General features: G+C 42.4%; 1 protein-coding gene across 1 annotated transcript; it reads right to left on the reverse strand.

The window, feature by feature from the left end:
- Window positions 1-1,105: 1,105 nt before the first annotated feature.
- Window positions 1,106-30,232, reverse strand: LOC147450101 (uncharacterized). Its single transcript, XM_086520650.1, has 3 exons — window positions 29,970-30,232; window positions 2,255-2,409; window positions 1,106-1,519 (listed from the first exon to the last, which is right to left on the reverse strand). The coding sequence occupies exons 1-3, from the start codon at window positions 30,139-30,141 to the stop codon at window positions 1,340-1,342; spliced, it is 507 nt and encodes a 168-aa protein (XP_086376776.1). The 5' UTR covers window positions 30,142-30,232; the 3' UTR covers window positions 1,106-1,339.
- Between the last annotated feature and the right edge of the window lie 41,857 nt (window positions 30,233-72,089).

The raw sequence follows: 72,089 nt of genomic DNA on the forward strand, positions 1-72,089 counted from the left end.
CCCGAAAATGCGTCAGATCACCTGTACATCGGTCCCCTTGCGTCCCCGAACCTCTTGGGGGTATTAGGGTCCGTTTAGGGCCAAAACCCTAAACCTGCAAAAATACACAACAGGCTGTAATTCACTGTTTCGGGCTCTGTTTTGCGTGCCGATCGCATCCGTAACAAGTCCTCGAGCTCCCACACCTGTAGGGCTACTTGCCCTTTGAATCAGACGAGATTCGGCACGTGAAACCTCTCCGAATCACCTGTACCTGCGGGAGATTAGCCGCTAGCTAATTCAGTACCTGTGCAGGAGGCTCTTGCCTCGGCAATCGCCCATGAACCCACACAACTATACATTGGTCAATCTGATGAGCCCACTAGAGAGGCATAACGATAAAGAATAGGGGAGAGAGAGCAGTGAGAGGTGTGCAGGTCATGACATCCTGCACCTCACTATACATAGAGAGTAAGCCAGCACTCCATTGAAACTCTCCCACGTGTGATGACAACACTAAAAAACGAGCTCACAACTGAAAATCACGTTTTTGCCTTCTCTTTAAATAGTAAACTGGCCTCAGAGTGCCAAGTGTCACTCATTTGTGCATTTTCTCGCTTTAGACCCTCAGGTCTAAAAATATCTCACCTGCAGCCTCTGTTGACTTGGCCACAGAGTAACAAAATGATCCCCATGTCAAACTGCACGTAATGACGTGAAGACATTTTGCCGTCCAAAAATAGCAATCCCTAAAATTTAGGAGTTTCTGCCATTACATTCTTCTAGGTCATCTGACCCTCTTTGTACACTGCAGCCACACCCATAACTGAAATGTAGCCTATGTAGCAAAGGATTCCGCTTTGGCTGGCCAATGACCCCACTTTGGCTAACCATAGTCCTTGTCCAACCTTAGTGCTCTTTAGCCCTCAAGCCTGGACTCTCTCTGAACAGTTCCACATGGCTATGCAAGCAGGGCAGTTAGATTTCTAGAGGGGTGTTTCCAAAAGGTAAAACAAACGAAATTCTCCAAAGAAAGAGAAAATAAACAAAAATGGAATTGCCACTGGCTGGTGACAGAAAGAGAGAGAGAGAGAGAGAGAGAGAGAGAGAGAGAGAGAGAGAGAGAGATTCAACATCTAATGCCATAGTGACCATAATGACTTACAAATCTGCATGCAACAACATAGGACCCTGAATGCCTAGCAGGATGTGAAGAGGAGTGCATTCAACACATTCATGCCTCCTAAACGGATTCAAAACAGCATAAGCATTGTTGACAGCAAGCCCCCAACATGCACAATTACTTACATATGGACAGAAAAAAATGTCTCAAAAGTTTCAAATTGTGGGTGATCAGACATCATAAAGAAGTTGAATCTTGAGGGGTATCAGGCCTTTTCAAAGGCACTGCTTTATCATCCCTGCCTGCTGGTAAAGAAGCTCCATTTTGTGAGACGCTTTTCACTTCCTTTCGGTCCACACTTCGAGCTTCCTGGAGGGCCTTGACTCTTGCTTTCTTGGCCCTCTCCTGCACTTCATCCTGGATATGAAATCATGGTCAACATTTTTCCCAAGAAAATCGTACTCCCTCAAAACATGGCCATGACACAGAGGAAAATGAAAAGCATCCGCACATCTATAATTGGAAATCTATAACATGTGGGTAGAGCTCCTGATACTCGCCTTCCACAAATCTAACCCATTTTTTGTGATGTAGGCAGGTAACAGGCCCCATCCTTGCCTCCAGTTATTGACATGTACAATCACGTACCATCAGTACACGTATGAAGACGTGCGGTACCAATCAAACTTCAAAATTTATAACATACTGTCGATGTTGTGTACGATAAAAAATAGAAGACGTTATTTTAGCCTAGAGTTTAATCTTTACAAAATAAACATGAGAAGAGCTTCCTCAGATAAAGGACCGTTTTTTTCTTTTTCTTAGTAACTTACGATCTGTGAGATAGGGTTAAAAGTCCACCTGTGCCTAATGATGGAAGGCAAACAGAGTCCCGTTTCATTGGCTTGACGAGGGAAAAGCATAGGAAAGGCGGCATATTTTGTTGCATTTTCGAAGTATCATTACCCTCCTGTAACTAGTGCACGCTACATAAATGCTCTTTGGACCTTCAACTGGGCTAGAAACTTGATAAACACTGAGACCCAAAAAAGCTTCAGTGTTCAGCTCTAAAACGTCTCAAACAAGCATGAAAATGTGCATAGGTACTGAATCACATAATAAGAAGAAAGTGGAGTTGTTTGACGTCTATACCTGAAAATCGCGAACTTGCTTTTGCTGCTCTGCTTGCCACCGCCCGACATCACTCAATAACTCCCCCACAACTGTTCCCAGCCTTTCTGTTACTGCCTCTGCAAAGGCCTTGCCGAGAAAGAAGGCATCTAACACCTCCTTGCTCTCATCATCTCCTGGGGATGGCAAACAATTTTTGAGCTTCCTAATTAAGTGGCACTTACGATGTAGAACATCAGAAAAAAAGATCAGCATGCTCCATGTCAACCACAAAAAGCCCAGTCCCAAAAAAATATGACTTATATAAGGTTCGAGATAGCCGCCTGCAACTGCCCAGTCTCTACTAAGATACACACCGGCCATCATCTTGACAGAAGAGAACATCGCCAATGTATTTGCAGTTAGGGTCCTGCCCAATAGAAGCTATTTTTGAAGCTTCTAAGTTGCTAGAAGTGGTATTTGCTTCTAAGTATTCAGTTATTCGAGCATTTAGTTTCTTCAAAAAAAATTAGAGTTTTCTAAATTAGCCGTACAAACACGATGTCGAGAAGTGGTATTTGCTTGTAAAGATTCAGTTATTTGAGCATTTAGTTCCTTTAAAGATTTAAAATTAGAGTTTTCAAGCAGCAACTGAATTAGCCGTGCAAACGCTATGTTGAGAGGCGAGCAACTTGTTAGACAATGCTGGTTAAGGTTGGGATCCCGGCTCATGTTTCATTGTGGAGAGTCCCTCCTAAAGAGCTTAGTCATTTATAGATTTCATAAGATGCTAATTTTATGCAACTGAATTTCAAATTGTAATGTCATTCGAACTTGAAATATGTGACTGGTCAAAAAGGCACCCTCGGGTGGTCGAGAGAGGCAAAAGGATCCAGCCACAGCCACTTTTCGGGGTCCCACAGTAGCTAGGTCACAACCTCCAGTTTCCTCTAACTGCCTCCTCAGCATCAAGGAGCTACTCTGCACTGCCGCTGCTACTACTCTAGTCCTGAAAAAGTGCACTTAAAGACTAGGGCTGATTGGCAATGAACGCGAGTGAGCTGACCCTCCTCTTGCACTTCAATGACCTCTCTCTGCGTTGAAACCTCCCAGTTTCCTCTGACTGCCTCCTCAGCATCAAGGAGCTACTCCGCACTGCTGCTGCTACTACTCTAATCCTGAAAAAGTGCACTTAAAGACTAGGGCTGATTGGCAATGAACGCGAGTGAGCTGACCCTCCTCTTGCACTTCAACGAAGAAGCACTCTCCCTCGTCTGTACAGGCTGATTGCAATCAGCACCTCTCTCTGTGTTGAAACCTCCCATCCACACTAGGGCCCAAAGCTCAAAGGGTGTATGCCAATCTATAGGGAGTGCTGCCTGCATTTCATGCCATATAGCTAATCCTCCCCGATTGAGGATCAATCTGTCCACCTGTACAATCCTCAGAATGCTGCAAAAGCAAACCCCCTCCCTGTAATTCTGTGCAAGTCCAGCTCCCATGGGACCCCAAGCCATATATGGCCTACTGCCTAATGTATGGCCATTTTCACTGCGTAGCAAGGAATTGCAAATCAATGGCAGGTGAAGTCTCTTCTCCAAGCAAGAGGGCCGTCGTTGAAATAGGCCAGGTCGTAGTCTCTTTGTAAGGTGTAGTGGAAGTGAATGTTGAACTTTGCTCAAAATGAGTGCTCCGAACTGTGCTCAAGGTTCCTTTTACTTACGGAAGGGAGAGCCTTCCGTTCCTTTAGTGAGAGAGTGCAATGGACACAAACAAAGTGATGAACACTATGAATGAAGGGGCATGAGACTGAGAGATAGAGAGAAGAATACGACACCAGAATGTTGTCAAAACCCTCCTCCGAAGGCCCCACTCTCTATGGCGAGAACGGTCTACTATTGATTGCGCAAATCTCTACAATGTAATCAACTTGCCGACAATGTCGACGATGATGAGGATGACGACGAGACGGGCTGAAATCTGCAAATCTTTATCTGCCGAATTCTGACTCTATGTTGGTGACGACGGCGATTACGACGATGCAACGACGACGCGCTGAAAACACAAATGCTGAAATCTGTGTTTTCCGGGCTGAAACTACAAACTTCGCGGGATCTGACCGTGTGGCGAGGATCTGCTGCGGGAAGGTGAGATCTGCGAGGTTCGGGGGTTCTACTGCGGAGTCTAACTGCTGAAAACTGAAAACGCTGATGCTAACTGAGGTCCTATCGCGATGAATCTGCAAAACGCTGAGTTGCTTTGTTGATGCAAAAACGCTATGGATGATTTCTGTCTCTGATGCAAAAACGCTATGGATCTGATGCTTCTGCTAATGCCGGGGCTGATCTACAATGCCAAACACGAGGGCTTTTCTGCCATGCAAAAACGCTAGGCTTGGTGCTGCTGTTTTTCTACTATCGGGCTGGTCTACTGTGCAAAAACGCCAAGGCTGATCTGGGAATGAAAACGCTAGGCTCTGCTGTTAGGTAAAAACGCTAGGTTGGTCTTGGGGGTCCCGTTGAGAAGGTGCCTGTTGAACCGGAGCTCCTGCTGCCTCTTCTGCCAGAAAGTGCTAGCGCTAGGTTTCTATATATACAAACTTAGTAAATTTGCCCTACCTAGTTCCCAACAAAAGTTACTTAAAATAGTAAGTGAAAAATGTCAAAAATAGGGAAAATAGGTCTATGCACTGTAAAAATGCTCCTGATGAGTTCTGATGGAAATCTGATGATCATGCTGTGTGCAACCAGAGGATATGCATCTACTCTAAGTGTCTGGACATGCACGGTCTGCAAACAGACTCACAAAAGTGCCAGCTCACTTCCTAATCTAGGTTGACTGAACTAAACTAAACCCATGTCATGAAGTAGCTTGTTCACGGACACATAGGGTTGGATGTGTCACGTGACACTCTTCCACGCCCTCAACAAGCTCAAGGCAGTCCTCTCGTCCTCGGCTCAAGTTGACCCTGTGCATCTCTGTGAAAATCCATAGAGTCTCTAGGCGCTACACGCTACCCGCCAGGAGAACCATAGTTACCCAGAATGCGAATAGGAGGGTCCGGAACGGGACAGGAGGAGGGGAGCTTGAAACGGGAACAGGGCCGGAACGGTTGACTAAAGTAAGACTTGATTACCTCCATTCGGCTTAGTCCCAAATCGACTCCTAAACAACCCCAAAATTGGCCCCCAAACCTACCCTCAAACTGCCCCAAATATGTCCCTCAAACAGCCCCAAATCTGCCCCCAAATGCCTACTTTTGCCCGTTCCGCCATTCCACCTCAGGTTCCACCCTGTTCCCCCCCCCGTTCCAGTTACACCTTGTTTCGGAACGGTGTTCCGTTCTCGACTCCGTTTCGGGAACGGGATTCGTCCGAAACACCGTTTTTGGACGTTTGGGCTACGTTCCGCCCGTTCCCTGTTATACAGAGGAGAACTCAAGCCTCCATCCTAGTCATAAAAATCTCCCTCCAAGGCTTAACAACCACGAAGAGGCCACGGACAATGTGACTCTGCTAAGCAGGATCTATAAACCTGAGAAGACCCTAGAGGTGGGTAGAGTGATGATTGATCAAGCAACCTTGGCAGGTGTAGCTGACCATCTCTGCTTGACCATAGAAATTCCTATACAAGAGAACAAGAAGATCCAACAAAAAGTTAAAAAAACGTTGCGCAAGCCCTAGCATTGTTGGAAGCATAGACTTCAACAAGTAAACCTTCTCGCCTTGAAAGCGTATGGTGAGCCACTGATCACTCCTCCCTCGGCACCTATAGTACCAAAACTAGCATACCAAAAATGCCGAATATGGCTCTCGCACATATGGTGCTTCTGAATCTAGTATCTTTGTTCTAGTTCTTTTGTACCCAGACATGATATTAGATTCACCATTTTGTAGTCTCATAGGTCATTTTGGCCATTTAAAGCGTTAATATAACATTTTGTTTCATTTCATTTCTTTCTCTCTCTCTCTCTCTCTCTCTCTCTCTCTCTCTCTCTCTCTCTCTCTCTCTCTCTCTCTCTCTCTCTCTCTCTCTCTCTCTCTCTCTCTTGCATAGCAATCTCTCCCCCTCCCTGCCGTGTAGACACCCTACATGACGTTGATTGCCTGCAAGTGGTGGTAGTGCCCGTATGGTGGCGGGTTCACACTAGGAGCTTGTGTACAAGGAGATCTTGTCACAAGACGGGCACCACATGCCAATAGAAAAGAACAGACTGAACAGACTTTTAGCACTTCATTAACAATTGAACTGAGAGAGAGATGACACGCGACACGGAGTGGCGGATTTCCACTCCAGAGAGTATTGGCCCCAAACCTTGGCGCCCCTTTCGGTATTTCTTTATATTGCATCAACCCAATACAAGCCGGGACTCTAGACTTTGCACCTTCTCCAGGAAGCATGCTAGAGAATGAGCCCTAACCTCATATTTAAAGGCCCTTGGCTTGAAAAGCAGTTACAGTGAAAAGCCTTTAAAACTCAAAAGCTTCTCGTCCAAAAAGCAATGCCAAAAGCTGCCAGCGTAAATCACGGAAATCTGTACAGCTTGCCACGTCATCAGCCAACGCAAAACACGGAAATCCGTACAACATGCCACGTCATCAGTCAACGTATTTTCAAAAATTTGCCACGTCATCAAATTTTATTTTATTTTTGGTGTGCGGGTCCTGCTTTATTTTAATTCTTTATGTCACTTGGGGCCCCATCGAACGGGGTCCCCATAAGTTGGTAGGACTTCTTCTACTGTTACTTGTTCTTCATAGGGTTTAGGTCCCTCGGCCAACATCTGTAAGTTGGCTCCATTCTTCAAGGCTTTGACACGTCAGCAATTTGTTACATCTCCCCTTCTTGAAAGAGAGCAATCGTCCGCGATTACAGCATATCTGCAAAACAACTCAAGTTAGCCCAAAAATTTCCGAGGGTCATTTCGAGGGACAATCAGTTTGCTCTTTTTATTAAGGAGTTAGCTTCTCCTTTCTGCTCTTTTGATCAAGGAGTTAGCTTCTCCTTTCATCCAGATCGGAACTCCTGATATTCTGGCGTAGTAAAATTAGCCATCACACCCAAACCGTACTCATCTTCCACACTAACATTACATACCCAGGCAATCTCATCCAATTACGAATATTCAGTAATTGGCACATCACAATGTAACACAAATGCTTACGTATGCATGTTACAAGACACAACAAACAGCGTCGCTGAGCACTCCCCCGAGACAAACGGTCTGCGATATGAAGCTACGCAACGACTACCTCGTCACTCCCCCCGCAAATAACCTAAAAAGGTAAGGGCCATGAGCTTAGAGGACTGTACAACCAAACACTCCACAGACCGCAGTCTGCGTCGCTTGGAGATTCAAGCATACAACCAAACGCTCCCCAAGCATCGGCCTGCGTCGTTCCGAGGTTTTCAAACATACAACGAAACGCTCCACAGGCATCGGCCTGCGTCGTTTCGAGGTTCAAACAATACCAAGACAGTATTTCTCACTTCTCCACCCGGGAGTAAAATCACCGATCATTGAAACCAGTATTAAAACCAGAGTCAAACAATTCAAATCGGCACCAAGAGAGGTTTAAACAGATAGCATCCATTTCAAACAAATTCCAAATATCATCACCAAACAAGTTCTCAAACAGATTCTCAAACAAAATTCAAACTTAAAAAGCAATCTCGACATCAGTCGAGCTCGAAAGTCGACTGACTTTCCATCCTGAAACCTGCACCAAAAAAATTAGGGTTAGGTTCATTCCATAGGGTCATAGCCGAGCATAGCATGGTCCATCAGCTCTTGGACAAACAATGTTTCTTTGGCAACGATGGTAATCCCAAGATAGCAATCCCACTAAACCTCCAAGGTCATCTGCTCGTGAAGAGACATCTATTGAGAGATGTCGATAAATTTCAAGTTATAATCTGCTAGGGTTTCCATGGCAAGCATTTCAAGATACCCCACTCTGCAAGAACTTGCACTCCGAAGGAAGATGTCAGAAACCATATAACTTCGGGCAAAAATTTTCTTGAAAGCTTGCCAAGTACTTGGGAGTATGCTACTTGGTAGCTATCAACATCTGCATGGTACTGTCTCTAAGAAAAACAGCAGCTCGAAACAAATCTTGGATCCTTCTCTTGCAAGTGATCTTAATGGCTTATGCCCTGTAAGACATGAGCGGTGAAGACGGGAGCGCCCGATGGGCGATGAAGTAAGGGTGGGAGTGGCTAATTGGTCCGGGTTGGAGAGCGATGATACCTCGAATAAAAATCCAATAGCTCTATCTGCTCTTTTGTAGGACCAGTATGCTTTCAGTCTCGGTTGGAGGGCGAAGATACCTCGAATAAAAATCCAATAGCTCTGTCTACTCTTTTGTAAGACCGGTATGCTTTTAGAAAAGCACACGCCTCATGCTCTGATACCACTGTCACAAGACGGACACCACGTACCAATAGAAAAGAACAGACTGGACAGACTTTTAGCACTTCATTAACAATTGAACTGAGAGAGAGAGACGACACGCGATATGGAGTGGCGGAATTCCACCCGAGAGAGTATTGGCCCCAAACCTTGGCGCCCCTTTCGGTATTTCTTTATATTGCATCAACCCAATAGAAGCCGGTACTCCAGAGTCTGCACCTTCTCCAGGAAGCATGCCAGAGAATGAGCCCTAAACTCATATTTGAAGGCACTTGGCCTGAAAAGCAGTTATAGTGAAAAGCCTTCAAAACTCAAAAGCTTCTGGTCCAAAAAGCAATGCCAAAAGCTGCCAACGTAAATCACGGAAATCCGTATAGCCTGCCACGTCATCAACCAGCGCAAAACGCGGAAATCCGTACAGCATGCCACGTCATCAACCAGCGTGACTTTCGGAAATCTGTCACATCATCGGTTTTTATGTGTGTGCGGGCCCTGCTTTATTTTAATCCTTCATGTCACTTGGGGCCCCATCGAACGGGTCCCCATAAGTTGGTAGGACTTCTTTTTCTATTACTTGTTCTTCTTAGGGTTTAGGCCCCTCGGCCAACATCTGTAAGTTGTCTCCATTCTTCAAGGCTTTGACTGTCACAAAGTGATGACGTGGCTACGGACAACAGAAACCCTAATTTCTGCCAAAAACCCTAAAATTCCTGCAAACCCTAATTTTTGGAAATCGCGGAGGCTTTTTTTTTTTGGTGAAAATGATGAGCGATGTAAATTTTGCTTTTTCTCTACAATATGAGAAAGAGAGAGAGAATGCTTTTGCTTTCAAGTTTTGACTCTCTGTGAGAGAGAGAGAGAGAGCAATTGCTTTTGATTTTAAGCTTTTGGGGCTCTGCTTTTGGGCATCCCTTGTAACCTTTAAATTAGTGGTGAGGGCTTCACTTCTCAGAGCATCTGGACGCAGAGTCTGAGAGTGAAACCCTAGCTGTTGGGGTATAAAGCCCAATGTGGTCGCCCAGGTAAGTGGGCGGGCTGCCAGGTATGTACACATATTCTTTTGTAAAATCCTAATAAGAACTCACTATGCTCTACACATTACAGTAGAGCGAGTTCACCATATCGTCGTGCTCTTCTTCTCGCACTCTCTCTCGCGTCGCACTTCCGCTCGTACTCCTTCAACTGGTATCAGAGCTCAGATTGACGCTCGGGACAGCACTGCAGGAGGCTAGAGTCACCAACTCAGATTGGAGTGAAATTCGACAAGCAAAGACACGGCCCCAAATCTCGTGGGTGAGCCCGAAGGGCTCGGTGTTGTCAGAATTTCATTCTGAGGTCATCTCGGCCACCGTTCGGCTTCGACAAAGGTCTGCACAGGCCATTTTCGACTACGTGGTCTCGACGGGTGCAGATCCGGCTCTGCAAATTTGGGGTTTTCGGCCTACGACTACAGGTGCTGAGGATATCGACACTCCCAGAGTGTTGATTTGTGGCTGTCTACACATCGAAGGACGGCTCACAGTTCTTGGAGGCGTGTCACATACGACACGGGCGCATCTACATACAGACTGTAGGCGACATCCACTAGTTCATCAGGTAGCTTGTGTTTGCTGCTTGATATTCCAGATTTCATCCTGACATTGCAGGTACTTCCACATGGGATGTATTGTCAGAGATGATGTATGTCTGTTGAGGGTTTGCTGGCTGTGAGTCACGCAGCAAACAACCGCCGCAGCGGTTACAGCATACAGTGGGAAATTTGTGGATGTATGACTTTGTGGGAAGTCTATGTACTGTCAGATTTACTGCAGCCTTTGTTGAGGGTCGAGTGAGGTTTTATTGAGCTGGGGGATTCTCGAATGTTGAGATCCTTTCGGTGATACAGGTCTTGGAGCGATCCCTCGAGCACCCTTAGATAGGCAGCTAGGATGTATTGACTGTGAGTTAGACAGTTGGGATTGCATCTTTGCTTTACTGCCGTTGAGGCATTGTCGCAATCTATGCTTACAGGACAGTGAGAGACAGTACAGGTGCAGGACAGGTGTACCCGCAGCTTACAGTGTCAGAGAGACGGTGTTTTTTGAGCTGTTTTTTGGTCTGTTTTCTAGTACACCAGAGCCATTTTACAAAGGAGACTGCGCCGAAATTTATGCAGAATCTGAAGCTTTCTTGGTTCATTTGACAGGTTGATATTGGTTCAGAGGTCAGTTTACAGGGGAAACTCTGCCGAATTTTTCCCAGAAAAGTAAACTACTATGAAGCGTAGCTACGGCTGAATCACAGGACACTGCTCTTTACAATATCAAGAAGCTAGATGGAACCAATTTCCCATTGTGGAAGAAGCAGATTTGGCACGTGTTGGTACAAAAGAAGCAGATAAAACCTATAAAGCTCAAGGGGATAAAACCAGAAGATATGGACGAAGATGAATGGAGCGAAATGGATGAATTGGCACTTTCTACGCTGACTTTGGCAGAAAGCGTTTACTTCAATGTAGCAGACGAGATGTCGGCTTATCAAGCATGGTTAAAGCTGAGTGATCTTTATGAGAAGCAGAGTGCAGCTTCACAGGTATACTGGCTTAAGCAGCTTGTTAACTTGAAGATGAAAGAAGGGACACCTATGTCCAATCATCTGAATGAGTTCAACACAATCTATAGTCAGTTGTCAGCTCAAGGTGTCAAGTTTGATAAACCTGTTAGAGCTATGTTCCTGTTGATCACATTGCCGGAAAGTTGGGACACTTTTCGCACAGCTTTGAGTAATTCTGCACCTCCAGATGGTTTGAACATAGCAGGTGTAGAAGGAAGTCTGCTTACTGAAGAAACCAATAGAAAGACAATGGACAAAGGCAAACGAACAGCCTTAGTTGTCAGGGGAAGGACTAAAGAAAAGTACAAAGGTGGAAAGAGGAATCAGTCTCGTAGCAAGTCCCGCAGTGCTAAAGGCAAGAGTGACATAGAATGCTACCATTGTGGCAAGAAGGGTCACATGAAAAGAGACTGCAGAGAATGGAAAGCAGAAAAAGGCAAAGAGAAAGCTGAAGACCATGGTGAGAAGAACAAGTCCTCAGTGAAGATTCAAGAAATAAATGTGACAAACACTGTTGCAGAGGATGACAGTCTAGTGTCAGGAGACATCTACTTCTTGAAGAATACAATGGACTCAGCTCTTCTTACAGCATCTGATGGAAATGCACTGAGTGACTGGATTATAGACTCAGAGGCATCACTTCATGTGTCTCCAAACAAGGAGTGGTTTACTTCTTATGTGACCACTAAAGATCATGTTCGGCTAGGCAATGGGCAGACATGTGAGATCTTAGGTGTTGGAGATGTTCAATTGAAGTTTCACAATGGCTCTTCTTTCATGCTGAAGAATGTGAGACATGTTCCCGCAATTACAAAGAGCTTGATTTGCACAGGTTTACTTGATGATGCTGGCTACGTCACTACTTTTGGACAGAACATGTGGAAGATATCCAAGGGTTCTATGACAGTAGCACATGGAGTAAAGTCTGGAGGACTTTACATGATTTATGTATCAAATGTCTCTAAAAATGTAATCAATGTAACCGAGCAGCCGAACGTTTCTTTGTGGCATAGCCGGTTAGGACATATGTCCAAGAAGGGAATGGAAATCTTGTCTCGTTCTGGTTATTTGCCTGGCTTTTCATTTAATGATTTTGAATTCTGTGAACATTGTCTGTATGGTAAGCAAACACAGCAGCCACATAAGCATAGAAGCAGTAGAAGAGATACACAGTTGGCACTTGTTCATAGTGATTTGTATGGACCTATGCCTAACCTATCTCTAGGGGGAGCTTCTTACTTTATGACATTTATAGATGATTACTCGAGGAAAGTATGGGTTCACTTTCTCAAGCACAAGGATGAAGCGTTTAGTGTTTTCAAAACGTTTGTGACACTTGTGGAGAATCAGAGTGGCAAGAAGCTTAAATGCTTACGCACTGACAATGGTGGAGAGTATGTTTCAAAGGCCTTTCAGGACTTTTGTGAGTCAAAAGATATAAAACGTGAACTTACTGCTCCTTACAATCCTCCTCAAAATGGTGTTGCTGAGAGGATGAATAGGACCATACAAGAGAAGGTCAGAAGTATGTTGTCTAATGCACAGCTGCCAAATGGGTTTTGGGCTGAAGCTGTATCAACAGCTGTTCATCTTGTAAATAGATCTCCTAGCAAGGTTTTGCAGAAGGATTCAGTGCCAGAGATGGTATGGTCAGGCAAAATGCCCTCATACAAGCATCTCAGAGTCTTTGGCTGTGAGGCATATACTCACGTTCCAAAGGAATTTAGGAACAAACTTCAGCCAAAGAGTAAAAAGTGCATCTTTCTAGGCTATGGTAATTCTGGTGAGATGGGGTACAGACTTTGGGATCCTGAATCCAGAAAGGTTGTCCGCAGCAATGATGTTCACTTTAATGAATCCAAATATCATTCTAAACCAGAGAGGGTTGAGGAGATTAGAAGAGTTGTCTTCCAAGAAGATGGACCTGCACGTGCAAGACAAAATGTCAGGGCTCAAGAGGAGCAAGGACAGGATAGAGTGGAACCACAGGTTGTGGCTGAGCCTGAGCCACCTATTGTGCGTAGATCTGGACGTATCACGCGACCTCGTGATAGGTTTGTTCCATCTATGAACTATGTCATGTTGACTGATTGCAATGAGCCTTCATGTTACAAGGAAGCAGTGCAAATGAAGGACTCCGGGAATTGGCAATTGACAATTGGCCATGCAGTCAGAGATGACAGCTCTGCATAAAAACAAGACATGGAAGCTAGTTAAATTACCACAGGGCAAAAAGGCTCTACCTTGTAAATGGGTTTACAGGTATAAGATCACCGCTCATGATAGTCAGCCAAAGTACAAAGCAAGGCTTGTTGCCAAGGGCTTTAAGCAAGAACAAGGCATTGACTTTGAGGAAGTCTTCTCTCCGGTGGTCAAGATGACTACATTGAGATGCTTTCTTGCATTGGTTGCCATATTAGATTTGGTGTTGCACCAAATGGATGTCAAGAAAGCGTTCTTGCATGGTGATTTAGATGTGGAAATTTACATGCAGCAGCCAGAAGGGTTTGTTGAGAAAGGCAAGGAAGATTGGGTATGCCAGTTGTTAAAGAGTCTTTATGGCTTAAAACAATCACCGAGGGCATGGTACCATAAATTCCACAAGTTTATGCTTTCTCAAGGCTACAAACGTAGTGAGTTCGATCACTGTCTATATACAAAGAAGGCTAAGGATGGCAGTTGGCTGATCCTTATTTTGTATGTGGATGACATGTTGATTGCTGGCAAGCACTTGGAAGAAATTTCAGCTTTGAAGTCAAAGATGGCAAAATCGTTTGACATGAAAGACATGGGTGAGGCAAGTCATATACTTGGTATGCGCATTGAGAGAGACAGATCAAAGAAGTTGATTTGGTTATCTCAAACAGAGTATATTGACAAGGTTTTGCAACGTTTCAATATGGAGAAGGGAAAGGGGCACTGAGTGTTCCATTGCCACCATATGTGAAACTTAGCAAACAAGATTGTCCTGTGTCTGAGGAAGAAAAGGCTGAAATGGATAAGATTCCATATGCGTCTGCAGTGGGTAGTTTGATGTATGCAATGATTGCTACTCGCCCAGACATTGCATTTGCAGTGGGAGTAGTAAGTCGATACATGTCAAACCCAGGCAAGAAACATTGGGAGGCAGTGAAAGGAATATTGAGATACCTGAAAGCTACAAAGAGTATGCGTATATGCTATGGGAGTCAGGAGCTAAGTGTAAAGGGTTTTACAGACTCAGATTATGCAGGTGACTTAGACAACCGAAGGTCTACGTCAGGGTATGCCTTTACATTGGCTGGTGGAGCAGTATCATGGCGTTCTAGATTACAAGATTGTGTTACTCGGTCTACTACAGAGGCTGAATATGTTGTAGCATCAGAGGCATTCAAAGAATCAATTTGGCTTAATCGACTAGTAACAGATTTGGGAATCAAAGAAGAGATGCCTGTGTTATATTGTGATAGTCAAAGTGCTATACAATTGGCTCGCAATCCAGTTTATCACTCAAAGACAAAGCATGTGGATGTGAAGTATCATTTCATCAGGGAAATGCTCGAGGATAAGCAACTTCAGCTTGTCAAAGTTGACACCACAGAAAATCCTGCTGATCTACTTACAAAAGGACTTCCCTCAGAGAGCTTTGCGCATTTTCGCAAGCAGTTAGGTGTAGGGTAGTACATCACTTCTCTACATCTCTTGTATATTAGCTTGTATAGTAGCTTCTCTCACACTTAAAGTACCACATTGGACTTTAAGTGGGAGGTTGTTGGGGTATAAAGCCCAATGTGTTCGCCCAGGTAAGTGGGCGGGCCGCCAGGTATGTACACATATTCTTTTGTAAAAACCTAATAAGAACTCACTATGCTCTACACATTACAATAGAGCGAGTTCACCATATCGTCGTGCTCTTCTTCTCGCACTCTCTCTCGCGTCGCACTTCCGCTCGTACTCCTTCACTAGCCACTCTCTTGTACTTTGATTTGATTAATATAAAAAGAAATACCGAAAGGGGCGCCAGTCTTTGGGGCCAATATCTCTAGGCACGGAACTCCGCTGGGCTAGTGTACATCTATTGTGATCTGTGACTTGTTTTGAAGTGGTTATTTGGTGCTGTCGCGGTTGATTCTTGACTTGGAGTGTCCAAGTCTGTTACAGTGGTATCAGAACACGGCCGATTTCTCTTCTACGGGAAATCCGATCCCCAAATTTTTTTTCCGCGGCAGCTATGGCTTCACGCAAGGATCAGTCGACTCCCTCTGCATCTGGAGATGCGGGCAGGGATCACAACGAAGATTCCAGCAGCGAGTATGGCCCGCCTTGGCCTACTTAGGCGGAGCGGCGAGAGATGGAGCGTCGCCAGTTGATCGGCGATGCAACAAAGACGATGCTCAATTTTGCCAAGGACCCGAAGATGGCAAAATATATGAACCAGACCTCTTTGGAAGAGGTACAGATGGAGTGGCAGAGAACCACAACACCACTCCCGAAACCCGCTCTCAAGAAACCTTCTGCCTCCAAGAAATATACGGAGAAGTAACTGGAGAACGTGGTTGATGCACGGATTGCTCAGCTTTTTGACGCGCAAAAGAAAGCCAAAAAGCACGGCAAAAAGCAGAAGAAAAGCACTGACTTTCCAAGTTATTTGGGTCGTCAATCAACTTTTGACAAGGCAAAGAAACAGAAGAAGTGTGTCAAGTTTGAAGGCTTACTCAGTTTTTCTTCTTCTTCTGACAGTTCTTCTAGCTCTTCAGACTCGAGCGAAGAAGACAGAAAAAGCAAAAAGCGAAGCAAGACACAAGGCTTCGGAAACGGCAAGAAAAAGGCAAAGAAGGCTACATCTCGCCCAGAGACTGACAGTTCTACTGAGGACTCGTCTACAGATAGCTCAGATTCCGATGACGGAAAGTTTTATGTGAACAAGAAGAATTTTTACAAAGCCAACCAGTATGACTTTCTCGAAGATAAAAGCAAGAAAGTCTGAGAGTTTAAGGAAGGTGGCCACTCGATCAAGTTTGATACTTTTCAGGATACTCAGATGCTTTGAAGGCTTTGTCTTTTATACAGCAGTTTGACATCGCTTTCGCGGGAGGACGCTATTCAGAGCACTCCAAGATTCGGAGAGCTACCTCTTACTTTAAGAGGAATGCTCGTACTTGGTGGTCCACGCTTCTTTTAAACAAGATTGCGCCAGTTAAATGACTGAAATTTAAGAAGCTTTTTATTTCTTCTTGGTTAACGCAAGAATATGAATGAGATATACGAGCTGCTTGGAACCATCTTCGGATGACCAAGAAAGATACAATCAATGCTTATTGTGAAAGATTCTGGAGCTCTTTTCTACCCGCCTCTTCATTCAAGAAGATCTCGTTCAGAGAAGAGATTGAGCAGTTTACCTTGGGTCTACCTACAGAGATCCGAGATCAATGCTTTGAACAGAAGTCAGCTTCTATTCAGGAGTTGATGAGTCATGCGAAGCGGGGCTTTGCCATTCACTCTGGCAGTCTGACCTACCCCACAGATGAGGCCATGATACAACGAGCCAAACAGACTTCTGGGAATGAAAGTAGAAAGAAAAAGAGCAACCCAGAGAAAAAGGATGCACGACCCAAGCTTACTCCTGAGGAGAGAGCTCGCTCCATCAGAGAGGGGAAGTGCTTTGGATGCGGGGTACAGGGACATATCTCCGCGAAGTGCCCTAATAAGGCACACAAAGAACAGAATGATAAAGACGATGACAGGTCTGAGAGTTCGAGAGCAGCTGAGGAATGTGGCAGAAAAGGTAGATAGAAAAGCAGAACTGGTACCACATGGCGTGGGACCTGCACCGAATCTAATGAATGAAAGTACAAACTTTACCACTTTTGGGGCAAAGTGAAGGATCAGGAAGCTCTTTTGAAGGAGCCAAGGCCAACTTCTTTTCACTTGGAATTGGCGGCTCGATTTGGAATTACGCCCGACAGACTGACGCCACACGAAGAGGTAGTTCGACTGGCACCCGGATGGGATGTTGCCATTACACCGAGCATTGGCAAACTTTGTTTGCAATGACATGGGTGTTCAGGGCACGCGAGTGACGTTCTACTCAGGATCCCTTGGTACCACAAGAACTACGCCGTGGTTGACTACCGGGCCGAGAAAGCGACTTTGATAAATGAAGGGCTTAGAGATTGTACTTGATGAACTTCAGTTTCTTACTCATGCTTTTGGGAGAGAACTGAACAATGGATAAAGGTTGAATATGTTTTGACCTGATCAAAAGAACGCCAAGATTTTTCTCCACAATCATGCCGATTGCTTTTCAGAGGGCCTGAAGATCAAACCATTGATCTGATACCTGGAAGCACGCCACCAAATTGGCCACCTTACCGTGTGAGCCGAGTACAGAATGAAAAGATTATGAACCCAGTGAAAGAAAGGGTCTTGTCCAACCTAGTACTTCACCGTATTGCTCTCCAGTGTTGTTGGTTTTGAAGAAAGACGGATCTTGGAGAATGTGCATCGATTATAGCACTCTCAACGAAATCACCATCAAGAACAGATTTCCGACTCCTAGGATCGATGATATACTCGACAGGTTACAGGGATCCTCGTGCTTTAGCAGGATTGACTTGAAGAGTGGATATCATCAGATCAGGATAGCGCCAGGAGATGTCTACAAGACAGCTTTTCGGATGAATTTTGGGTTATTTGAGTTTTTGGTGATGCCTTTTGGCTTAACCAATGCTCTTGCGACATTTAACCGGATGATGGGCAGCATTTTTCAAGAGTACAAGCTATTTGTTGGCACTTGCTTTGACGACATCATTGTTTTCTCCAAGAATGAGGCATAACACAGAGATCATTTGCTTCAAGTCTTTCAAGCATTACGAGATCACACGTTAGTGATTAATGCAAAGAAAAGTGAATTTTTCCTACCAGAGATACACTTTTTGGGACACATTGTGTCAACAGAGCAGGAGTGCAAATGGACCCGGCCAAGATAGAGACTATCCGTGATTGGCCCGATTTGAGGAATGTCCATGAAGTTAGAAGCTTCTTGGGACTGTGTTCGTACTACAGGCGGTTCATACGAAAGTTTGCAGAGGTTGCTTCCCCTTTGCATACCTTGACACAGAAAGGAGTACCTTTTTCGTGGGGACCCACAGAGGTGACTCCCTTTCGGACATTGAAAGAGAAATTGACTATGGGACCTATTTTGACTTTGCCGGACTTGCAGAAGTCATTTGAAGTATATTGTGATGCTTGTGGTCGTGTAGTCTGGGTGCGGTCTTGATGCAAGAAGGCCATGCCATAGCTTACGAGAGCCGTTTGTTCTCTAGGCCGGAGATGACAGCACAAATCTATGAGAAAGAGCTTTTGGCAGTGATCCATGCTCTTACTCAGTGGTGGCACTACCTACTCGGAGCGGATTTTACTGTCTTTGCAGACCATCAGAGTTTGCGCTACTTCTTGTCACAGAAGCAGCTTTCGGAAAAGCAGATGCGGTGGGCGAACATCTTGTCACAGTTTCACTTCCAGATTGTCCATGAGAAGGGATAGAAGAATGTGGTGGCAGATGCTTTGTCTCGGAAGCCGTTGGATCTGGCTATTTCCGCGATACACCATAGAAGCTTCGAGGATATGGTCGATCAATATGCCACAGATACAGATTTTGCAGATATTTTCACAAGGATATGGGATGGGGAGACAGTAGCTCGATACTCCCTTCGGGAAGGCTACTTGATGAAAAAGACTATGTTGTGCGTTACACAACCGTTGAGGGAAAAGGTTATGACTGAATGCCACTGTCCACCTTTTACGAGTCACCGCGGCATTGCTACCACCATGAAGGGGGTAGAGAGATACTTCTTTGGGCCGAGACTCAAAAAGGATGTGGAAGAGTTCGTGCGCAGTTGCTTAGTATGCCAGAAGGTCAATTTTGACAGGCATAAGGCACAGGGATTGTTAAAGCCTTTACCCATACCCACCCGCCCCTGGAAAAGTATTGAAATGGATTTCATTTTTGATCTCCCGAGAACACAGAATGATCACGATGATTTTCCGATTACATGGCACGTCTGAGACGATTGTCTTCGACAGAGACCCCAGATTTATGAGTTTGTTTTAGAAGGCAATTTGGGAGAACATTGGCACGCAATTGCAGTTCTCGTCATCGTTCCACTTGTAGACTGACGGGCAATTTGAGATTGCCAATTCAATGATTTTAGATTTATTGAAGTCTTGTATCTCAGATCAGAAGACTCAATGGGAAAAGAACTTACCTTTGGTGGAATTTGCCTACAATAACACGATACACTCTTCGACGGGGCAGACGCCATGTGAGATTGTTGAAAGTGCTGCAAAGGTTCCATCCTTCCTGAGCACGAAGATTAGATATTTGAAGCGGATGAATATTCGCGAGATTTGGATACGGCTTTTGCCAAGGTTCACGAGACTTTGCAGGAGTCTCAAGAACCACAGAAAAAGGCAGCGGATCGCCATCGTCGCGACTTGAAATTGAAGGAGGATGATTGGGTGCTCTTACGTTTTGAGAAGGCACGCCTACAAAAGAAAAAGGGAAAGGAGAGGCTTTTTCCAAAGCTTAGTATGCGATACTACAGACCTTTCCAGATCACTGACAAGATAAATGATGTCTCCTTCCGATTGAAAGTGCTAGATACTTGGAGGATTCACAATGCATTGCATGTGAGTCTCTTGAAACCTGTTAAGGGTGATGTGCCGGATGATGGGGAGCCTGATGAGCAACCCGAAGTGGAAGAAAAGGAGGAGATCCTTGTTCCTGAACAGATTTTGGCACATAACGATACGAAGAAAGGTAAAGTCCGAAGGCGGTTCTTGGTTAAGTTCAAGAACTTTCCTGCATTTGATGCGAAGTGGATGGAGGAGGAGGACCTAGCAGATACTCCTCGGATTGTGAAACTTTACCTCGATCTTTTGGTTTAGCATAGTCTACTCCAAACGGAACCCAGAATTCAGCTTGGCCGGAGATCTGGTGCAGTGGGATGCACAAGAGGGGAGTCACTCCACTCCCTTGTCAACAGATGCCTAGATTTTGATACTAAAGTCACTGATGTCTCTTTGAGCTTCAGGGATACTGATAGCTGAGAGTATTCTGCTGGATGACTTTATGAAATGGAATTCCTGATTATGATACTGATTTGTTCTTGACTTCTTGTGAGTGTAGGAACTGATAGACGAAATGACTGCAGCATTTTGGTCTGATTGATCTCGAATAGACATGGTTGCAATAGGGGTTAGTCAATCGGACATCGATGAGGTCCCGATTGGACCTAGATGTGATTGCTAGCTACATTGCCGATAAATAATGGTCTAAGATCCGAATGAATGTTGAATGTCATGTGATGTCCTCTGATGTCGTGTGATGTGACTGTCGATTTTGTACATGTGCTAGATGTGTGTTCCTAGTACGTAGGTACTAACAGTCAGTGTCTGCTAAGACGGTTTATGGCTTTTGTCGGTTTTGCAGGCGTAATCGCGGTCGATTACAATGCTTTCAAGAGGGGGGTATGTCACAAAGTAATGACGTAGCTACGGACAGCAAAAACCCTAATTTTTGCCAGAAACCCTAAAATTCCTGCAAATCCTAATTTTTGCCAAAAACCCTAATTTTCGGAAATCGCGGAGGCTATTAATAAAATTTTTATTTTTATTTTTTAAAATGATGAGCAACGCAAATTTTGCTTTTTCTCTACAATATGAGAAAGAGAGAGAGAATGCTTTTGCTTTCAAGTTTTAACTCTGAGAGAGAGAGAGAGAGAGAGAGAGAGAGAGAGCAATTGCTTTTGCTTTCAAGTTTTGACTCTCTGTGAGAGAGAGAGAGCAATTGCTTTTGATTTGAAGCTTTTGGGGCTCTGCTTTTGGGCATCCCTTGTAACCTTTAAATTAGTGGTGAGGGCTTTACTTCTCAGAGCATCTGGACGCAGAGTCTGAGAGTGAAACCCTAGCCACTCTCTTGTACTTTGATTTGATTAATATAAAAAGAAATATCGAAAGGGGCACTAGTCTTTGGGGCCAATATCTCTAGGCACGGAACTCCGTCGGGCCAGTGTACATCTATTGTGATCTGTGACTTATTTTGAAGTGGTTATTTGGTGCTGTCGCGGTTGATTCTTGACTTGGAGTGTCCAAGTCTGTTACATTGACACGTCAGCAGTTTGTTACAGATCTATTGTGATAGATCCGAGATCCATTGGTTGCCCGGTCCTGAGAGGAGGCTTGCGGTTTGCAGAGAAGATCATCACCCCGTTCACCCTTTTTCGTTGCACCTTTGACATGCTCCACCGAGCCATTTTACCTGTCACGTGCACATCTAACCCTATGTGCATGTGGACTAGCTGTACAAACTTCTCGGGTTTAGGTAGCCTAGAAAGTGTTTTGGCACCTTTCTGAGCCTGTACGTAGGACGTGCATGTCCAAGCACTTAAGAGTAGTAACATACCCTTCGATTGCACAAGAGAAGTTTCGTCACAAGAAGTTGCAACGGATGCTCACTCCCTAGAGCGTAATGGCTATAATTTCTCTATTTTCAGTCCCTAATCATCTCAATTAGAGAAAATTTCAGCAGAGCACTCAAAATGTTAGGTGCAGCGGAATGAATGTTTGAACCTTGCTCAAGATGAGTGCTCCGAATTGTGCTCAAGGTTCCTTTTGTTCTTATGGAAGGGAGAGTCTTCCGTTCTTAATGAGAGAGTGCAATGATCACAAACAAAGTGAATGAACACTGTGTGTAAAAGTGTATGAGACTGAGAGATAGAGAGAGAAGAGAATAATACGACACCAGAGACGTAAAACCCTCCTCCGAAGGCCCCACTCTCGTCAGCGAGAGTGATCTACTATTGATTACACAAACTGGTACAAACTGAATGCATGTGACTGATGCAAGTCTAGGCTATGTCGACGGCGACGACGACGATGGAGATGACGAGGCCAACACTAGGGCTGAAAACTGAAGGTCTTTATTTGCTGTAAAAAACGCTACGGACTGAAATCTGCTGTTGCCAAAAGCGCTATGGAAAACGCTGATTTTGCCGGTCTTTAGGGTTGAAAATCTGCATCTATTGTAGGGCTGAAAACTGAAGTTCTTTGGGCTGAATCTGCTAGTCTTTTAGGGCTGAATCTACTGTTGTTTCATTGCTGAAAAACGCCATGCTGAAATCTGTCAAAAACGCTACTGTAGCAAAACGCTAGGCCTGGGAATCTGCTAACCTGCTGGCGATGAGGGAGATCTGGAAACACCAAGTCCAGTGATGGCTATACGGTGAAGGCCTGCTGGAAACGCTAGGTATCTGTGAAGCTAGGGCGATTTGATAAAAAAGGCTAGGATGGGATCTTGCTTGGAGGGGGAAACCGCCAAGGTTCTTGCTTGAGAAGTTGTCTGTTGAGTTTGGCTCCTGTTGCCTCTTCTGCCATTTAGTGCTAGTCTAGGTTTTCTTATATACAAACTTACTCAATTTGCCCTAACTACTTTCCAACAAAAGTCACTTAAAAATAATAAGTGAAAAATGTCAAAAATAGATAAAATAAGCTAAATGCACTGGAAAATTCCCTTGAAGGATTTTGATGGATTCTGATGGGAATGCTTATGATCATGCTGTGTGCAACCAGAGGATATGCATCTACACTAAGTGACTGGGCATGCACGGTCTACGAATAGATTCACAAAAGTGCCAGATCACTTCTAATCTAGACTGACTGGACTGACTGAACCCTTGTCATGTTGTAGCTTGTCCACGGACACATAGGGTGTCACGTGACATCCCCTCCTTTTCAAAGTGAGGTACTGGTACCAAACTGTATGGCGTCAAGGGAGATCACCAATAGCATCTGGAATCTTGGAAGGGACTCTTCGCCGCCACACTCTGATGTGTGGGTCGTGCGGTACTTGAACTTCATAAAGGTCTGCAACGCTTGCTTCTTTGGGCCGCGCCGAAAGCGACACAAAGTCTTGTGTGGCTCCTTCAATGTTTCAACTTCGTCGAGTGTCATGCTTCTTTCTTCTTCAAGAATCTCCATGGCTGAAAATTCATGAACCCATTTCCAACACAAAACCATGAGCATACATATTCCATGTAAAGTGACTGGAAAAAATATTGTCTTCCTAAAGATTGTGCATGCAATGTAGATGAACAAATAGACAGAATGACAAACCGTTCACCACATACACGCAAACCATAAGATCGAATCTTTTCTTACTGATCTAAGTCAATCAACTGTGGCAATTCACAATGGAAATGCCCATGCTTGGTGCTCATACTTTCATGTGCTCTTGCTACAACTGTGTCATGCCAAGGAAGAGACATGGAATGTGACTTCCTTACATACATACTTTTCAGCTTTTCATGAAAAATCCGCATACATTCGTGCTCATCCATGAGTGAAACGTGCTCAACATAGAATATGTTGTGCCTAGTAAAAGGGATCACATAAAGACGCTGACTAAAATACAGGAAACGATCACGAATGAAACACTCGAACAATGAGCGCGTATCAATCATGCAAACACATAATACTTCCTGTGAGGGTTCTTTGGACCTAGGCTCGAGAGCCAAGATCGGTTCTTCCTGAAGGGGTAGCCAAGATCGATTCTTCGTGATTGATCGAATTTGCAACGAGGTTAGCTTCGCTAGAAAAAGCATTCACTACCTCATCCTTCTTGTGAACAATCACATTATCTTCATGCAACTCATCATGCTTGTGAGAAATCACATCTTGATCATCATGCAAATCATAATGCTTGTGAGAAATCACATCTTGATCATGCAAATCATCATGCTCATCATTATCATCCAATTCATCATGCTTATCATTGTCATTCAAATCATCATGCTTATCATTGTCATTCGAATCATCATGCGTATCATCATCCAAATCATGTGTGTTATGCTTTGAAGAAGAAGAGACAGAGAGTCTCCTTCTCCTGAATCCTTTCAATCTTGTCCTGCATATTAGCAATGAGAGAGGGAGAATGAACAATGTTCTCTCCACGAATGACAATGGAAGAGTCGCTTTTGGCATTGAGAGTGAAAGTGTTAGCCTCCCAATCAATGAGAGGGTTAAGATCACGAAACCATCGAATGCCCAAAATCATATCACATCTTGAGAGAGACAAAAAATCTTCGACGGAAAGTAGCTTGTTGAATTGAAAACAATACACCAAGACACTCTTGCGTGATGAGAGAGTCCATACCGAGAACAAAGCCAGAAACCTCGAGAGAAGATTTCTGACTAACCTCTAGGCGGGCTTTCTCAACAAGAGAGGGACTGATCACATCATGCATACTACCTGGGTCAAACAATAGGACAAAACGGTACCCCGTCATATGACCATAACATTTAATGAGAGAATCATCAATGGAAGGGTCAAGAGAAACTTGGGACACACTCCTGTTAGCAGTAATGGCATTGACAGAGGAAGTGGGTTCTGTGGATTCTTTAGATTTATTCGATTCAAGCTTAGGACATGTTCTTTTTATGTGACCCTTAATGTGACAATGAAAACAACGACCTTCCTTAGAATAAGTGCTTTGCTCTTCCGACGTGATGTATCCTCCTACAATTCCTTGTGCTACATTTTCATATGGAGTAAGCTTAGATTTAGCAATTGTGTTAGCCTTACCCTTAGGTTCTGAGAAATCTGAGGGTACTTGTGGAAGTCTTGTTCTCCTTAGGCTTTCCCTTGTTGTGCTTCATCTCCTGTGCGAGAGCAATCGCTACCGCCTTGTTGAGATCGATTGGATCGAGCACCTCGACATCGTACTTGATATACTCGTCAAAGGAATGCCTCTTTGCGTTCATCATCCGACTTGCGTAATTGGGTACCTAGCTGCAAAACACGATTAGAAAAAGACATAACCGGCATACCATTTTGCTTGAGAGCGCGCCAATCGTCCTTCAATCGTGCGAGGTACTAAGGTGGCATAAACCGCGCCTTGAGCTTGTCTTGGAAATCAGCCCAATTGAAGGAAAGGGGCATGAATTCGTCGGATTCCTCTAGGTGCGCGACTAACTGTGCCTCTTGCCATGCGTGGTACCAATTGATGGCATCACCGGCAAGGTACATGACTGCCGTCAAAACTTTGCTATTTCCAGTCTTCTTAGTTGTCGCAAAATAAGCATTAAATTGATGCAACCAAGAATGAATAACCGTAGCATCCATCTTACCATCATACTTACTGAAAGTCAACTTCTCTGTGACTGGATTGTTGGTATCCGCCTCATGGCTTGCGCCACTTGAGGAACTACCAACCTCTTCGGTTGGTTCAGACTTCGAGGCAAGAACTTGTCGAACCAATTCTTGAGTGTGGAGTTCTCTTTGAGCCTCACGCTCGGCCTCCAAGGCCGCTCGTCTTGCTTCTCTTTGAGCCTCCCGATTGGCCTCCAAGGCCGCTCGTCTTACTTCAGCTTCCTAGCTTCCTCTTGTCTTTGTGCTTTTCTTTCTTCTCGTTCATCGCGCTCGCGTTCCAAGGCAATGTGATTCGCTTCTTGTTGTATGGCAGTTCTTTCGTTTCTTTCTTCGCGCACGCGATTCGCTTCTTGTTGTTGGGCCGTCATGTCTAACATCGACTTGACCATCGTCTCCATGGAAGTTGGTACAACTAGTGGCGTAGATGGAGAAGGGGGAGGGTCAGAAAAATCTCTTGGTGGGGAGAACTCTTTGTCGCCTCTCTCATGCTCATCACCTGTATGCGAAGTATCCATTCTGCTTCGGGTGATGACCATGCACTATGATCTTTGGTTCTTAAGTTCACGAGGAACTTAGGTTCTTGAGGGTCTTGGGTTCTTGGGTTCTTGGGGGTCTTGAGGTTCTTGAGGGTTTTCTTTCGCTTGCAATCTGTGTTTGAGAAGGATCTTCTATTCACCCGAGTTCTACTCATTTCCGCGGGCGCATCCCTTGGCGGCCTTGCGCTCACACCAAGGTTGCGTTTTCCCACCTCACGTCGATTGGCCGGCCACTAAGTGCACGGTCCGCTCTCAATGAGTGAAAAGAGACACAAGGGGAGGCTGGACAAACCCTTCTTTCTTGGGATTCCTGTCACTCTTCAAAAACACGATTAGGAATCGACACGCCCAAGCGAACTTGGGTTCGTGCGATCGCAACAAGCAAATTCCTGTCACTCTTCAAAAACACGATTAGCAATCGATACGCCCAAGCGAACTTGGGTTCATGCGACCGCAACAAGCAAAAAAATTCTTGTGATTCTTGTGGTTCTTTCCTAGAGTGATACAGAACACTACCAAAGCTCTGATACCAATGTAAGGTGCAGCGGAATGAATGTTTGAACCTTGCTCAAGATGAGTGCTCCAAACTGTGCTCAAGGTTCCTTTTGTTCTTATGGAAGGGAGAGCCTTTCGTTCTTAATGAGAGAGTGCAATGATCACAAACAAAGTGAATGGACACTATGCGTGAAAGTGTATGAGACTCAAAGATAGAGTGAGAAGAGAATAATACAACACCAGAGACGTAAAACCCTCCTCTGAAGGTCCCACTCTCGCCGACGAGAGTGGTCTACTATTGATTGCACAAACTGGTACAAACTGAATGCATGTGACTGATGCAAGTCTAGGCTATGCCGACGACGACGACGGAGATGACGAGGCCGATAACAGGGCTGAAAACTGAAGGTCTTCATCTGCAGTCCAAAAACGCTATGGGCTCAAATCTGCTGTTGCCAAAAACGCTATGGAAAACGCTGATTTTGCTGGTCTTTAGGGCTGAAAATCTGCATCTACTGTAGGGCTGAAAACTGAAGTTCTTTGGGCTGAATCTGCTGGGCTTTTAGGGCTAAATCTATTGTTGTTTCATTGCTGAAAAACGCCACGCTGAAATCTGTCAAAAACGCTACTGTAGCAAAACGCTAATCTGCTGGCGATGAGGGAGATCTGGAAACGCCAAGTCCTGTGATGGCTATGCGGTGAAGACCTGCTCGAATTGCTAGGTATCTGTGAAGCTAGGGCGATTTGATAAAAAACGCTAGGATGGGATCTTGCTTGGAGGGGGAAACCGCCAAGGTTCTTGCTTGAGAAGTTGCCTGTTGAGCTTGACTCCGGTTGCCTCTTCTACCATTTAGTGCTAGTCTAGGTTTGCTTATATACAAACTTACTCAATTTGCCCTACCTACTTTCCAACAAAAGCCACTTAAAAATAATAAGTGAAAAATGTCAAAAATAGGTAAAATAGGCTAAATGCACTGGAAAATTCCCCTAAAGGATTCTGATGGATTCTGATGGGAATGCTTATGATCATGCTGTGTGTAACCAGAGGATATGCATCTACACTAAGTGACTGGGCATGCACGGTCTACGAATAGACTCACAAAAGTGCCAGATCACTTCTAATCTAGACTGAACTGGACTGACTGAACCCTTGTCGTGCTGTAGCTTGTCCACGGACACGTAGAGTTGGATGTGTCACGTGACACAAAATTTCAGTCTTCTCTACTTATCCTATACATACACAAAGTTTGGTGCAATTTCATCGCAAAAAACGCCTCCATTTCGGTATTGAAACGCGCACAGGTAAGAATTTCAAGTTATGTGCAGAAAATTACAGCAAGCATATATGTGCGTTTTGAGTGTTTATCTTGTGTTCGTTGCAGGAATGATTAGGTATGAAGGGAACCAGTTAGCGGAAGATAGACTCTCTTCTTTAAGAGCTTTCAAGAAGGTTTGTGGAAGATAGACTCTTGTTTAAGAGAGCTTCCAAAATCTCACAAAAGAGGGGAAAACCCTCTTAGCAATTAGAAAGCAATTTTCTCTCTTTCAATCAGAAGAAAAAATGGAACACGAAAGAATTGAGGACGGGCGTTTGCCCCGTTCTTGTGCTTGTAAGATTCTCCCTTAGTAATAAAGATAATCTCTTTATGGGGGCGGGCCAGCCCATCTTTTGGTCCCGAATGATTCTCTCAGTTCTCAGTTCACTTAAGTATATAAATTTCATTTAAAAGTTAGTTTACGCTTCCGTCTTTGTGACATTTGGTAGTGAATCGCACAATGGGAACAAAAGTCTCATCAAAGTTGATGCTTGCCTTTCCACCATACCCTTTAGTGTAACCAGCTCGGCACCGACAAGGTGGTAATTTCATAGCAAATGCATGAAAAAAACTGAAAAATTTTAACACTTTAACTTGAAACAAAGTAAAGTCGTGGCGCACGAAATGGTAGAGTATACTCTAGCCCCAAAGTCTCGCACCCCTTTTGTGTATTAATAGTCACAAAAAGTACAACTCCCGGGGAGTCTGCTCTGCAACTATACAACCACGCAGTAATTTGTCAAAGTAGACCACAAAGGCATTAATTTATAGGAATGTGTCCCAAAAGCAATTGATGCATGCTCTGAAAAGCAAAACTGCTAAAAACATGGCGTCCCCAAAAGCATATGGGCCAATTGTTGAACAACTAACACCAAAAGCTGCCACATCACTTCGGTGATTTTTGCCGCAGATTGCGCGAGAAAACCGAGATGCCCCACCAGCATCATATCGACACACCGCGTCACTAGTCTTCTCAGACTCTCTCTGTCCCTTGCTAGCCCGTCGAGTTTCCATGTCATCACTTTGTGACATACGACCCCCCTCCTTAAAACAAGAGTAATCACCCTCAATTACGTATGCAAAATAGACAATGGACAGTAAAATAGCTCAATAGGCACTAACTCTACGCACACATACATTTGACTATGCAAACCATGCACTAGCACAAAGACACAAGTCATTGAACAATGACAATCACATTTACATCATTATCCCCGTCAAGATCTCAAATAAGAATCGTGATCATTATGACTTAAGTAGCAATCACATCCAGATCGTGCTGATCTCTCTCAGATGTCTTGATCTATTAAATCGCGTCACTTTTAGATTAACGTCACCTCTCAAGTGCATAAAAACAAGATGCTGCAAACATTTCATCTTAAACACATACTCAGACAATAGAGAGTAAATGAATCAATCAGTTCTTATAGCAATTCCAAACCATAATCATGCAAACTACGGTCATTTTTTTATGTACATATCATAAGGTTACTTTGCAGATCTCTGTCAACATCCCCAAAATCCAAAGAGAAATTGGTCGACTTCATTCCCATCTAGAAAATCTATGACAAAGTAGTGGAGTGGCTCCCCTCTTGTGTATCACGCGCCGCAGCAGATTCAGCCCGCTAATTCAATGTGCACTTTTGGAATAGATGGAGCTTAACCAAAAGCCTCAACGTAAAGCTCTAAAATCTGAAGAGTATCTGCTTAGTACTCCTCCTCCATCCACTTTGCATCAAGATCTAGATATTTCCTGAACTTGACCAAATCCATGTAGACCAACTTACCCTTCACTTTCCTTTCCTTGTGCGCTAGGACCTGTTTTGGAATCTCCTCAGCTCTTCTACCCTTGATTGCTGACCCTAACCCTAAACCCTCTTACAGCAACCAAAAATCACTCACATGGTGAAGTTCTGTGTGCATACAAACAACTTGGCCTTCCAGCTGAGGCACTGTTAAACCAGCTTAACGGACCATTTTTCCATCCTTGTATGTAGCATGGAACGAGGAGACATAATCTCAGCCACATTACCTTAACAAACCCTATATCGACACACCGGACAGAATATCTCCTCACTCCTAAGGCACATGCTCAGAATGATTCCCAACCTTCAAGAGAATAGGTCATGTAAACTTATGCCAATATGGTAATGATTGCCTTTCTCCATATCCAGAAGTTTCGAAAGTAGCCTAAAGTAAATAATGCAGGGTTACATACCAGGGCTGCGCCGTTCTTGTGAATCTGCTCGGCTAACAGAGAAGCGCTGACGAGAAACTTGAAAATGTCTGCCATAGAAGGTGCATCGAGGAGAGCTCCATCGATGGTGATAGTGATGCTCCCGCTGTAAGCCCGCAGTTGCCATGGCTTGGTGGAAGCTAGTCACCACCATGACTGCTGGCTTCCAAGTGTACAGTTGTTCGGGCTTCAAAATTTGGTGGAGATTTCACTTATTTTTTCGGTCCTGCAAACTAGATGGACATGGCTCTAAATTTTATATGCCACGGCTGCTACATGAGAGTCGGACTCAAAAACACATAGTTAGCTCCTATATCAGCATAATTTTCCCTTTTCTGAGGGCATTTTGTGAGGGTCCTAGTGTGAAAGTAGTGGTTTCATGTGTCTACAACAATTGTGGTGGCAAGGTCTAAAGTTGAATTCCCCTTGACTATTCACTGTGAGCTACATTATGGTGTGTACCTTTGACGCTAGATGTGCAATCCGACCACGTATGACTAGCGAGTTGTCCAACCTACTTGAAAAGCCACTACAAATTGGGAAGACCTCACCGTGGTTTTTCATGAAGTTTTTATGAAAAAACAATAGCAATAGGCATTGGTCATGACTTAGGAGCAAGTAGACACCGATACATGGATATCACTTTCGAAGCTTGATGGGAATGGGATCGTGCTAGCTAGGGTGGATGAAAGACAAACATCGTACACACAAGTGAGTGTGTCTACGCATGCTAGATTATCACTCAAGAGAATTAGGTTCCAAGATAGATTAACTTGGACTCATAAACATGATCTTGATTAGTTGCTAACCCATCACAAGCTCACCATAAACAAGAGAGATGATGCAAACGTGGAATGGTTGTTTATTCATGGAAGGAGCTTTAAGTAGCTCTACAACCTTGCACCACTACATGAGGGATAATTCCACCTTTTCTCTTCTTGACTCATACTCTAGTGACTCTAGGACAAAGCTCACACCTTAGAATCCTCCCCCTGAGCTTTAAGCTACAACTTGATGAAGAAAGACAACACTCCAATCCAGAAGCACAGACAAAATACATCCCCAATTCAGGAGACAAACAGATCCAAGAGCCAAACTCCAATCCAAGAGCAAAAACAACGTTCTAATCCAAGAGCAAAATTTTGAAAAATGTCTGCTTCGCTCTAATCCAAGAGCACCTTCGTCTTCTTCAATGCTTTGTCTTCAGCTGATTCATGGTCTTTGTCTTCTAGCCACACCTTGTTGTTGCCAATGATGTCGATGTCGCCATAGCTTTGTCTTGAGCTTTATTGAAAAAACAAGTGCAATGCAAAAATACTGATGCAAAAACTACTGATGTAGATGTGAATGCTATTGCTCCCAAATTCCCTCCCCTCGAAGTGAATTTTTTTGAATTTCCCCATGGTGCCTTGGAGACTCTCCAAGGGCAGTGTCTGGAACTCCGTACATGAGCATGATGACATTATTTTCCATAGTGATAGATGTAGTGACATACATTGCAAGAAATTGTGCTTTGGTTACAAGAATTTTCATCTTTCAATTACAAGATTTTTAGATGAGAGAATAATGCTTTAAAGTCCGAGAAAATCTTGAAGTTTGAGAAAAATTTCCTTGCTTGTTGAGGCTCTTGGAATTTTTTGGCTGCGTGATTGATTCTCGAAGGAGCCCGATTAATGCTCAAGAAAAATCATTTGAGATTTCTTTGAAGGGCTTTTCTTGAGGTGAAGCTTTGATAGCTTTAAGCTTGCTTGAATTCCTTGAGAGAAGGCTCGTTGTGTGAACCTTTGCTTGGTTGAAGAGAAGCACCAAGTGCTAACCAAAGGGACGCCCCCTTAGGGTTTGAATACTCTGCTCACGGGCGCCTATGGGAACGGGCTCTAGGAGAGATGTTGCAGGTCGTGGGAAAGAATAAGCTCTTTAACAATAGTCTGGTAACCTAATAGGACATAAAAGTGTCCTTTCAGGGTTTTGGAAAAAAATTCCAAAACAATAGTAGATCCACTCATTTCGAAAGTTTCATGAGCTTATAGTTCAAAGACTACTACATATGGCAAAAATGAGAAATTTGTAAAATTTATAATGTCTTGGTCACAACAAGCCTCCAAAGTTGATGGGCCAGTGCATTTTGTCCAAACAGCCATATCTTACGGTTGATTGCATATAAATAAGAGTGGGATTTTTGTAGGACATGAGATAAAATACCCTGGTAACTTCAATGGGTTGGTGGTCAAAACATATGGCTACTTTTTCCTCACTATTTTTTCTTTAGGGTAAAGAAAATAGATACAAAAAGGTTGCATTTTTGCCATTCTACAAACCTATCATCAGTTTCTATATTCACACTCAATACAAGTACTATATACATGTTTTCTTAGTTCCCTTTGGGCCTTTGGATCCAAAAGGAGCCATGGAGCGTACCAAAAGAATTATGGATCTCTTACTAAGTGGAACCTTGGGGACAATGATGAAGTGCTAAATACAGCAAACATGACAAAACTCGGTCTAGCATTATGACCTCTAGAATCCCATAGAAACTACTCAATATCTAGCCAAATTTATAGTTTACGATTATATATGGTTACTACCTACAAAATACACACAATTGGCCTAAGAAACTAGTAATACTGAGAAAGATACACTTGCTACACTAAAATATCTCGTATTTTTTAGCAATCAAAAAACTCAACCATCATCATATACTATAATATATAGCATATCAGGTCCCCCAAAAATAAAGGAAGACTAGATGTTTGTTATAAATGACACTTACACAATCAAAATTGCATTTGGATATCAAGAAAGCCACCAAAAAAATCATAAAAGTGCTAATTTTGGCCGAAAAACAGGATATGGCAATTCTTGTAATTTGGTCATAACTTTCAATTTTTAACACTTAGTTCTCCCTAGAAATGCCAAAACATGTTGAGAAATATGAAGGCTTATCCTCTAGCAATCTAAACCTCACAAACATAAAGTTTAGAGTGGTATTAGTTGCAATAATTTGAAAAAAGGCCAAGAAAAGGATCCATTTTTTCACACAGTTTAGGTGCAAATTTGTTGTGCAAGAGTAAGGTTAATGGTGAGATCGATCTTCCAAAAAAACTGTCAAGTTTTGTTCAACTCATAAGGCAACTTTGTGGATTTATAGCACCTAGAAATTCATTTCATACTCTTCAAATAATTCAAGAAAAATGGTCACTTAATAGGACACAAAAGTGTCCTATCACCATTCTAGTGTTAAAGGATCTCAAAGGTTTAAAACTTTTGGGCTTAACAAAGAAGAGCCTACTCGTGAGAAGGGCGGATTGCTGCACAGCGGGTAACCCACCAAGTAGGCGTGGGCAGGGGCAACCCACTAAGCAGGCACGGGCAGGAGCAACCCTTCGCGCAGGCCGGGCACGACAGCGCAAAAAGTGTTGGTGCGAGACAAGTCCCCTACGGACCCGACCAGGATACAAATGGCAATTTATCACCGAGCATAAATCTGCCCAAGATTCCCAACATAGGATATCCTATTTGAGCTCAATACCTTGTGCCATACTCCAAAAATGGAGTCAATCCTCTAAGCCATCTCACTTTGTGGGCTTGCTTTTCAACACTCCCAAAAAAGGAAATTATGTACTCGTCTATCGACAGTGAATCCACACACATACACACAATGCTTAGACACACCTATAATTGGAAATTAAATCGAATGGGCATATGGTGTCGAAATGAGGCAATAGAGAGCTTGCGAGGGAGGCTTCGACATTATGTGACCAATGCAAGGAGAAAAATAACGCAATGAAATTAATTGAAGATGCAAATTAGCAAGAAATCGACACAAAATGTGTTCTAAGTATAAACAAAAAAGATACTAATCTTCTCCCTAATCAAGCCTACCTAGCCATGGAGGGTAGTGGCCTCTTGGGTGTGCCAAGGACATGCCCACACTTAAGGGCTTAATTAATGAGAGATGCAACTAGTTATGGAGAATGCCAATGGTCCGTAACGATGATTAAGAAGTACTAATTACTTTAATGAAGATGCTAATCACTAACACACAAATGAAAACCTAGCTAGCACACCATGGCTTTGATACCACTTGATGGGAATCGGATCGTGCTAGCTAGGGTGGATGAAAGACAAACATCCTGCACACAAGTGAGTGTGTGTAGGCTAGATTATCATTCAAGCGAATTAGGTTCCAAGATAGATTAACTTGGACTCATAAACATGAACTTGAGTAGTTGCTAACCCATCACAAGCTCACCATAAACAAGAGAGATGTAATGCAAACATGGAATGGTTGTTTATTCATGAAAGGAGCGTTAAGTAGCTCTACAGCGTTGCACCACTGCATGCGGGATAATTCCACTTGTTCTCTCCTTGACTCATACTCTAGTGACTCTAGGACAAAGCTGACACCTTACAAAGCTTGCATGGTAATCCAAAAATTAAAGTTAAAGGTGAACAATGTAGATATAGCACTAACACATTTCTGGAGTAGTTTGCAAGGGTACAGACTACTTGGAAGAAACTATGGCGCAAGTGTGCTACATGTGATATGCATACACTTAAAACATTTAAACATTAAAGAAGAACATGAGAGAACATTTTCAAAAGAGAGAATCATGTTACTCTTCAGTACATTCTATAGAGTGCAAGCATTGAATAGACCAAATTTCATGTGCAGATGTGGTCAAACATGGATCGCAATCCATATACCTTTTGATTATCTGAGGCTGAGATTTGAGCACTAGATAGCAAGTGGAACAACCTTTGCAAAGGCATGTGAAAACATATGACTGTGTCTGAGACAAAATTACCAAAAAAACCATTGAAACTAATGACTTTTACAACAAATCCTAAAAAAAGAGTCAAAAGAAACCCAAGGACACAATCAAAACATCAACAAAAATATTCAAAACTAAACAAAAACACGAAAAGTTGAAATAGACACTGAAAGAAGTTTGGACAACTGAGATGGGAAGTGAGGAGGAGTCCAACACAGAGAGATTTGACGCACCCTCTCACTATAAAAAGTACACAATCTGGTTCAACAACCAATGAAGGAACTTAGGGAACTAGGTACATCATATGATGGGTGTGAGAATGCAAAGAGAATTGACCTAGCTGAACCAGGGGAAGAACCGAGACTGGCTTACATAGCCACGGATCTCACAGAAGAGGAAGAGTAGCTTTTGATAGCTACTCTCAAACAGTACAGAGATATGTTTGCTTGGTTGTACTACAAAGATCTTAAGGGAGTAGACCCAAATATATGTCAACATACGATGCCCCTTAATAGTGATGCTAAAGCCACGCAAACAACATCCCTATACTTACAATGAAACGTTTGTGAAGAAAATCAAAGAGGAGATAGACAAGCTTAGGGAAGCAGAGTTTATCTACGAGATCAGGCACACGAAGTGGGTGTTGCCAACCGTGGTAGTGTTTGAAAAGAATGATAAATTGCAAGTGTGTGTGAATCCCAAGCAGGTAAACACTACCACGATAAGAGATGACTACTCCTTACCCATCAAAAATCATGTGATTGAGAGTCTCGCGGACACTTGTCACATTTCAAAGGCTGATGAGTCATGCATTTAAGGAACATCTAAGAAAATTCTTAGAAATCTATATAGATGAATTGTGTGCACATTCGAACATGTTGAATACTTGAAAAAGGTCTTTATGAAGTGCAAAAATTATCGTATCTACTTAAACCCTGAAAAATGTGTCTTCATGGTAAGACAAGGTAAGATTTTAGGACACATGTGTCTAAAAATGGAATTTCCACAGGTAGAGAAGATACAAGTTATTGTATCTCTTCCACGACCCACTAAAGTTAGAGAGATACAAGCCTTTATGGGCCATTACGGCTATTATCGAAGGTTTATCTATATGTATGTAGTCATGCAAAACCTCTCTATGCTCTCATCACAAAATTTGAGTGGACTGAAGAATGTGACAAAGTGTTTCAACAATTGAAGCAGAGATGGATTTTTGCTCCAATTTTGAAAGCTCCTGATTGGAACAAGATCTTCCTTATCCACGTGGATGTGTCGGCTTATGCAATTGGATGCATCTTGGCACAACCGAAGGAGAACAATATGGATTTTTCAATCTATTTCTCTTGTAGATAACTCAATAAAGCAGAGCAAAACTACATGACCATGGAAAGAAAATGATTGAGAATGATCTATGCCGTCAAAAAGTTTATACATTATCTTCCTTGCAAACAAATTTGTATTCTTTGTAGATCACCAGACACTATTGTACTTAGTGAACAAACCATGCAATACTGGCCAAATAGTTCAATGGTTTATTATATTGCTAGAGTTTGACTTCATAGTAGTAGTCAAGAAAGGAATTACTTATCAGAGGATGGACTATCTATATTGGTTGATCCATGGGGAAGCACCTCTCGGAGTAGACGATGACTTGCCAGGTACCAAAGTGGAGAGAACATGTGATTCCATTACTCACCATTGTTTCTTTACAAATTGAAATGCATTCATCAATCATTGTGCAAACACGTTCACTTGTGCTTATAGTAGGATGGATATATAAGCATGGAAAGGACGAAATACTTAGGCTATTCATAGAGCCATCCAAGAAACAACTGTACTTGAAGCAAGCTCACTTCCAAACGATGGGGATTCACAACGCAAAAATGCAGACATTACAGAGATTGATGAGACTTGAGGTGTATTGGAATCACATGCAGCGAAGTGTCCACGACTATGTTAGTTCATGTGATAAGTGTGCAATTCAGAAGCCAATTGAACATGCTATGCTATTCGGAATAGCAAAAGCACCCAAGTGGAAAATTACATTGTGGATTACCTCAGAAAATGAGTCTTGGCAATAAACGAGCATAGACAAACCACATTCAATCAAGAGAGAAGCGGAAAACTACGTAATCATTGAAAATCACCTTTATCGGAGAGGGATTGATAACAATCTGCAAATATGTGCAACGAAATGCGAGTAGTTATTGATTCTAGAGCAAGCACATGCCATGCCAACAGGAGGTCACTTTTTGATAAACAAAATGGCAAAAGAAATACTTCTTGCAAAGATTTGGTGGCCAACTCTATACACTGAGCAATACTTAAAACGATTTGATGATTGCCAATGTACAAAAGTACCTATGTGACGTGATGAATTGCCATTAAGACCAATGATGGGTAGAAGGGCTTTTGTCAAATGGAGGATAGACTTTGTTGGACCTATCCCATGCGGTATTCTACATACCTCAAACTATCAAACTCCATAATAGAACCAACAAAGATTGAGCTTAAGGTAGCTAACAGGGGAAAATGGTTAGTTTGAGACGAACAAATGTCTCAACCAACATTGATGGTAATCATTGCCCACATCAAGTCCACATCATGCCAGACACGGATCTGAATGAAGAAATTAGCTTGGGAGTTTCATGGATGCGCACTTACACAATAGTTCTAGATTGGCAAGATGACACTCTGAAATACAACCTCAAGGTCACATCATGCATCACTCCCTTGGCACAAACAAATCACATTTGAAAGATACAGTCCAAGGTAGAGGAGTCGTAGTCCACCATCAAGCTACAACAATCTCCAAACATTTGAGGGAGATAGGTCAAACAAGTTTGGGTAAAGAAATCCATATTGGAAACTAAGCCAAAGCAAATATGGATACTGAGATGACTCGAAATGGGAAGGGGGGAGTAACTATAGCTGGAGTAGCATATTGCAAGATCGTCAGCTGTGCAAGATAATGAAAGACCATGTGTATAGTATATAAAGTGTATTTTGCTACTTATTTTTTTTCAAATTTTTTTCCTTTTAGCAAAATTTGACTCTTATCAAGCATAATAATGATCCATATTGACAAATTTTGACGGGTGAGATGGCTAGAGTGAGAGTATATACATACGAGTGTGAGAAATATTTTTGGCAAAATTTTTGGCCAAGTAATAATAATTTTCAGCAATTATCCTTCTTTTCCAACCGTATAAAGACTAAAAGTTAATAAACAAAGCGACGAAAGTCGGATTTGAGTTTTGAAAGCAAACATTGAATCTACAAAGCAAGAGCTTCGAGCATGTCAAATATGGAAAGATTTGGCACATGTCAAAATTTGGGCCAACTTACGAGGGACCAGAACTGAAAAATCGAGAGCAGTTAATGACTAGGTGTCCAAATGATAGAGTTGTCTGAGCCGCAAGTGATATGTCATGAGAAATGTGAACAATCAAGGTAACTATACACTTTACATTTGGGGTAAGCTAGACACATGTAGGCAAAATGGGCAAAGTAGACCTCATTTGCAGTCAATCAATTTTTAGAGAGAGAGCTAGAGAGCTTTTTACACCTAGAGCACTCTGTCAGAGTTTTGCCTACTACAGCCACACTCGACACCCACACTTAAACAGATTGGACAATTATGATCCTCCTTAGTGCTAGAATAGTTGTGCAATGTCAAATCAACAAAACAAGTGCACACAAAATTGTATTAATCAACTCAAAGACGGGATTTAAGCAAATTATCTGAGGGAGTTTGGATGGGCAAATGATATCCAAATTCAAAAAAAAATTCATGGGAATGATCCCCTCACTTTTATCAAAATTTGGCCATGCAATCACAGTTGCCAGAAGGGTAGTCCAAGCAAATATAGTGGCAAGGGTAGGAAATTCAGAACCATCACCAAGACCCTCAACATGTTGCTATGCACTTTCAAAAATCAGGTCGCCAATGGTGGGCAAGTGTGTGCTCCAAAGGAGAGGAACCAAAAACTTGGAAGACATGTCGAGTTGGTATCATGAAGCAATTCCTATCATGTAGGGATCAAGATCAAGTCCTAACAACATGGACAAGTTTGCAACTAGAGGATGGAGAGAACATGCAAAAATACATCGAGAAATTTTGGGATCTCCATCTCAAAGCAAGTGTGTATAAGCACGTCAATTTCTCCAAAAACAAAAACAATAGTTTTGTGCTAGGCTCTCACACGATTGGATAGATTATGTCAACACTCAAAGGCCTCATACTATGTTCGAGGTTATCCACCATTCAATGATAGCCTCCAACCTTGAATTTCAAGATTTGGACGAGGCATTGAAGCCAAAGCATGGAAGGGACAAGGCATAGGAGAAAGTTTCCATAAGTGGTAAGCCCGAAGACAAATTTGGCTATCAAGGTAAAATTTGATCATCACATGAAGTTAGAGAGATTTTATGTGAAAAAACTAATATCTAATTCTCCTAAATGATTTTCTCATGTTAAACTGATCATTTAATATAGGGAAGTGCTAGGGGAGAAAAAGCTAGAATATTGGTTAAGCTAGCAGACCGGCCACAGTAGGGATCCAAAGGAGGAAAAATAGGGATCCAAAGGGGGGACCATCTGCAAAAGAGCTATGTGCAAGAATGGGCTCCAAAGACCTTAGGGTTCAGCCCATTAAGACTTCCAAAATGCTAAGGTTCCAAAATTCCAAGGTTGTGTCCAAAGGTCAAAAGCCTTGGGAAATTGGATACTTTGTGTGTGTCCCAAAAGTCTTTCTCAAGCCCTACAAAGGAGGGGGCGAGCCCAAGAAGTAGGGGATGAGAGAGAAACTCACCCACACAAGCTTCCTTTGTACACAAGAGGAAAGAGGGACACGTGTCATCTCCCTAGCCCAGATGCCCACAAGAAGGTATACTCAAATCCTATTGGATGGCCTTGGAGGTGGACCAAGGAGAATTAGGCTAGATTAAGTCTAGTTTAATTAATTTAAAAACACTTAATAAAAGAACCAATAAGAATTAAGCTCTCCAGAAGACTATTGGACAGTCTCCCTAGGGGTCCACTGAGCATTCAACAGCCCAATGGCTTGCCTGATTCCTATTGGCCAGGGGACAAAGGGGTCCAATGAGAGTTTAGTTGCATTAATTAATTAGTAAAATCTCTCACAAAAGAGGAAAGGGGGACACATGTCAGAAGGCTATCACTTATTCTGCTTAATTTCTGAGCCTGGGGAGGTCCAATAGGGAGTGAGCATGAGCAAGTAGCAAGGGGGGTCGACCAAGAGAGAGAGGGGGCTGATTTTTCAAAGGCATTATTCACTTACACACTCACACAATCTATGTGTGGAGCAAGAAGACTCTCTCTCTCTCTCTCTCTCTCCTTCTCAAGCTTTAATGGGAAGCTTATCACCTACTGCAAGCTTGTGAGAAGGGAGGCCTACACCAACAACTCTTGGCTTCGTGATGCAAATCCAACCAAGATCCAAGCTTCAATGCATTCTCATCTCCTCTACCATGCTAATTAATAAGCTAAGCTATGCTAATATGAGTGATTATGTGAGGAGATGTACATCTGTCTCGTAAGACTACTTCTTATTCTTCTCAATCTTCTCTCATATCCCGCTAGCTCTCACCATCTTCGAAGGTGTGTGAGGTCTTGGGTTTGAGACCATGAGTGAATTGATGTTGTGTTTGATAAGTGTATTGATTAATGCTTGAAGTTTCCATCTTCATTGCACTAGCCAGTATTGAAGGAACACAAAGAATTGTATTGTAAAATTTCTCTCTTGATGGGAGAAACCATAATACAAAGCATTTTGGAGGGGGGATCGGCTCCATGCAAATCGGGTCGTCAATGTTGTCAATTGCTTAATTTCTCTCTCTTTTGAAGTATTGTTCATGCTATCTAACTAGGTGTTATGATTTTTGTTGCTCTCTCCACCCAAGTACTCTTGTTATTCTCATTAGGAATCTATTCTAATGAAATGCTCACTATGTTCATGCTATTTTTTGCTACACACAAGTTACTAGACCATTAAATGTTACATTGGTATCAGAGCATAAGGTTTCTCTTTTCTTGCTCAAGAAGGGAGGCCCTCAAGCTAGCTATAAATGGTTGGTATTATTAATGGCATGCGAGTAAGTAGAATAGGGATTTTTCAGACTTGCAACAGTGCGCTTGCCTTTGTGCACTTAATGGGGCATCACCATCAAAAGATATGGTCTTAATAGTGGAGTCCTACAAGGCTTGCCAACGGCTTAACCACTATTGTTGTTTTGGTGTTGAATGACCCTCTCTTCTATTCCTTGCAATTAATGATATTCGAGCCACGGGTACAGTAGCTTGAGTGCTTTTTCTAAAGGGGTAAAGAGGAGTAGCAACTAGGGCTTGAAGTGCCAAAGTACACCTAAAAATTTTACACCTAAAAGTTGTTAGAATGGTTGACAATAGTAAAGAGAGTGAAATTAATGTTGATAACTTTGATTTTGCTAATGAGCAGGCTACTAATGATGCCCCGATGCTTGTTAACTATCTTGTTTCTAGGCTTCAACAATCTATGGGCAATCCATCGCTCCAAAGTGAAGTGCAACGATAGCTTCATGCTCATGGGATTCTCCAAGATCCCCATCATGATGAGAGAGCACCTAGGAAGCCTCCTTGTGAGACTTCCAAAAGAGGTCTCTCTCCGATTCGGGAAGAAGAAGAGGATCCATATGAAGGGCTCAAAAATTTGCTCCTTGATGACGCATCTCCTTCTTAAAGGAGAATTCAAGAACCTCCACCGAAGGAGCGAGAAAGAAGTGAGTCTCCTACCACCTCGGCGGAGATGGCTCAATGAAGACAGCGGGCTAAACACTCTCCATCACCTCTAAAATGGAGAAGACCATCGCATACTTATCCACGCCATACTTCAAAGAGGGATGACAAAAGGCAAGAGAAGAAAAAGGCGAGAAAGAGGACACCCTCTACTCCATCCTCTTCATCCTCTTTCTCTTATGAAAGTGATGGTGAAGACAAAGAAGATAAAGGCAAGAAAGAGGTCACCCTCTTCTCCATCTTCCTCAAATTCTTCACCTTCTGAAGAAAGTGATGGTGCAACCTTTGAACCATAAAAAAAAAGAGGCCATAGGAAATCCTTTGCCGCGTGGAAGAGGTCGTCCAAACTCAAGTAGTTCAAAGAGGTAGGGCAGAGCATCTCTTTCCTTACCTACGATGGCACCTTTGGTGCTACAGACAAAGTCTTGGCCTGTTCAATGCGGCGTTTGGAGATGAGGGCTTCACAGAGTCCTCTAAGCTACGCCATGTAGCTATGCACTTTCAAAAGTCTGCCAGGCAATGGTCGTCTAGACTAGGGCCAACGGTGAAGCTCCACGAACATGGAAAGCTTTAAGAGCTTCCATTATGAAGCAGTTTTTGGCCCCGATGCCAAAGACAAAGTACTCACCGAATGGCGAAGCTTGAAGCTCTCTCCCTATGAATCCATTCACAAATATGTAGACAAGTTTTGGGACCTACAACTCAAAGCCACTGTCTTCAAAAAGTTGGAATTTGGAGAGCAAAAGCAACAATTTTGTGCGGGCTTAACTGAAGAAACGGCGGAGTATGTCAACTCCCAAAGGCCACGCACCATATCGGTGGTTATACACCATACTATGGTGGCTTCTTGAATCAATTTCCAAACGGGGGCGAAAAGAAATTCTAAGCCCATGGAAAACAAGGGTTCCAATGAGCCTAACGGGAAGGACAATGTCCAAAAGTCTCCTAAGGGCAACTCCAACAAAGCTAAAGAGAAGGGAGTTTACAAAGGCAAAAATAAACTCTCTCCTGAAGAGCTTGAGTGTTATCGCAAGGATAACCGTTGTTTCAAGTGCAACGAGCAAGGGTATGCGTACCGCGCTTGTCCCCAAAAGAACACCCGCCATGAGCCTCCTAGAGCTACCTTGGCCAAAATCCAAGAGGAGGAAACTCACCACAAAGGAACTCCTGTTAGGATTTGGATCGTGCTAGCTATGGTGGATGAAAGAGAAACATGGTGCAAGTGTGTGAGTGTGTGTAAGCAAGGTTATCACTCAAGTGAATTAGGTTCCAAGATAGATTAGCTTGGACTCATAAACACAATCTTGAGTATTGACTTAGCTTAGCACAAGCTCACCATAGACAAGCATGTAGTGCAAAATGAGTTGTTGTTTATTGATTCAAGAGATGAGCTTTAAGTAGCTCTATAGCCTTGCTCCACAGTATGTGGGATAAATCCACTCTCCTCTCCTTGACTCACACCTTAGGACAAAGCTCACACTTTACAATCCTCCCCTTGAGGTTTGGACTAAGACAAGATACTGAAGATGCATGATCCACACATGCTAACAAAATCCACATAGGATGGTGATATCCACAAAGGAAAATAAAGTCCACAAAGGATGGTGATATCCATAGAGGATGGTAAAATCCACACAAGAAAGATCCACAAAGAATGGTGATGTCCACACAGAATGATAAGCTGGTATCCACACAGGAAAAAAAGTCCTCCCCTACAAGTAGAGAGTCTGCATCTTCAAAATGGGTCTTCCCAAACGCTGCCTTCGTCTTCGTCCTTTTTGTCTTCTACTATGTGAGGTGATCCTCTGTTAGGTCTCTTGCCTTCGTTGCTTCTGCTGTTGCTTCTACTGCTGTTGTTGCTTTCTCCACTGCTACTGCCTCCACTTGAGTAGCACCGAGAAGGAGGGTGTCCCTTCCTACCACATTTGTTGCAAGGTTTGTTTGTATAGCAATCTTTCGCTACGTGTCCCATTCTTCCACATTCATAACACTTTCTTCTGTTTGTTGATGTTGATGGTGAATATCTTCCCCTTGAAGATGTTGCGATGAAAACTCCTCCTGATGGGGTGAGTGAACCTCTTTGCTTTCTTTCTTCTGCTTGGACTGAGTTGATAACATCTTGAAATGGTGGTGCTGGTTCTTTTTCTTCAAGAATTGTGACTAAGTGGTCATAAGAAGGTGGAAGTGCACTTAAAAGTATAGCCACTTTGTCATCTTCTGGTACTTCAACTTGGATGTAAGTGAGCTGCGTGATAATGCTCTTAAGCCTGTTCACTAGGCTAGCAATGTCCTCCCCTTGAAGCATAGTAAATTTGTAAAGCTGTCTTTTAAGATTAACTTTGCTTCTTTTGGCTCTAGCTCCAAAATTACTTTCTAGGACATGCCAGGCTTCATGTGCATGCTTACATTCATCTATGAAATGCACATAGTTATCATGCAAAGAAGTGATGATAATTCCCAATGCTTGTTTGTCTTTGGCCAAATTTTGTGCACTTGCTATGAGTGTAGATGCCCTAGTGTGCACTCCATCGGGTTAGGCTTGTTGCTCGAGGGCAGTGCTAATGACAAACCACAAACATTTTTTCATAAGGTAGCCTCTTAATTTCGTTTCCAAGTGTGAAATCCCTCCCCATTGAATTTCTCTATTCCCTTGTCCCCCATTTGTGCCAATAGAGGGGTCTTAGCTTAGGAGACTCTCCTAGCCAGTGTCTGCCTCTTTACACGAGCACAATCGATGATAGAAAATTTATTTGCAAAGTTTTGTGCTTGGTTGCAAGATTTGAAATTTTAATATCTTCTTAATGAAATGTGAAGTACCTCTTCACTCGAGGTAGTCACCCTTCACAGCCTTGAGTTCTTCTTTGATGATTGGAATTTACCTTCGAAGTTGGCTTTGGATGCCTTTGGAGCTCCCCTTTTTTAAAAGCTTAGTATGCTCGAAGAAGCCGCCTTTGAATGCTGGTGTAGAGGCTTTGCAAAAACTTTGCTGCAGCTTTGGTGGGAACAGGGCCTTGAGCTTGGAAGCTTTGGACCTCTTGGAGGTGCTCGGAGGCTTGAGGCTTTGGTGTGCTTGCCTTGGAGCTTTTGAGGTCGAGAGCAACGCGGGAATGGGGTTCTTAAGGGCAATGGGCAGGGCCAAGGGCATGGGCTGGACCAAGCATGGGAAGAGCGGCTTACAAAAGCCTTGAAGCTTTATTTATCTTGGAGTCGGGAGCAGCACGGGAATCGGTGCTCAAGGGGAGCTTGAAGCCCTTGAGGCAGTGCCATGAGAAGGGGGGCCCCATAGGGCAGAGTAAGCTGGGCAATTGCCACGGGATTGCCTGCTTTACAAGGAGCCGAAAAGAAGAAAAAGGCGCACTGCCGTGGGCATGGGACTCTTCCCCAGCAGACCCGCCCGCTTCATAAAATCGTTTCCTAAGGCGAATTTGGGTACGCCCACTTGGGTAATACACAATTTGAACTTTAGACCCCCAAATGCCAAGAATGGACAAGCTAATTTGAGCTAGCCACCAAGCCCACGGGCTCCCTTGTGGAATATCTTTCGAAAAGTAAGATGTTAAGCCGAGTCGGCAAGCCCTTTCCCACACAAACTCACACACACACCTATTTTTAGGCAATTTTGAGGATAACTTTAATGGAGTTCTCGGGCTTGGTTTGTAGAGCTTGAAAGCTCTATGCGAAGCTTGCAAGGAAGGCTTCAAGATGGGATGATTGAAGCTTGATAAGTGAAAGATCGGGAAGATTAATTGAAGGTGCAAACAACTAGGAAATTGACACAAAATGACTAGAAATGCAATAATTGGATACTAATCTTCTCCCTAATCAAACCTATCTAGCCATGGAGGGTAGTGGACTCTTGGGTGTGCCAAGGACATGCCCACACACAACTAGATTAGGGCCTAATTAGTGAGATGCAATTAGTTATGAAAAATGTTAATGGGCCGTGACAATGAAATGATAATCGATCTAATGGAGATGCTAATGATTAGCACACACTAATGCATAATGAGAATCCTAGCTAGCACACCATGGCTCTGATACCAAATGTTAGGATTTGGATCGTGCTAGCTATGGTGGATGAAAGAGAAACATGGTGCAAGTGTGTGAGTGTGTGTAAGCAAGGTTATCACTCAAGTGAATTAGGTTCCAAGATAGATTAGCTTGGACTCATAAACACAATCTTGAGTATTGACTTAGCTTAGCACAAGCTCACCATAGACAAGCATGTAGTGCAAAATGAGTTGTTGTTTATTGATTCAAGAGATGAGCTTTAAGTAGCTCTACAGCCTTGCTCCACAGTATGTGGGATAAATCCGCTCTCCTCTCCTTGACTCACACCTTAGGACAAAGCTCACACTTTACAACTCCTCTATGCCATGCTTGGGGAAAGGTAAGAGAACATGATCCTTTTATTCTCTTTGATGCTGGTTCTACTCACAATTTCGTATCCACAGAGTTGGCCACTAAGCTAGGCATACAAGCTTATGAGATGGGAGATGTCCTACCCGCAGACGGTGCTTTCAAGGGGCAAGAAGCTTCAGTTACTCCCTTAATTGGGAAATTGAGGCTCCATGTCCAAAGCTATGTGGACAAAGAGGACTTCTTTATCTCTTGTCTCAAGCATGAGGATGTAATCCTAGGGGCACCATGGTTTGATCTCATGGCTGCTAGTGTTAAATTTCCTGAAAGGAGAATCTCCTTTAGGTTCAGGGAAAAACATAGATGCTAAGGAAATGGGTAACACCATACCCATTGTACATACGCAAGCTTTCAATAAGTCAATAGAAAGCTCTATTTCCGTGTACATGATTTTTGTTAAAGACTCTCAAAATGAACCTAATGTTTTAGCAAAAGAAAATATACACAATCAAAAGGAATTAGATCCAATTTTCTCAAGGGGTTTCAAGATGTCTTTATTGACGACATCCCTTGTGAGCTACTTCCTAAACAAGGCAATGATGACCATGCAATTGAACTTCTTCCAGGAAGTTCACCGCCTAACAAACCTCCTTATAGAGTTTCTCAAGCTCAACAAGAGGAGATTATGCGGCAAGTGCATGAGTTAGTCGAGAAGGGCATGGTTAGGCCTAGCTCATCTCCATTTTGTTCTCCTGTGCTACTAGTGCAAAAGAAAGACGACACATATCGTATGTGTGTCGACTATAGAGCACTAAATAGGATCACTATCAAGAATAGGTTTCCCGTTCCATAGGTAGAAGACCTATTTGATAAGCTACAAGGGTCCACCTACTTCAGTAGGATTGACCTAAAAAGTGGCTATCATCAAATAAGGATAGTTGATCAAGACATTGTAAAGACCGCATTTTGCACTACGTTTGGTCTTTACGAATACATTGTCATGCCTTTTGGCTTGACCAATGCACCAACCATATTCAATGGCTTGATGGAGAAGCTATTCAGGCCTCATCGAACCTTTACTAGAGTGTTCTTTGATGATATTATCATCTACTCTAATTCACTAGACGAACACAAGCAACACCTCCATGTAATATTTCAAGTTTTCAGAGAGAATAAACTTTATGTTAATTGAAAGAAAAATGAATTTTTCTTACATGAGATTCAATATTTAGGTCACATTATCTCTCAAGATGGCATCCAAATGGATCCATCAAAGTTAGAGGTAATAAAAGGATGGCCTAAACCTAGGAATCTTCATGAACTAGAAGCTTTATAGGTATGTGTGCATACTATAGATGCTTCATAGAAAAGTTCTCACTAATAGCAGGACCATTACATGACCTAACAAAGAAAAACGTAAGGTACACATGGTCTGCCAAGGAGAACAATGCTTTTGAAAAGCTTAAAAGTAAGCTTATCTCTCAACCTGTGCCTACACTACCGGATCTCTCAAAGCCATTTGAGGTCCAATGTGATGCTTGTGGTGATTGTTTTGGAGTTGTTTTGCTCCAAGAAGGGCACGCCATAGTCTACGAAAGTCGAAGGCTCGACCCTGTTGAGCAAACTCTAGGAATATATGAAAAGGAACTCCTCACAGTTCTACATGCCTTAGACTCATGGAAGCACTATTTATTGGGGACTCCTTTCATTCTGCGAACGGATCACCAAAGTCTTAAGTACTTCATAACGCATACCAAGCTCTCCGACAAACAGATGAGGTGGGAAAACTTTCTTTCACAATTTCATTTTCATATTGCTCACATTGCTGGCAAGCATAATCAAGTAGCCGATGCACTCTCAAGACGGCCGAGAGTGAATGCGGTTTCCATAGCAACTCACAATGATCTATCTTCTATGATAGATGAGTATGCTATTGATCCCTATTTTAGAGACATGATTTTAGCCCTTGCACTAGGGAAGAAAGAAGAACCATTTACTTTACAAGATGGTTATCTTCTCTATGGCAATAGACTATGCGTTGCTAACTCACTCCTTGAGAAAGTAATGTATGAATCTCATGCTCCTCCTTATGTGGGGCATAGAGGGATTCAGTCTACCCTAAAGGGGATTGAAACATATTTCTATTGGCCTACCATGAAAGCAAATATACAAGAGTATGTTTCTAAATGTGTGGTATGCCAAAAGACGAAGTTGATAGAGGGAAGCAACCTGGACTGCTTCAACATTTTCCAATCCCTAATTCACTAGGGGAGAGAATATCCATGGATTTTATCTTTGGATTGCCTAAGTCATCCATGGGAATACGGGAATAGGCATGATAGTAGACAGGTTCAGTAAACAAGCTCATTTTATACCTGTCAGAAAGACTATCAAAGCCCATCAAATGGCAACCCTCGTCATATCACAAATCTTCAAGTGCCATGGCTTGCCAATGTCCATAGTGTCGGATAGAGATCCTAGAATGACTAGTAATTTTTGGAAGGGTCTCTTTGAGAATTTAGGAACAAGGCTAAATTTCTCTTCGGCCTATCACCCGCAAACGGATGGCCAAAGTGAAATAGCTAACCTAACAATTCGCGATCTACTAAAAGCCTATGTAATGGAAGTAGATCAAAGATACCAATGGGAGAAGTACTTACCCTTTGTGGAGTATGCCTACATTGTACATACTTCGACGGGAAAAGCACCTTTTGAGGTAATTGAGGGAATATCAAATTGTCCCCTGCTACTTAAGGTCCACGGGAAGATCTTCGTGCAGATGAGTATAGCCGAGACCTACAAGAATCTTTCCAAAAGATTAAGGATGCTATCTCTATCTCACAGCAAAGGCAAAAGGCTGCTGCTGACAAGCACAGAAGACCCCAAGCCTTTAAAGAAAATTATTGGGTCTTACTCAAAATTTCCCAAGGCTTGATTAAGGCACACGAAGGGCAAGAATCCTATGGGACACCAAAAGTACTATGCTAAGTTAGCAAAAAGGTACTATGGTCCCTTCCAGATTCTTAGGCCAATCATTGAAATGGCCTATCAACTCAAGCTGCCCAGCCATTGGCTCATACATAATGCTTTTCATGTGAGCCTATTAAAGCCTTACAAAGGAGAGCCACCTCAAGAACCTACTATTGAAGACCCACCAGAGATCGAGGACCAAGAAGAGGTGCTGCAACCCGAGTCCATTCTCCGACATGAAGACAAGGTACTAAGAGGGGATAAGACTATCCGACGATATCTAAGTTTAAGAATTATCCTTTTGAGTATGCTAGATGGATGCAAGGCACACAATTAAAGGATAACCTAAACCTTGTCAATGCTTACAATTCTTCCCAAGAGTAAGCAAATGTACAAATGTTCAAAATGAACAATGTTTTTGTCTTATAATATTCTCTTTTTATTTATTGTGCACAAAAATGAAATAGTATGCATGCTTAGATCAAGTTTGTGGAGACGACGTCTCCCAACACCAAGTAGAGCTTGTCACTCTACTATAAAATATTGATAGGACTAATGTGCAGACATGCTTGCGGCAGCTTAGGCTCACAAGCACCAAATGGACAAGTCATCCATTCTGGAACAATGTCGTAGGGTAACATAGGGATCCTCTACCCGCTAGAAAAAGGACTAATGAATATGCTTTATCTTCTCTACCCCATAATCGAGGACGACTATGATTTCAAGAGAGAGGTAATGTCATAATAACTAATATCTAATTCTCCTAAATGATTTTCTCATGTTAAACTGATCATTTAATATAGGGAAGTGCCAGGGGAGAAAAAGCTAGAATATTGGTTAAGCTGGCAGACCGGCCACAGTACCTTAGGGTTCAGCCCATTAAGACTTCCAAAATGCCAAGGTTCCAAAATTCAAAGGTTGTGTCCAAAGGTCAAAATTCTAGGGAAATTGGATGCTTTGTGTGTGTCCCAAAAGGCTTTCTCAAGCCCTACAAAGGAGGGGGCGAGCCCAAGAAGTAGGGGATGAGAGAGAAACTCTCTCTCACACACACAAGCTTCCTTTGTACACAATGGGAAAGAGGTACACGCGTCAGCTCCCTAGCTCAGATTCCCACAAGGTGTATTCAAATCCTATTGGATGGCCTTGGAGGTGGACCAATGAGAATTAGGCTAGAGTAAGTCTAGTTTAATTAATTTAAAAACACTTAATAAAAGAACCAATAAGAATTAAGCTCTCCAAAAGACTATTGGACAGTTTCCCTAGGGGTCCAATGAGCATTCAACAGTTCAATGGCTTGCCTGATTCCTATTGGCAAGGAGACAAAGGGGTCCAATGAGAGTTTAGTTGCATTAATTAATTAGCAAAAGCTCTCACAAAAGGGGAAAGGGGGACACATGTCCGAAGGCTATCACTTATGCTGCTTAATTTCCATTGGTTGAGCCTGGGGAGGTCCAATAAGGAGTGAGCATGAGCAAATAACAAGGGGGGTCGACCAAGAGAGAGAGGGGGATGATTTTTCAAAGCATTATTCACTTAGACACTCACACAATGTATGTGTGGAGCAAGAAGACTCTCTCTCTGTATCTCTCTCTCCTTCTCAAGCTTTAATGGAAAGCATATCACCTACTCCAGCTTGTGATAAGGGAGGCCTACACCAACAACTCTTGGCTTTGTGATGCAAATCCAACCAAGAGCCAAGATTCAATGCATGCTCATATCCCGACACTAGACTGTCATCACTCTGCAACAGTGTTTGTCACATTTATTTCTTGAATCTTCACCGAGGACTTGTTCTTCTCACCATGGTCTTCAGCTTTCTCTTTGCCCTTTTCTGCTTTCCATTCTCTGCAGTCTCTTTTCATGTGACCCTTCTTGCCACAATGGTAGCATTCTATGTCACTCTTGCCTTTAGCACTGCGGGACTTGCTACGAGACTGATTCCTCTTTCCACCTTTGTACTTTTCTTTGGTCCTTCCCCTGACAACTAAGGCTGTTCCTTTGCCTTTGTCCATTGTCTTTCTATTGGTTTCTTCAGTAAGCAGACTGCCTTCTACGCCTGCTATGGTCAAACCATCTGGAGGTGCAAAATTACTCAAAGCTATGCGAAAAGTGTCCCAACTTTTTGGCAATGTGATCAACAGGAACATAGCTCTAACAGGTTCATCAAACTTGACACCTTGAGCTGACAACTGGTTGTAGATGGTGTTGAATTCATTCAGATGATTGGACATAGGTGTCCCTTCTTTCATCTCCAAGTCAACAAGCTTCTTAAGCCAGTATACCTATGAAGCTGCACTCTGCTTCTCATAAAGATCACTCAGCTTTGTCCATGCTTGATAAGCCGACATCTCGTCTGATACATTGAAGTAAACGCTTTCTGCCAAAGTCAGCATAATGGTAGAAAGTGCCAGTTCATCCATTTTGCTCCATTCATCTTCATCCATATCTTCTGGTTTTATCCCCTTGAGCTTTATAGTTTTTATCTGCTTCTTTTGTACCAACACATGCCAAATCTGCTTCTTCCACAATGGGAAATTGGTTCCATCCAGCTTCTTGATATTGTAAAGAGCAGTGTCCTGTGATCCAGCCATAGCTATGCTTCACAGTAGTTTACTTTCCTGAGAAAAATTCAGTAGAGTTTCCCCTGTAAACTGACCTCTGAACCAATATCAACCTGTCAAATGAACCAAGAAAGCTTCAGATTCTGCATAAATTTCGGCAGTCTCCTTTGTAAAATGGCTCTGGTGTACTAAAAAACAGACCAAAAAACAGTTCAAAAAACCAATGTCTCTCTAACACTGTAAGCTGTGGGTAAACCTGTCCTTCACCTGTACTGTCTCTCACTGCCCTGTAAGCATAGACTGCGACAATGCCTCAACGGCAGTAAAGCAAAGATGCAATCCCAACTGTCTAACTCACAATCAATACATCGTAGTTGCCTATGTAAGGGTGCTCGAGGGATTGCTCCAAGACCTGTATCACCGAAAGGATCTCAACATTCGAGAATCCCCCAGCTCAATAAAACCTCACTCAACCCTCAACAAAGGCTGCAGTAAATCTGACAATACATAGACTTCCCACAAAGTCATACATCCACAAATTTCCCATTGTATGCTGTAACCGCTGCGACGGTTGTTTGCTGCGTGACTCACAGCCAGCAAACCCTCAACAGACATACATCATCTCTGACAATACATCCCATGTGGAAGTACCTGCAATGTCAGGATGAAATCTGGAATATCAAGCAACAAACACAAGCTACCTGATGAACTAGTGGATGTCGCCTACAATCTGTGTGTAGATGCGCCCGTGTCGTATGTGACACACCTCCAAGAACTGTGAGCCGTCCTTTGTTGTGTAGACAACCACAAATCAGAACTCTGGAAGTGTAGATATCCTCAGCACCTGCAGCCGTAAGCCGAAACCCCAAATTTGCAGAGTCGGATCTGCACCCGCCAAGACCACGTAGTCGAAAATGGCCTGCGCAGAACTTTGTCGAAGCCGAACGGTGGCCGAGATGACCTCAGAATGAAATTCTGAGAACACCTAGCCCTTTGGGCTGTCCCACAGGAATTGGGGCCGTGTCTTCGCCTGTCGAATCTCACTCCAATATGAGTAGGTGACTCTGGCTACCTACAAATGCTGCCCCGAGCCTTGATCTGAGCTCTGATACCAGTTGAAGGAGTACGAGCGGAAGTGCGACGCGAGAAGAAGAGCACGACGATATGGTGAACTCACTCTATTGTAATGTGTAGAGCATAGTGAGTTCTTAATAGGTTTTAACAAAAGAATATGTGTACATACCTGGCCACTTACCTGGGCGACCACATTGGGCTGTATACCCCAACAATGCTAACTACTCAAAGAAAGGGAGTTTTACCATCTGGAAGTTGTCTATGCTATGTGTTGGACAAAATGCATGAGCATGACACATTAATCCCATTTAATTTTGGTTCCATACACAAATTTTTCATAGACGACATCCCAAGAAAGTTATCTTCTGAAAGGACCAATGATCATCACAAGATTGATCTCATTCTATGGAGCTAGCCTCCTAATATGCCTCTTATCGAGTCTCACCAAGTCAACAAGAGAAAATTATGATGCAAATCAATGACCTTGTACAAAAATAAATGGTAATACCTAGCTATTCACCATTTTATTCTCCTATTTTATTAGTGCACAAAAAGGATGGTACATATAGGGTGTGTGTAGACTATTGTGTATTTCATAAATTAACAGTAAATAATAGACTTCATGTCCCAAGGATTGAGGATTTATTTAATAAGCCACAAGGTTCTAACTAATTTAGTAGAATAGACCTCAAAAGTGGCTATCATCAAATACAAAATCATATCAGAAGATATTCACAACATAGCCTTCATGACAACTTTTGGGCCATATGAATATCGTACCATATATTGTCATGCCTTTGGACTGACAAATGCTACATGAACATTCAATCGAATGATGGTACATATCATTCGTGTACATAGGAATTATGTTGGAGTATTGTTTGATGATATCATAGTATACTCTAAATCCTTGGAAGAACATAAAGAGCATCTCAAGGTAGTTTTTCAAGCATTGCAAGATAACAACCTTTACATTAATTGTAAAAAGAGTGAATTCTTCTTACAAGAGATTTAGTATCTGGCTCCTATTATCTCCAAGAGTGGAGTTTAAATGGATCCACAAAAGCTTGAGGTAATAAATGCATGATCTAATCCAAGAAATCTACATGAGCTACGAAGTTCTATTGGAATGTGCTCATACTATAGAAGATTCATAGCAAAGATCTTTGCTATAGTAGGACCATTACATGATTTGATAAAGAAGCACATTAAATATGTATGGACAGATAAAGAGCAAGAAGCATTCATTGAACTTAAAAAGAAACTCAAGGCTTAACCTGTTTTAGAGTTACTTGACCTCTCTAAACCATATGAGATTTACTGTGATGCTTGTGGTAATTGCCTTGGAGCGGTTCTTCTCCAAGAAGGGCATGCCATAGCATATGAGAGTTATCGATTGCACTCTGATGGGAGAAGAGCCTTGCCATATATGAAAAAGAAATTTTAGGTATCTTACATGCTTGGGACTCATGGAGGCATTACTTGCTTGGGATGCCCTTCATCACACAAACATATCATCAAAGTCTCAAGTACTTCATGATGCAAACCAAGCTATCTAACAAACAAATGAGGTGGACAATTTGTTTTTTTGCATTTTCATTTTTATATTGCTCACGTTCCTAGAAATCACAATCAAGGAGCTAATGCACTATCACAAAAACCTCGTTGCAATGTTGTGTTTGTTGCCTCTCACAATGATCTTACATCTATGGTAGATGAGTATGCTATGGAACTAGATTTTTGAGATGTTATGTGAGTCGTAGCTTTAGAGATAATACAAGGACCATATAAGATTCAAGATGGTTACCTTCTTTATGGCTCTTGGCTATGTGTTACAAAATTTTTGAGAGATAAGGTCATGTATGAATCACATGCTCCACCTTATGCTAGGCAAAGCGGTATTTAGGAACCAATGAGTGTCATTGGAACATATTTCTTTTGGCCTACTATGAAGAAGGATATCCAAGAATATGTATCTCAATGCATTATATATCAAAAGATCAAATATGATTGTGGAAAGTGATATGGTTTGCTATAGCCACTTCCAATTTTTTATTCTCCATAGGAGAGTATGGCTACGGATTTTATCTTTGGCTTACCGAATTCTATCCATGGGAACACAGGAGTATGGACAATCATTGACAGGTTTAGCAAACAAGCTCATTTTATACCTATCAAAAAGACCATAAGAGCTCCACATATGGCACAAATTTTCATCTTTCAAATGTTGCCAACAAGTATTGTTTTTGATAGGGATCCCAGAATGAACAATAATTTTTAGAAGGGACTTTTTGAAAATCTTGAAACAAGGCTCGAAAGTGAAATTGTTAACTCCATTGTGCTTGATCTAATACTAAAAGGCTTTTGTCACAAAAGTAGACCAACACAATCAATGGAAGAAATATTTACCTCTAGTAGAATATGCATATAACAATAATGTGCATGCTTCTATGGATAAGGCACCTTTTGAGGTAAAAGAAGGCAGAACAAAAAGGCCCCCCCAATTGTAAAAATACATGGGAAAGTTATTCATGCCGATGAATATAGTCATGAATTACACAATACTTTTACTAAAATCAAAGAATATATCTCCATAGCACAACAAAATCACAAATCTGACCCTAACAAACATAAATAAGCTCTCCAATTCAATGAAAATGATTGGTTTCTCCTAAAATTTATATCATACATGCAAATATTGGCATGGTGATCTAACACGTCATCAAAAGTACTATGGTAAACTAACACGTAGGTATTATGGACCTTTTCAAATTCAAAGGCCAATTAACAAAATGGATTATCAACTTAAGCTTCCCTCTCATTGGACGATCCATAACACTTTCCATGTCAGTCTACTCAGAGTCTATATGTAATGAAAATCGATATATAGTTATTTATTACATTTGATAGGTGGAAAAAGCATGATTGAGCTATGGGCTATGCAAAAGAATATTACATTTATGGAAATTTCATTATTTAAGTGCTCTTTATGAGCTATGATCATTATTATGTCCGATCGGACAACTTGTTTTTATTTTGAGCATTCAAAAAATCTATAAATAAATACATGCAAAAGGAAAATGCTCACTCTTGCACATGGGGAGATTGCACTAACACGTACTAAAATTGCTTTGCTGCTTTAAGAGCTGGAGTCGAAGATTATGCATGAGGAAGATGACATGGACACTTTCCTTGCTGGTGTCAAGGATATCAATGAGCAACTTATTTCTGCAGGTGAAGTCATTTGAGACAGTTCCCTTGTGCAAACTATTCTTGATGCCTTGCCAGATAGTACGTGTGCTATATAGTACATGTTGTTCTATGCAGGAAGTACAGTTTGTGCTATATAGTGCGTGTTGTTCTCAATTCGTTTCTCCTCTATTTGGGCATTTTTAACATCAGGTGCAGGCATTTACCATGGTCAACAACACCACACATGTGTTCAAGATGTTTTCTGCTGAGGATAGATTGGATGGGGAAAATTACCCTATGTGGGCTTACATATGCAACATGTTCTTGTGTCAAAGGGTGTCTAGAATATTGTGTAAGGCATTGATATACATCCTGGTTCTGAGGATGTTGCATGTCTTGCTGCAAGGATTGATGTTGTTAGAGTTGTTTTGCCTACGATAGAACAAGCTTGTTGGGATGTAAAAGATGCGCAGGCTCATCCATTGATTGCATTTTCTGTGAAGCACACTATGACTCCTCACATTCGTTCAAGCAAAATTTGCAAAACATGCTTGGGAGATTCTGGTTGGTCTTTATGCAAGTCACAATGAGGCTAAAATTGCATTGCTTCATAAAGAGCTAGAATCAAAGATTATGCATGAGGAAGATGACATGGACACTTTCCTTGCTGGTGTCAAGGATATCAATGAGCAACTTATTTCTACAGGTGAAGTCATTTGAGACAGTTCCCTTGTGCAAAGTGTTCTTGATGCCTTGCCAAATTCTTACCAGACTTTTGCTAGTACTTGGAGACTTATGACCCAAGGAAATTGTGAGTTGTCAAGTTTGATGCATTATGCACATTGCTGTTGCAAAAGTCACTTTCCAAAAAAAAACAGGACAAGACAATGTGCAATTGAATAGGCTTTTATTGTTGCTCAAATAAAAGGTGGTAATAGTAATGCAGCCACTTCTCATGGTTCTTCTTTGAGTGGAAAATCACCTGTTCCTAATGCGAGTAGAAATTTGTCTAGAAATTCTGGTGATAAGGGCAAAAAGAAGATGCATTGCCATTATTGTAAAGCTAATGATCACTTGATCAAGCAATGTCCTAAGTTGAAGGCCAAGGAGGCTAAGAAGAAAGAGGGTGGTTCCACTACAAATTCTGGTTCCACTATAAATGTAGCTATTGTTGAGTCTTCTGTGAAAGGAGACTGTGATGCTGATGTTGATGCAGAATGAGCTTTTAGTGCAGAGTGTACCTATAATCTTGTTGTCCATGATGCATGCATGTTAGTTGTTGCAGATTCACATGTGTGGTATTTTGACATCACCTCACATCGTGATTTGTTTACCTCTCTTGAGTCTATCCCTCATGTGAATTCAGTTACTTGTGCCAACAATGCCTCTTATGCGGTTCAAGGACTTGGAAAGATTGTGCTTTCTGCTGCAAATGGTAGTTCTTTTACACTTGTTGATGTACTTTATGTACTTGGGATCAAGAAAAATCTTTTTTCTATCTCTGCACTTGCTAGACTTGGTCTTGTAGTCAAATTTGTGGATGACAGATGTATTGTACATGATCTCGGTTTCGGTGATGAGATTGCTGTATCTGGCATTTTATGCCGTAGGCTATATAAGCTCACTCTGTATGAAAAGTGTGGGCATAATTTTGCAAATGAAGTTGTGGATTCAAAGGCTATTTCAGATGCAAAACTTTGGCATGGACGCTTTGGTCATCTAAATTTAGCAAGTTTGCTCTGTTTGCTAAAATTTGATATGGTTGCTTCTTTACGGCCTCTTGAAGCCCTTGTCAAACATGTTTGTGAAGGCTGTATTCTGGGTAAGATGCAGTGTTCAAAGTTTCCAAAGCATGGTTCAGTTAGGGCCACATGCAGATTGCAGATTGCAGCTTGTGCATAGTGATGTTTGTGGGCCCATGCAAACTCCGTCCTTGGGCAATTACCTTTACTTCGTGACTTTCATTGATAATTACTCCAGGCATGCATGGGTGTATCTGCTTAAAGCAAAGTCCAAAGTTTTATGTGCTTCAAACAATTTCTGGCTATGGCTGAAAATGTCTCAAAATGTACTTTGGGCACCCTCCGTTCTGATCGGGGGGCGAGTATATGTCTCATGAATTTAATGCATTTCTGGCTAGTCATGGGATAAAACACCAATGTACAGTGCCTTATACGTCTCAGTAAAATGGTATTGTTGAGAGGAAAGATAGGTCACTTCCAGAAATGGTACGATGTATGGTCAAAAATCAAGCTTTGCCACATTCGTTTTGGCTTGAGTCCATTATGTTGCCACTTATGTACTAAGCAGGTTCCCTACAAAAGCGTTACAGTCTATTAGTCCATATGAAGCATGGCATGAAAGAAATCCTTTTATTGAGCACATAGTGCTGAAAGGTTATAGGTTGTATCATCCACAAACAAAGTGTATTCTGGTTTCACGGGATGTTGTGTTTGTGGAAGATCCTGTTCAACCCTTACTGTCATGTACTAGAGACAATAATGTAAGCGCACGGGACATTTATGACACTTTGTTGCCTCTTTTTAGTGGTGGAAGTTCGAATGTAAATTTTAATGAGGCAAATGTACAACCTATGGGGGTTTTTGAAAATGTTACACATCAACCTATTACTGATGCAAATGTACCTGATGTACTTGATGAGGAAAGGACTGAAAATGAGTAGGCTAGAGGTATGCCAAAATGGCTAGTGCATACATTGTGTGACAGTAAATTGGATGCACGTTTGTCTAGTCGCACTCCTTCATGCTCTCACCATGCATCTTATGCATCAGATTGTTATGCTTTGGGTGTGTCTAGCTTACATGATGTTGAGAAGCCTCTGTCTTTTGATGAAGCATAGAATTCAAAAAATTGGATGGCTGCCATGCAATCAGAATATGATTCACTTATGGAAAATGACACATGGAATTTATGTGATTTGCCTCCTAGAAAAAAGGCCATTGGTACGAAGGGGGTTTACAAGTTAAAACGCAAGTCGGATGGTGAGATTGATCGCTATAAGGCTCGACTTGTTGCAAAGGGTTATGCACAACAAAAAGGCACAGATTATGAAGAGACTTTTGCTCCCACTTGTTGTATGATTACTATGAATTTTCTATGTGCATTGGCAGCTCATTTTGGTTGGAATGTACATCAATCAGACATTGTTATTGCCTTCTTGAATGGTAACATATTTGAGGAAGTTTATGTAACGCAGACTCACGGTTTTGTCAAGAAAGGACAAGAGGATAAGGTATGCAAATGTAACAAAGCTTTGTATGGGATGAAGCAATCTCCTCATGCTTGGTATGAGAAGGCTAACACTCATATGATCAAACGAGGCTTTCATAACAATCCAACAGAAAGCACATTGTATGTAAAGCGTGAGGTGATGTACTTCTCATTGTGGTTCTTTATGTGGATGATTTGCTGATCACTGGACCAAATGATAGACTTTTTGCTGAATTTAAGGCTGATTTGAATGCTACTTTCAAGATGAAAGATTTGGGGTTGTTGCATCATTACTTGGGTATACAATTTAAGCAATGTGATGGTGGTATTTCTTTGTGTTAGAAAAGTTACATAGAGACATTGCTTTGTAAATTTGGGCTTGAGGATTGCAAACCTATTGCCACTCCCATGGATACAGGTTTGAAATTGAGTCTTCATGATGCTAGTGATCCTGCAGATGTCACTGTTTACCAAACTGTTGTCGGATGCCTCATTTTTGTATGCAACATGAGGTCGCATATTCAGTTTGCAATCTCATGGGTCAACATATTTATGCATAGCCCAGGGTCTAAGCATTGGCAGGCTATCAAGAGGATTTTTCGCTACTTGAGTGGCACTTTACATCTTGGTTTGTTTTATCCCACGGGGGGATCATTGCCGCCAGACTTACATGCTTTTTCGGACTCAGATTGGGCTGGTTGTTTTGACACACGAGTGTCCACAAGTGGTTTTTGTTTCATGCTTAGCAGCTCATGTATATCATTGTTGAGCAAGAGGCAACCTACTGTGGCCACTTCCAATTGTGAGCCTGAGTACATGGCAGTCTTCACAGCTACCATTAAGTGTGTATGGCCCATATGCCTTATGGGGCTGATTTGGGTGTTGGACAGGATACTGTCAACACTATCTACATTGACAGTCAAAGCGCATTGGCATTTGCAAGGAACCTAGTTTTTCATGCTCACAAAGCACATTGAGGTGCATTACCACTATGTTAAGTAGATTCTTTCAGCAGGAGCGATTAGCTTGGCTTATGTGCCAACATAGGACAACCTTGCAGATCTTTCCACAAAGGCATTGTCTTGTGAGAAGTTCGAAGCTTTCCGCAAAGCGTTGGGCTTACTCCCCTTTGTGGACTGATCATGTCCTCAGGGCATGGCACTTCCGTTTACTCTATGTGCCAGCTCTCATTCCTTGCATCACTCCAGGGGGGGATTTGTTACCATATACATGTGGTAGTGATGTGTGTGAACACACTAAGGACTGCCGGGGTATTTTTTTCCTCTTTAGGAGGTGTTTTCCCCCTTGCATTGTACATATGCCCATCATTCTAGGGCTATCCATCTTTCCATTGTAAAATACTCTCTATTGTGTGCCTTGAGCTTCCTTCGTCTTCTCCAAGGTGTGTGTGTTTTCTTGAAACCCTAATTCCAACAAGAATTACCAAAAAACAGTCTGTTTTTTTCACACTATTATGTATATTTGACTTGCTTGCATGTAATTTTTAGTGGCAAGATTTGGTGGCCACACAAAATGCATAGTATTAAGCACTATTGAAAGTTTTGATCTTCAAATTTTTAAACAAAAATGGAAATTCTAGCGTGTAAGAAGTACTCTGATCTAGTCTATCATGCCTTGTCACAACACTGTGACCTTGATGAACAATTGTCTATATCTTTATATGGATTTTTTTGCTTAACTTGTCCTTTTTCCCATCAATTATTCACTTGACAAGCAATTTAGCTTGATTTGTTGATAATTTTTTGGGTCTTCATGTATTTATTGTTAATTTTTCTTTGTTAGAATTGTTGTTTAGAAAAGCCTTAATTTTTACACCAGATCTCTAATGATGTATAGACTATTTTCCAACATCCAACGGTCATTTGATAGATTATGACCCATAGATTGTGACGATGCAAAAAAGTAGAATCTTTAACAGTTCATTTTTAATAGATCTAGCTCGAAAAAAACAAAGATTGCTTAGAGGATCTTGAGGGAGTTTAAAAAATATATATAATAAATAATTTATATTGCCATTCAAATTGATTTTCATGTATCTTATGGATTTCATTGTAAAGTACTCATGGAAAAAAAAAGAGTCAATTTGAGTTAGAGAAAAGTACTTTTCTACTATTTTAATTTTTTCACTTCCACAATTAACTTAAGGTGTGGCTCCTTAGGTTTGGTAAAGTGTCAAGCTTAGAAATTTTGACACTTGTGCATATTCCATGGTTTGGTCTTTTTCTCCCAATCCTACTTGTCTATTCCATGTCATACAAGGAGGTTTCCACATCACCAAAAGTTCATGTCATCACCCCATGTCACCTTCGACATCACCATAGTCAAAAGTTTGACTTTACACTTGGCGTGCCATGTCATCCTAAATGCCAACTCATCCACCACCCTCAACTTCCACCTTATACGCCACCTCACATTAGATGCCATGTCATCCACCACCTCACGTGTCACTTGTTTGTGGTGCTTGCATCGCTTGCCACATCACCCGTCACCTCAAGATCCACTAAGCATGACACATCATCGACTCTCCGACTCACCATTCACCTGTTTCCCACCTAAACATTCCATGTCACATAATGACATGGCAGTTGAGGAGGATCTCGATTGCCATGTCATATTGCCACATAGACGGCCATGTCATCCATGCATGGCCACCTCAATAGCCACATCATTTATTTCTAACTTTAATACATTTTTACAAATGAATAAAATATATAGACTATATAGCATTATTAATTAAATTCCAACTCAAAGTAAATTACTTTTTCTTTTTTTATATATTTTGCTCTTTTATAATATTATGATCATCATTAGATTTTTATTTATTTAAATTATTGGATAAGAACTTAAGCATTATAAATTTTTTATAGAAAAAATTCACTTAACATAAGTCATCTTGCTTAAAAGATCATTATAATTTTATATAAACTACTTTCTAAATTTTGATTAATGTAATCTTATCAAGATTTACTACATTAGGGAGACAATGTATATAAACCCCCTTTTTTTAGTGCACTTCATTTGAGAGTTTGAACGTGATTGAGTTTTGGAGCATTTATGCTCCTTTGATTCAATCACTAACTATTCTAACACTCATTTTTCTAAATAAGCATGGGCTCACAGTCACGAAGGTCTCAAAAGCAAGATAGACAACACAAAGACCCCGTCCACAAAGTTCGAGATGCGGAGGCAATTGCCCATGTGGAAGAAAATTGACGAAAAGCTCGAGAATGCAAGCAACCCTCTAGAGCAAGATTACGTGTGGATGTGCCGCAAGAGCCTACTACAAACCCTATGATCGAGGATTCTAGGGGTGTTCACATGCATGTATCACCGTATGAGAGTGATACTTCTTCTCTCCCTCTATCGCCTAGCTTTTTTCCTTCTTCCCCTTCCTCGGTCCTTGTACCATTTTCCTCAACATCTACAATCTTGCTAGGAGAGGCGTCACCCGTTGGCAAGCTCACACCCTCCACAATGGGTGCCATTGGCGAGTCTCACATGGTATGGCCAGTCTTGGAGCATTTCGGCAGTCCATTGACGAAGCACAGTCACCTCATTTCTTCGAGTGGATCTCCCTTGCTTTCTCTTGGAGCACCCTCTAGAGTTGGCATGGAGGGATGTGTGGACCCTACGCTAGCTTCAGAGCCTAGTCCTTTGGCGATGGTACACTCCCTTAGCACATCTGGAGCCAGATATAATGCAGGCATCATTGCGGAGACCTACTTCAGTGACATCGATCTTCCCTCACGCACTCAGGTGCTTGAGCATTTGTTATGACACCCTTGTGTCATTGAGGCCCGTACAACTATCAAGATCTGTAGTCCGAGGATCCATCGAGCTACGGCGGTAGTTGTAGATAGTCTCAGACACTCTTACATTGCACTATCTTGACGAGGATCTAGGGTTGCACTTGCATCTCATTGCACACTCACCGTAGCGGTGGCAGCTACATCCATCACATGTATTTCTTGGGCCACTTCTTGTGTGTTGTGCATTCGTCGGCCCACCTTGCGTGTCGGACGCCTTAGTAGACATCGATTTGATTTGGGGCATAGTGAGGAGCTTTGGGCGAGTAGTAGGCATGCTCCGTGATGCTCACGCATTTTAGATTCAGGCATGGGAAGATCATAGGATAGTTTTGGGATGAGAATTGCCGCACCTTGTCAAACTTCAAAAAGGAAATTATATAGGATTGGTCGCAAGCAATACATAGAGCACGGTGGATGATTCTAGAGATTACACAGAGTCAACTCTTTTATGCATTCCAGGATGCCCACCCCGAGATTAACATTTTTCAATTCTCCTTCGAGGCCTGCAAGCCTTAGTACGTGTGATTCATGCACGAGAGGGAGACATGTTTGTTGCAAATACCATGTGCAATTTAAAATTATATATGATGTGTTCCGTGTTCTTTCAGGGCGTGCTAGAGAGGTCCCAATGGGGCCATGAGACTTCATCCACTCTTTTTTGTGTGAGCGTGTAGATGGGGCCTCCTACCATCAGATGTTGTGTGTGGAGGATGAGTGTTCCCAATGTGGGGATCTTGCACGACTTACCCTGTCCTAGATGATGGTGATGCGGGTGCAACAACTACATGGTAGTAGTATGACTGCGAGACATACACAGGGCTTTGAGGTGGCACATCTTATAGGTTGCAGCTCACATATCATACTGCACCACATCCCTAATTCATGCAGGCTTTGAGGTGGCACATCTCATAGGTTGCAGCTCACATCTCACACTACACCACATCCCTACTTCATGCAGGCTTTTAGGTCTGCTGTGCATCCATATGTGCAGCATACGCATTGCACAACGTGGCAGGATAGTTAGTTTTGTGCCTGCCTTGCCGCCTTTCCCATTGGCACTGTGGTCTCTGTCATGGATTTTGCAGAGAGATACACCTTTGCCCCATAGTAGGAGATCTAATTTGAGTATTACTTCTCTGAGCAGGTAGAAATGATAATAGTTTGACTTTTTATTTGCTTTGCATTTTTAGCCACATGATGTAATTGCATTGTTTTATTTACTCTAACCTTTTTAAATGCTCTTGAAGGTGGCAATCCTTGTCCATATATCGTATCGTCATGCAGAGGTGGCAGTTGATGGAGTGGAGAGCTCTGAGGACTCACGAGTGATCATATGTGAGTACCATTTCTACATCACTGATGATTGCTCCTAGAGTGCAAAGTTTGTGCAACATTGTTTCCAGCAACATGATCTTTTCCTTTGTGAGCGCCACATCTCATTCTCTTATCACTATATTTGGTCGGATGGTTGTGGTGCACAATTCAAAAGTGCACGTTAGTTCTTTTGGCTGTATAGATGGCACCATAGTAGTGGCATACCTTGCATTTGGAGCTTCTTTGAGTCAGGGCATGGAAAGGGAGAGCACGATGGTGCAGGCGCTTGTGTAAAGCCCACTCTTTGATGATATCAGCTTCGATGCGACAGTGACCAATCAAGAGATGCTAGATAGGTTGTGGAGTGGTGCTCACAACACATGGCATGTGACTCATCTTCAGGCAGCGGATGCTCAGTGAGGAGGTTCTTTTGGTGTGTGGATAGTCAAGATATCGATCTCACCAGCTGGGACTGTGACATTGTAGCAGGTACATAAAGTTGCACAACATTTGAAGCACCACGGCCAAGGATCCCACCATCTGTTTTAGGGCAAAACTACTCCCCTGTTCATACTCACGAGCACAACACAGACAAAGTACTTATCATCGATGACACGACTAACCCGTAGGTGCACGTAGGCAATCTCGTTAGCTTGTCAGGCTGAGACCAATCTACACATACGCACTTTTATGATGCATCAATCACTAACCCTGGTAGAATGCAACCCACTCTATCCCTAAACGCTCACAACACCGTTTGCACGTCCAATGAACTCGGAATTGCATCAAACTTACTAGGCATCATCCTCTCACTAGGACATACTTACCTATAAGTCTAATCTCACCAGATTTTGAACCCTAGCTATCTCGAATACTATCGCGATAGACCAACAAGTCATAATCCAAAAGTGGGTGAAACTTAAGTTTATCAGTATCTATGTGTAGCTAATCTCTTTCTCATTCCATGAAGCACTTGATTATTGAAAGCAGACACCGTTTGTGCTACTTACAAGCAAAACAAGCTCGAGGAAGAATAGATCGCGATCAACTCGAAACGGCGAATGCGTGGCGTGGGCGCGTAGCTCTCGGAGAGACTACCGCAATGGTGTGGTCGCGTCGTGAATCCGGTGAGGGAGAAGCGTGTAGCGAAGAGGATAAGACACACTCACTCTCGCTCTCTCTCTCTCTGCCTCTCAGACTCGTACGACACAGGATTAATGTTTAAAAAATGTTGTTCAAAAAATGGTTCTAAGGTGACTTTTATACTTTAGTCACCTTATCTCAAAAATGTACATGGGGTTCTCTTGCTCATGATTACAAAGTGGGAATAAATCTGAGTCCTGACTAACTGACTAATATTTACATAATCCAGACGAATGGATCAAAATGATAAGACCTCTTTGACATAAAAAATGGAATTTGATATGCTTTACAAGATGGGCTCATTACAACAGTTGTACCAATGGGGCTCCAACACTCCCCCCCTCCTAATTCATGTCTACCACGACATGATCGTCTTTATCTTCATTGTCGTTGTCGCCTTTCTTGGGTGATTTGATGTAGAAACACATCATAGCGCATAGACTCACTTGCCATTAATGGGCCAAAATTTTTTGACTTGTACATGAAGAAGCCCGTGTAAAATGCTTCTTCAAAGGTTTGGAGATGGTAGCTTGGTAGAAACATCAGCCGTTTGAAATAGGCATACAATACTGGCTCTGTCGGTGGCCCACTTAGATCATATGACAACTTTGAGATGCTTCTTTCAGTATTCATATACTCTGATGTCCAGCTTTCTGAGAAGACTGTGAGACAGGCCAAAAATGTCCGAGCTATCTTACATAGCATCTTGCAGGATAGGTCAGGAGAGCCTCCAAATTCTGCTATGGCTCCCTGCAGGGTTTTCACCATGTAAGAATAGGATATTCTCTCTCCCTCTGCTGGCCCTGGCATTACTGGATAATTCAGCCATGTCGGATTTCTGCTCTGTAGTGCTTTATGCTGGCTGTAGGTGTATGTTCGGGGAGTGGGGCAAAACGTTCTGTCATTCCTCAGCTCAGGCGGTGCGTTGACTAAGTGGATCAGGTTATTAGGGTGATCCAATAGCCATTGACGCCTCCACTTTGGCTGGCTGTCCACTATTCTATTTTGCTATTCCCTATCCTGTACTTCTCCTTCAAACACTGGCACTTGTTCTTCTTTTTCGAGCTGCCGTTGATGTGTTAGAGTTTCGTACTTCAGCAGAGCATAGGGTAACATAGGTGCATTCCATTCCTTCCGTAGCTCTACTGCTGTTTTTCCCGATCTGGAAAGCCCTTGTAACAACTCCTTTTCGAGTTGCATAGCCTTGTACCATATCATTTCTGTTTGTTTTTCCATCTGCTCGGCCAGCCTCTGCTCTTCCAATTTCGTGACCGAATCTTCTTCTGTCTCTTGGTCTTTGGAGCCGGTTTGATCCGTCTGCGTATCTGGTGCCTCTTGTTGATCTGAATCATCCTCGTACTCATCTTGACCCCCATATACTTTGGCGAGTCCAACCAAATTCGTTGTTGCTGGCTCCATGTGCACTCGTACTTGTCCTTGGTGCTGCCCTGCACTTTGTAGACTTGCGATTTGTGCGGCCATTGTTCTACTATTGATTTGTAGAGCTTGAAATTCCATTTCTTTTTTAGCGGCAGATTCCTCTAACTGTTTGAACTTGATGTGCAAGTTTTCATTTTCTTCTCTGAGTGATTTGGAAACAATGCTTTCCATTTCACTGTCAGGAGCTGGTCCTTGTTGTTGTTCACTTTGCAAGTCTGAAATTTGTCTTTGTAGTTGATCTTCTGCTCTAAGCGCACTTTCAACAATCATTAAATGCTGTTTTCTTTCCAACTCCAGCTCCCTCTTTCGTGTAGCTACTTCTTCTTCTGGGTGGACTACTGGTGTTGTTGGTAGCGACGTTTTTTGCTTCTTAGCGCGTTCGATTTCTCTTGCTTGGATATCTGTTACTGCTCTTAAATCTTTGACTTCAATTTGTAAGTCATCGATGAAGACTTGCAAACTTTTGATGGTCTCCAGCGCATCTTGCTTTTCCTTTTCCAACTTTTGGATGTGTTCGTCTCTGTCACTGACATCTTCAAGGAATACGTTTATTGTATCTTCACATATGGCATTGAAGTCTTCCGACTCCTGTAAATAGTCTTTGAGAAGATTTACTGTGCCTTTGAGCCCCAATATTTCAGCATCTCTGATGCTGATCAGCTATAGAGTGTCCTCCCTTTGCTCTTGCAGTCTCAGAACTTCCTCATCAGTTTTTTGTAGCTTCATTTTGTTGGACCGGTTCTGATCAGCTAACCATTGACTGTGCAGTCTTTTTCGGTTTAGTATTGTCGCCATTGACTGCAAATCTTCATCTATAGTAGCTTCCAGCTCAATTTCTTGAGAGGAAGAAGGTTTATCTTTAGTCTGATCCACCTCCTTTTGCTTGCCTTTATCACTTTGTGATATGGCTCCAGTGTTTGGGTGTCTATCTATTCCTTCTTCTTCTTCTTCCTCTTCTTCCTGTTCACTGGGCGGTGTGTGAACTCTGTCATCACGATGTGAGTTTTCTGAATGCGAAGTAGATTTAGCAAATGGGCTAGATTGCCTTTCACTTGTATCTGGCCTTGGAGATGGCGGCGGTGTTTCATGATCACACGAAGTTGGCCTCAGCTGATCTCTCAAAGTTTGGAGATCCTCCTCTTCTAGTAGCAATTCTGGTTCATCCCTAACATTTCTTTCTTGGATGTACCTCTCGAACCAGTCGAGCTCAAAAGCTGGGTTGTTTCTATTCTTCGTTCTCAGTGAGAAAGTGCTACTAGAAGGTTTCCAAGTGGCGCCTACATCGCCTCGTTGAGATATTTCTAGAGCAAACCCTTCTAGCATCCTTTCCATTTTTGCTATCTTCTACAACCTGGTGTTGTTTTCCATTTCTGCTTTCCGCTTCTTTAGTCGGGCATCTTCCTCTTTAGTTCTTTTTTCTTTTTCCATCTTTTCTTATGTACTTCTTGTCACTCTTTCCAGCTTGTGTCCTCCAATGGTGTTAATAGATGCCGGTACTTTCCTTTGTGATCTGTCTTCGCTATTTTCCCTTAATACCAGCCAGTCGTTCTGATGAGGGGCAGGTGGCAACTGATCTGCCGCGCCTATGGCATGGTATATTACTCTGGTTAGGACTTCTCCTCCTGCAATGTAATTGGGTCTGTCCTGCCTTAGCTTTGTCATTTCTTCAAACATATATGATGCGTGATCTATATAGAACTCACGGGTCATTCCCATAGCCCATGTCAGTGTGGTTGAGATGCTCTCGTGCGGTGTAGTGTATCTTGGCGGCCTTTTGCTGTAGCTCAACAAACACTGACTGTAGATCTGTGTCAATTCTCTTACTTCCGGGTTTGCTATGAGTTCGAAAGAAGGTAGTTTGGACTTTTGCAAGTAAACTGTGAGGTTTTTCCTTCTTTCTCTCATGTTTTCTCCTTGATCTGACAATTTCAATGCCTCTTTCATGATCTCTTTGGTGATCTGGATCTCCATCACTTCATTATCCATGCCTGCCACTCTGCAAGTTCCATCTTCTTGGATAGTCTCTATTAGATGATGTACCCTCTTGAAATCTATCCCTACTGGTGGTAGTGATACGAAGTTCCACAAGCCGACTTTTTTGAGCCATGACCTTTGCGGTGATCTTTTCAAGTAATTCTCTGCCTCCTTGGGAATCATCACTGTATCCACTAAGTTTCTTTTGTCATCCACATATGAACCTTGATATATCTGAAAGGCCGTTTCCTATTGCACATCTGCAGGTATCCAGGTGGATGCTGGCTTTAAAGAATTGGGTAGAAGTGCATAAGGTACTGCCCCTTCCGTTGCCAGGTTCTTGCCTTTTCTTTTTCCCGGAGAAGCCTCCATTGATCCTGTCATCACAATTATCAGTTAATGCACAAACATAGTACTACTCTCCTAAATTGATTACCACTTAATCATGCATCTAGATGAGCCTTCTTAATCCCAAGATTAGTTAAGATAAAATGTTAGCAGATAGACAAGCTCTTCCATTGTGCGACTTTGGCGGCTTCAAATTGATGTTGTTGGTGAAGGAGAACAAGTCCAAATGTCTTGAAATTTTGTGTGGTGTATGCTCTCATGGCATGTAAGGTCACTCCATAAGCCAAAGCTCAAAATTTGTCCATTTGCTACTTTTTCTCAGTCTATCGCGATAGACTAGCATTTTTTTGATCTGGGTCCTTTTTTGCAGTTGTGACTCCACCAATTGGTTTCTCATACCTTGCACATGATCTGACCCCATTTATACCTCAAATGAATGTCAAGTGACCCCTTTTTGGATCAACTCCTATTTTTCCAGATTCCCTTCAAGGAGATGTTGGTCTATCTCCTTCATTTTGTGTTGTTTTGGGCTCAAACTTAGTGGGTGGTCATCTTGCATCATGTTGAAGACAACTGCTAATTCAAATTTTTGATAAGATGGTCCAGTATCCCTCTGCTTGGTCTATCGCGATAGACTAGGACTTAGTGCTAGTTTGTCATTTTTTGGCTTTGTGACCATTTGTCTGCCTTCTCCCAGTTGATGCAAGGTTTCTTGACCCCTCACGTGTAAATTTTACCTGTCTGCCCTTGAGATGTCCTGTTCTGACTCTGAGTTGTCTTCATGTCTTTCTCAGCTTGCCATATGAGTCCATCTTGGCACCAAATTTGGTGTACTACCTTCATTTGCTTCCCCAAGTCTAGCTTGTAAAAATTTGAAAAGTCTTTCCCCCCAATAATTGTTGTAGCAAGTCTATCGCGATAGACTGAGTTTTTGGCCAAAAAAGATTTTTCTTGCACTTTGACTTGATATTGGTGGTTAACATTCCTTGTTAGCACCCCTCATGAAGCCAAAGTCAAAGTTTCCCTTGTCTAAGTGTAAGTTCAAGTCTATCACGATAGATTGGGCACTTTGTCATTTTTACCAGTTTTTTGATGTTAGTTGACAATCATGGTTTTAATACGCCCTCCTAGACACACACATCAAGTTTTAATTAATTTAGCAGAATGTACTCCTTGTTTGCAGCACTTAGCTGGTCCTGCAGTCAAAGTAGACCACTTAGGTGATGGTCACGGTTCCTTTTGGTCTTTGTATGATTTCGGCTGTCTTTTACTTCCTTTTGACCTTCCATCCAAGCAGTCACTTGTTGTTTTGGTGTTTGAAACAACAAGAACGACCATTTGGACGTCTTTCTGGCCTGTTGCCGGCATTTGCCCTAGTGGAAGAACTTTTTGGTCACATTCCATCTCGTAGTTGACCTCCTTTGGATGTTCCTTGTTGAATTTGGTGTAATGTTGTCACTTGGTCGGCCTGTTAGAGTATCGTGACGCTTTGTGCGGTTTTCGTCAGATAGGGACTTTAGGCTCCGTTTTGACAAACTTTTTCATAGTCTAACCCTTCAGTCGGTTTTTCGAGGTTATTGGCTTGCTGTCTATGAAATTTGGCTCATTTCTGATCACCTTGGTTTTGTCGCCCTTTTGCAGGTCCTGCTAAATTAGGGTTTTTTGAGTAGCTTCCTTCACGCTTTCCGAGGTCATAGGCTCGATCCCTAAGCTATAAGCATTGTGCCTTTCACTTTTGGTCCCATTTGGTGGCCTCTAGGTCTCCCTAACAACCATTCTACCGTATGTGTGCACAGGTTGTGATTGTGATGTCGGCGAGGTTTTGCGACTAACTGAATTAAACAACACTTAGAGTCAGTGTTGACGAGCATACCTCTCATATCTGATGCCGATCTGGTGAACGTGCGCGATGGATGAGCTCCTGGAAGTCTCAACTCCTGTAGAGAGCTCTCTCTCTCTCTCACTATGGAAAATGGCTCAAATGAGGGAGTTCTAGCCTAGCCTCTCTATATGTAATCGAGACTCCGACACCAAATTTTCCCATCTTTTACCTGTGGCCATAACTTTTTGCGAGATGCGGTTTAGGCTCAAAAATTTCCTGATTTGGATTTCGGTTGCTTCAGTTTTACCACTTTTGCAGATTTCTCGAGTTGGAGGTCCCTTCATGACGGTGGTCATTTTGCCCTGTCACCTTTGCAGTCCTTATTTTTTCTGTGTCTTCTTTACCTTGCTCTGATCAGGCGTCTCTTCTTTTGTGTTTCCATCTGGATTACAGATTTTTTTCTATAATTTTTGCTAGAAAATGGTTAAAATAAAGCAAATAAATCCCAAAATAACCCGAAAATAGCAATTCTAACCTAGAAAAATACCAATGAAAAGAAAAACACTTTGTAGCTCACTTTTCTCTCATCTATGTACAATCTCGCTCATTATCGTCAACCTTGGCCTATTTTTTGCTGTTTTTAGACAGTTTTTGGCCAGATTTGACTCTCTTTATAGTCTATACACATCCCTAGGGGCTCATGAGTGATGATTTGGTCCCCAATTCTGATTAATTATGAGGGCATATTCTTTTTTCCAAAATCACACAATAAAACGCAAAAATGGTTGAAAAATTGCTCACAAACATTGCCCTCTAATATATGACATGAGTCCGCATTGGAATGCCTCCCCCCCTCCTAATTGGAGTCCTCCTGGATGATAGGGTATCGTCAAGGGTATGTGTTGTGCATGGGTTTGAACTCGTGCTAATGCAGGCCTTGTAATATAGCCCTATATGCATGTGCAGTCAATGCATGTAGAAAGAATTTATGCGGTGCAGGAGGAAGGTATAAGCGATGCGCTGATTGGCATTTGTCGTTGAGGTTTCTTGTGGTATCTTGAATTGGCTGGCAAATTTTCTTTGCAAGTAGTAGTTGTAACTCTGTCGCTCGTTGTTTGATTGTTTTCCACTGGTTTTGAATTGGCGTATGTCGTTCCTTTGAAGTCGATATTGTCGTATCTGGTGGAACATTCTTTCTTTGTACCTTGATGACTTGTGTCTGATACATCCTTGTAGTTTTTGTTGTGGATTCTGTTTGTTTCCTCGTGCTGTT

The sequence above is a fragment of the Adiantum capillus-veneris genome, chromosome 9, assembly GCF_014529385.1.
Source record: "Adiantum capillus-veneris isolate H3 chromosome 9, ASM1452938v2, whole genome shotgun sequence".
Classification (NCBI taxonomy): Eukaryota; Viridiplantae; Streptophyta; class Polypodiopsida; order Polypodiales; family Pteridaceae; genus Adiantum; species Adiantum capillus-veneris.

Bases quoted from the DNA above. Each gene is read 5' to 3' on its own strand.
- LOC147450101 (XM_086520650.1), bottom strand. From the start codon at position 30,141: ATGGTGGTGACTAGCTTCCACCAAGCCATGGCAACTGCGGGCTTACAG. The intron at 2,410-29,969 runs GTATGTAACCCT...TGCCATCCCCAG, and splicing joins ACAAGAACGGCGCAGCCCTG to GAGATGATGAGAGCAAGGAG. The intron at 1,520-2,254 runs GTATAGACGTCA...TTTCATATCCAG, and splicing joins AGCAAGTTCGCGATTTTCAG to GATGAAGTGCAGGAGAGGGC.